The sequence below is a fragment of the Microcaecilia unicolor genome, chromosome 6 (assembly GCF_901765095.1).
Source record: "Microcaecilia unicolor chromosome 6, aMicUni1.1, whole genome shotgun sequence".
NCBI classification, from domain to species: domain Eukaryota; kingdom Metazoa; phylum Chordata; class Amphibia; order Gymnophiona; family Siphonopidae; genus Microcaecilia; species Microcaecilia unicolor.
Window position 1 is genome coordinate 174452802 of NC_044036.1, and position 72089 is coordinate 174524890.

Below are 72089 nucleotides of genomic sequence, written 5' to 3' on the forward strand. Positions count from 1 at the left end.
TGCCTTTACTCTCAAAGTTTGTGATTATCTATGTAAACAAGCTAGTAGATATCCTCATAAGTCAGAAAAACCTCGCCCTTATATCCCCCCCCCCCCCCAACTAGGGTTTGTTCACTAGTGCAAGCTTACCAACAGATAAGTGTTCAAACCTCACTTTTTTTGAACAAAAATGTCAAAAAATATAAACTATATATACAAAATGTGGGATACAAGTGCAGCAAATAAATAAAAAAAAGGGGGGGGGGATATAAGGGCGAGGTTTTTCTGACTTATGAGGATATCCGCTAGCTTGTTTACGAAGCGGTCCGGTATCCACTACTGAAATACTAAAGTGGAATTCTACCGGGTATCTGAGGTCTTTTCCTCCCCTTTTCTTTAAAATATAGAGTTAATTTCATTTGCAAAGTGTTACTTAGATTATTGCAATATTATTTATACTAGTACCTGAAATCATTTCAGACAATTTCAAACTCTACAAAACACAGCTGTATATTTGCTATGTAGGGCATGGAAATTTGATCAGGTTACTGCATTATTGAAAGTTTCATTGGTGGCTGTCAAATATAAGATAGTATTCAAGCTTTTAGTTCTTACTTTTAAGGTTTTACAACTGGTATTTAACTAGTCTGATTACTCCATAAACTCCTATTTGGCTGTTACGATCTTTGAATGGTCACCTTTTGGTTCTCCTAGGCCTTTGATACGCTAAACTGGAGTTCACTGAACACTGTGTCTTCTTTTTTGTGACACCTATTCATTGGAATAATCTTCCCAGCTCTATGAAGGGGGTGGAATTGTCATTTAAAAGCTTTAATGTTTTACTTAAAAGACTACAGGGAAACTATGGGTTAGTTGCAGTCTGCAGCATGGATTTGAAATGATGGTTATCCAATGGTATTTATACATATACTAGTAAAAAAGGCCCGTTTCTGGAACGAATGAAACGGGCGCTAGCAAGGTTTTCCTGGGAGTGTGTATGTTTGAGAGAGAGAGCCAGAGTGAATGTGTGGGTATGTGACAGAGTGAGACTGTCTGTGTGACAGTGAGGCATATTTTCAAAGCACTTAGCCTTCCAAAGTTCCATAGAAACCTATGGAACTTTTGAAGGCTAAGTGCTTTGAAAATATGCCTCATAGTGTGTGTGAGAATGAGAGTGTGTGACATGGCCCCCTCCCCTGTTCCTAATGCCCCTCACCCCGTTCCCTCCCCTCCTTTTCCTCCTCCTTCCTACATTTTGGGTTCCTTAAGGCTTTCAAAAGTCTATGTACCCCCGTGGCCCTAACGCCCAGTATCCGGATACCCCACCGCTTTCCTCCTCACCCCTCCCCCAAGATGTAATACTTTCACGTCCTTCATTTTTTAAAAAAAGTGTCCTATCTACCCTGTGTACAAATGCCCGGCATTCAGATTGTGTTCCTCTCGTAAATTTTCATTTCTTTCATTCATTCAGAACTTGCCCCCCCCCCCCCCCCAGAACACTTTTGGTTCCTTCAGTCTTTTAAAACTCTCCTATCTACCCTGTGTACAAATGCCCGGCATTCAGATTGTGTTCCCCTCGTAAATTTCCATTTCTTTCATTCATTCAGAACTTGCCCCCCCCCCCCAGAACTCCCCCCTCCCCCCATTTAACACTTTCGGTTCCTTCAGTCTTTTAAAACTCTCCTATCAACCCTGTGTCCTAATGGCCAGCACTCAGATTGTTTTGCTTTGCCAAATTGTCTGTCACTGATGTCACTGAGGTCAGTGCGTGCCTGCCTAGCAGACCACTTCCGGCAGGCACGGTCCCAGGCACATCCTGTTGGAGGTGAGAATTATTATATAGGATGGAGTGGAGGAGTGGCCTAGTGGTTAGAGCACCAGTCCTTTTTTTTGGGGGGGGGGTGCTCTAGCTTTATTTTAGGACAGTTGCCTTCTACAACTTGTTACAGTAAACATCTGTACATCTTTACAACACAAAAGAGGAGAGAGGAGGTGATCGCAAAGGCACCCCTCAGTCAGACTAAATTGACAGGTGAGTAGTATCATAAGTCCCAGCACCACATGAACACAGACTAAGGCAGCAGAAGTTGGGAGATGGAGGGAGACAGCAGCAGTGCTCACAACTCTTCATGAGAGGATAGTAAGGATGGAAGAGGCCTCCAAGGACACAGTACTAGGTAGGACAAGTCTCAACATCTCCAAAACAAAAGTTACCAAAAATATATATATTTATATATACTAGCAAGTTGAGGTCTTCATTCTGTGTTTTCCCCTCAAACTTCTTCTCTTCTATTAGTGCAAAACCTGAATCTGTAGAGGCCTAGATATCACCTAGACAATCCGTTTCAGATCACAGTTGCCATTTTCAGTAAAACCCTTATGCACCAGTCTTGACATCCAGAGGTGGCTGGTTCAAATCCCACTGCTGCTTCTTTTGATCGTGGGCAAGTCACTTAACCCTCTATTGCCTCAGGTGCAAAATAAATTTTGAGCCCTCCAGGGACAGAGAAATACCCAGTATACCTGAACGTAACTCATCTTGAGCTACTACTGAAAAAGGTGTGAGCAAAAATCCAAAAAAATGACCTGTGCCTCTATAGTGCAATTGTGTTTGTATATATCATGTGATTGAAAGTATGTCCTTGATGTGGCCTATCCTGTTTCATTTAGATGGAGTTCTTTTCTCACTTTTATTGTAGATTGTACACCACCTTGACCTGTCTTTCTTGTCAGTAAAGGCAGTACAGCACATGTAAATTAAACTGTAAACTGTGTAACTAAACTCACACTTTTGCTTTATTCCTTGCTGTGAGTGTCTGGTTTAAGGAAAGGTTGCCATCCAGTGGATGAGATATATTATTATACCAAACTAGGCAAGTGCTGCATGGAGTATTTATCCACCACCCTCAATATAAATACAGAAATGGAAAGATTCTATAAATGGTGCCAAAAAAACGACGCTGAATAAGTGCTGGGTGCTATTCTATAAAGGATCTGCATTCATTATAAACTAGAACTAAGATCATAAATGACACTAGTTTAGTCTTAGGAGGAAAGAAGGTAAAATTATGTATAATCATACCTGATAATTTTCTTTCCATTAATCATAGCTGATCAATCCATAGACTGGTGGGTTGTGTCCATCTACCAGCAGGTGGAGATAGAGAGCAAACTTTTGCCTCCCTATATGTGGTCATGTGCTGCCGGAAACTCCTCAGTATGTCGATATCAAAGCTCCATCCGCAGGACTCAGCACTTAGAGAATTACACCCACGAAGGGACACTCTGCCCAGCTCACCACCGCCGAAACGGGGGAGGGGAATTAACCCAGCTCATCCCCACACAAGTGGGGGAGGGGAATCCGTCCAGCTCATCCCCGCGGAGCGGGGGAGGGACACCACACCCGCCGATGCGGGGGGATCTGGCTTATCCTGCAACCGCAACCGCGGGAGGAGCTGACTGACCCTAACACCGCCGAAGCGGGAGGGGTACAAAACTGCCCTACAGCCGCACGAAGCGGGAGGGAGTGCCGGCAGAATTTTAAGTCTCAATCCAGCCCCGTAAAACGGAGGGGAGAGGAATGCAGCAGCTCACTGTAACACAAACTCGTCTTAACTCTTGAAGAATCCAAGTGAAAAAACTTGAACACGAAGTCTTTCTGAAGTAACTGAAGACTGAACTTGAACCTGAAATGCAACCAGAATAAAAACAGTACAGATATCTGGGAGGGGCTATGGATTGATCAGCTATGATTAATGGAAAGAAAATTATCAGGTATGATTATACATAATTTTACCTTCCATATCATCAAGCTGATCAATCCATAGACTGGTGGGATGTACCGAAGCAGTACTCACCCAGGGCGGGACATAGAAATCCCTGACCGCAACACTGAAGCTCCAAACCGGGCCTCCGCCCGAGCAGCCACAGTCAAGCGGTAATGCTTGGAGAATGTATGGGCCGGAGCCCAAGTTGCCGCCTTGCATATCTCTTCCAAGGAGACGGAACCGGCCTCTGCCATCGAGGCCGCCTGAGCTCTTGTGGAGTGAGCCTTCAGCTGGATAGGCGGCACCTTCCCCACGGCCACATAAGCCGCTGCAATGGCTTCCTTGACCCATCTTGCCACTGTAGGCTTAGCAGCCTGCAGACCCCTACGAGGACCTGCATACAGGACAAACAGATGATCCGATTTCCGGAAATCATTGGTCACTTCCAAGTATCTGATGATGACTCGTCTCACATCCAGATATTTAAGAGCAGAGTACTCCTCTGGGTAGTCCTCCCTACGAAAGGAAGGGAGACAGAGCTGCTGATTCACATGGAAGCGAGAAACAATCTTGGGCAGAAAGGAAGGCACTGTGCGAATAGTCACTCCTGCCTCAGTGAACTGTAGAAAAGGCTCTCGACATGAGAGCGCCTGGAGCTCGGAAACTCTTCTGGCTGAAGTGATAGCCACCAAAAAGACTGCTTTCAACGTCAGGTCTTTCAGAGATGCCCTTGACAAGGGTTCAAACGGCGGCTTCTGCAATGCTCTTAGCACCAGGTTGAGATTCCACGCAGGCACCACTGAGTGCAGAGGAGGGCGCAGGTGATTAACTCCCTTGAGAAAGCGCACCACATCTGGCTGCGAAGCCAGGGAAGCACCCTTCAGGCGGCCCCTGAAGCAAGCCAGAGCCGCTACCTGGACTTTAAGGGAACTGAGCGACAGGCCTATCTCCAGACCTTCTTGCAGGAACGCCAACACTGAAGAAATTGGAGCAGTGAAGGGAGAAAGTGAGCCTGCTTCACACCATGCTGCAAAGATACGCCAAACCCTGGCGTAAGCAGTAGAAGTAGAGCGTTTCCTCGCTCTCAGCATAGTGGCGATGACCTTGTCTGAGAAGCCCTTCTTCCTCAGACGCTGCCGCTCAATAGCCAGGCCGTAAGACCAAAGGGAGAGGGATCCTCCATCACCACGGGACCCTGATGTAACCGGCCCTGCTCCACTGACAGCCGCAGAGGATCGTCGACTGAGAGCCTGATCAAGTCCGCATACCAGGGACGTCTGGGCCAATCCGGACCCACCAGGATTACCCTGCCGGGATGCTTTGCCACCCGGTCTAGCACCCTGCCCAACATGGGCCAGGGCGGGAACACATAGAGGAGCTCTTGTGTCGGCCACTGTTGGAGAACAGCATCTACTCCCAGGGATCGAGGGTCCCATCCTCTGCTGAAAAAGCGCGGCACTTGTCAATTGGCCGATGACGCCATCAGATCTAGGCTCGGCTGGCCCCAGCGCTTCGTGATGTCCAAGAACGCCTGAGCAGATAGTTGCCACTCTCCGGGCTCCAAGGTATGGCGACTGAGAAAGTCCGCCTTGACATTCATGACTCTGGCAATGTGGGCCGCTGAAAGCTGCTCCAGGTTCGCTTCCGCCCACTGGCAAAGACTCATAGCCTCCTTGGCTAGAGGGGCGCTCTTGGTACCTCCCTGGCGGTTGATATAGGCCACAGCCGTGGCATTGTCCGACAGGACCCGTACAGGCTACAACACCAGTACCGGGATGAACTCCAATAACACCAACCGAATGGCTCTGAGTTCCAGGAGGTTGATAGACCACTTGCCTCTGCAGGAGACTAGAGCCCCTGCGCTGTCCTTCCCAAGCAGTGGGCTCCCCAGCCCATCAAAGAGGCGTCTGTCGTGACGACAATCCACTCCGGGGTCACCAGAGGCAATCCTGCAGACAACTTGTCTGTCTGCGTCCACCAGCTCAGCGCCTTGCGCACTGCTGGGTCCACGGGAAGGCGCACAGCATAATCCTCCGACATCGGAGTCCAGCGCAGCAGCAGAGATAGCTGTAGTGGTCTCATATGAGCCCTGGCCCAGGGCACTACTTCCATCGTGGCCGTCATAGAGCCCAACAGCTGCACGTAGTCCCAAGCCCGAATAGGAGAGGCTACTAGGAACTAGTCCACCTGAGCCTGAAGCTTGACAATCCGATTGTCTGGCAGGAACACTCTGCCCACTTGGGTGTCGAATCGAACTCCCAGATACTCCAGGGACTGAGTCGGGCGCAGCTGGCTCTTCTTCCAGTTGATGATCCATCCCAGGGAGCTCACAAGAGCAACTACCCGGTCCATAGCTTTGCCGCACTCTGCATAAGAGGGGGCTCGGATCAACCAGTCGTCCAGATAAGGATGGACTTGTACTCCTTCCTTTAGCAGGAAGGCCGCTAAGACCCCCATTACTTTGGAAAAGGTCCGCGGAGCAGTAGCCAACCCGAAAGGGAGGGCTCTGAACTGGAAGTGTCGTCTCAGGACTGAAAAACGCAGAAAGCGTTGGAGAGGAGGCCAGATGGGAATATGCAGGTACGCTTCCTTGATGTCCAAGGAAGCCAAGAACTCTCCTGCCTTCACTGCCGCTATAACAGAGCGGAGAGTCTCCATGCGAAAGTGCCTCACTTTCCAGGCCCGATTGACCCCTTTGAGGTCGAGGATAGGCCGGACAGAACCTCCTTTCTTTGGAACCACAAAGTAAATGGAGTAACGTCCCTTGCCAATCTGATTTTTTGGCACCGGAACGACCGCACCCAGGCGGATCAGGTTGTCCAAGGTCTGCTGCACTGCCACAGCTTGACCGGAGACTTGCAGGGAGAGAGTACAAACCCGTCTCTTAAGGGTTGGCAGAACTCTAGCTTGTAGCCGTCTCTGATGACTTCCAGCACCCACGCGTCTGAAGTTATAGTGGTCCACTCGCCCAGAAACGAGGACAGCCGTCCTCCAATCTGCACTGGGGCGTGGACCAAGGCCCCGTCATTGGGTACGAGACCCTGGGGGAGGACCGGAGGGAGCACCTCCGGGACGGCGGTCTCTGCGAAAGGAATGCTGCTTGGGGGAGAAATTCCTCTTGAAGGAAGAGGGGGCAGAGGAACCCGACTTGCCCGGGCGGTACCGACGGGCTTCCAGCAACCGTCCTCTGGAGGTACCGGGACGAGTACTAGCCCGAGCCCTGACCTCTGGTAATTTCTTGCCCTTAGACGTGCCGAGATCGGACACGATTTTGTCCAGCTCGACCCCAAAGAGCAGCTTGCCTTTAAAAGGCAATCTAGCCAGGCGGGATTTAGAGGCGTGGTCAGCAGACCAATGTTTCAGCCAAAGCCACCGCCGCGCAGAGACTGTCTGAGCCATGCCTTTAGCTGAGGCTCTCAAGACATCATACAGCAAGTCTGCCAAATAGGCTAAGCCCGATTCCAGGGCCGGCCAATCAGCCCACAAGGAAAGATCCGAGGGGGAAGCCCGCTGCACCATAGTCAGGCACGCCCTGGCCACATAGGAGCCGCAAACTGAGGCCTGCAAACTTAAAGCAGCTGCCTCAAAGGACGACCTTAAGGCCGCCTCCAATCTTCTGTCTTGGGCGTCCTTTAGGGCCGTGCCACCTTCCACCGGCAACGCCGTTTTCTTAGTCACCGCAGTGATTAAAGAATCCACGGTAGGCCACAGATAGGCCTCACGTTCACTCACAGCCAAAGGATAGCGGCGGGACATAGCCCTAGCCACTTTAAGGCTCGTTTCCGGGACATCCCATTGAGCCGCAATTAAGGTGTGCATGGCATCATGCACGTGGAAGGATCTAGGCGGGCGCTTCGTCCCCAGCATAATGGCAGAGCCAACAGGGGCTGAGGGAGAGACGTCCTCCGGAGAGGAAATCTTCAAAGTGTCCATGGCCTGTAAAAACAGGTTGGGCAAATCCTCTGGGCTAAAAAGCCGCGCTGCAGAGGGGTCATCCGCTCCATCCGAGCGGGGATCTATCTCCTCCAAGGAATCCGCAAAGGACCGTTGGGAGACCTCAGACACGCTGCCCTCATCTACATCGGAGGAGACAAAGTCCTCCAAGGCCTGGAAATCAACCCGAGGGCGTTTACCTCTGGGAACCTCAACCTCTTTATCAGAAGAGGGAGCAGGGGCAGCGTTTTGCATGAGGAAAGCCTGATGCAGCAGCAAAACAAACTCGGGGGAGAAACCCCCCAGACTGAGCACTTCCGCAGTCTGGGCAACAGCCCTAGACGCACTCTCAACCGGCGCTCGCAATAGCGGGGGAGAGACATGCTGCGCATCCAAAATGGCGTCCGGCGCGAAACTCCACGAAGGAGCCGCGCGGGAAGAACGGCGCTTAACTTTAGCCGCTTGTGCCGTCGCCCAAATTAAGGGCGTTCATGGCATTAATGTCTCCAACCTCAAGGGCGGCCCACGAAGAAGCCGTCCGAGCCGCGTGGCCGGCCAAGATGGCGGAGGCGAGGAGTGGGGGATGGGCGTTTATGGCGGGAAAAAAACGCCACGCCGGAGGAACGACCGGGACATTCATCGGTCACTAAACTGTCACCCATCAAGGGCGAATCAGGTTGTAAAACCCCCGCATCCCCTCTAGAAGCGCTCCAGCGATCCGGGGAGCGACCCTTTGCGCCCTCGCCCTCCGACGCCATTGCCACGAGGAGAAGAATCGGGGAACCCCCTGCCCGCTATAAAAAGGTAAAATTACCTGCTTGCCGCTCCGAGCTGTAACGAACTGGTGTCCCAGTGAGTAGCTGCAATGAACGTTTAAAGAAACGTCGAATTAAACGCCTTTAAAGACGTTTAAAATTTTTTTTTTTTTTTTTTAAACGGAGCCAGCGGGAGGGGGGAGAAAAGGAGGGACCTGGCACCACCAGGTTTGCACTTGCTCAAAAGAGCCCTCAACCCCAGGCCTCAACAAAACCTAAGGATTAGGCTTGGAGGCCTAGCCAGAGCTGCTGCTGTGTGTGACCACCACCTGCTGAGATAGAGAACATACTGGGGAGTTTCCGGCAGCACATGACCACATATAGGGAGGCAAAAGTTTGCTCTCTATCTCCACCTGCTGGTAGATGGACACAACCCACCAGTCTATGGATTGATCAGCTTGATGATATGGAATAGAGAAAAGCAAGCATTATTAACTAGTTTCTATATACAACCTCTTAAACTGAAATTTTGTCTAGCGGTAGACACTTTTCCTATAGTTCTAAACTGAAACTTTTTCTAGAGGTAGAAACTTAGCCAAAAAAATATTAAAAAGGATTGCAGCAAGGCTCACATTTTGTTCTAAAAGACAGTTATTTTCTGTTCTTTGGCTGCTGGAGAGGCAGCACTGCTACTAACCTGAATTAGGTATTAATTAAGGTGTGAGGAAGTAGAAGATGTGCAAAGGTTATTAAGGGCAATCTGATTACGAGTTAGCTTGAAAGGGTATGTTTTTAGCAGTTCCCTTAGATTTAAAACTATATAAAGAGGAAAGGTCCCACTTAACTTTATTTCTGAGAAGTTCTGAGAGAAAGGGAAAGGGGACTTGATATACCGCCTTTCTGAGGTTTTTGCAACTACATTCAAAGCGGTTTACATATATTCGGGTACTTACTTTGTACCAGGGGCAATGGAGGACATTTCTCTGGCAAGTGAACATTATTTTGCTCTGTGCTTTGGTAATTTAAAGATTAGCGTTTAAAGAAGGAATGGTAGGTTATTGATAAGCAGAATGAAAATATAAAAAAGCAAACTTTATCAACTAGTCTCCATACTTCCCCTCCCCCCCAGTTTTGAAACTTGAACTCTGTACTACAGCATTAACAGATAGCCTCTAGCAGACACAGCAGGGCCTAGTTTAGTGGTTGGTCTTATGTGCCTTAAACTAATAGGTTGTTTGACTGTTCATAAGTTTATATGAATTATACTATGTTATTTGGTCACTGGAGTCTGCGTATGGTTTGGGGATAGCATTAATACAGAGTCTGAATAAGGTATCACTGACTTCACCGTAGGGTGATAGTGTGGACGCAGTGACATAATTCTTTGTGCAACAGGTTGTACTCGCCTGCTAGGCAGGCGGAGTTTCAGTCAATCACTTGGTCCAGGTGCCATATAGCTTATTATATTAGTATGTATAACTTTTATGCTACAATTGACGACGTATTAGGAGTGCATTGTAACCTACATCAAAACTGTTCATGGTAGAAGTGTCAAATGTTAGCTGGGAGCTATAAGAAACAAGGTTCCCAGCAGTATATCTTGAAAACTTGTATGTTTATTAATGAACTTGTATTGACTCCGGGGATGTTCATTGCAGTGGCGTAGCCAAGGGTGGGCTTGGGTGGGCCCAGGCCCACCCACTTTGGGTTCAGGCCCACCCAGTAGCAGCATACCTATGATGTGGCTGTCAGGGATCCCCAAGCCCCATCAGCTGAAAACTCCCAACAAGTGTCCCTCCTGCATACCTTGTAAGTAGCAGATCTTCGCCTGCAGTGAGCAGTGACATACATACTGCTCGCACCGGCCCCACAGCCTTCCCTCTGATTTATTTCTGCCTAGGTGGAAACAGGAAGTTGCATCAGAGGGAAGGGTGTGGGGCCAACATGAGCAGTGTGTATTAGTTGCTGCTCGCTGCTGGTGAAAATCTGCTATTTAAAAGGTATACGGGAGAGGGGGGATGTTTGACAGACCATATGGCATGCAGGCGAGAGAAGGAGAGACCAAATCACCTGTGGGACGGGGCGAGGTTCTTCTACCCACCCATCTTGGGCCCAGGCCCACCCAAAATTGGGTGTCTGGCTACGCCCCTGGTTCATTGTTATATATTTGGAAAAATTTCAATAAACAGATTTAAACATAAAAAGTAAACATCATGTAAAAATGTCTGAAACAAAAAATAAGAGTCAAAGGGCCTTGTTTACTAAGCCATGCAAATGTTTTAGCACGTGTTAAAAATTAAGTGCACACAAACGCATAGGAATATAATGGGTGTCTATCATTAGCGTACACTAAACAGAGCCCAAAGTTTTTAATAGGACCAGTTTGAGGATTCCAAATCAAGGCTGCCTTATAAGGAAATGATTGCTACAATTTTTTTTTTTAAACAGATAGCCTTGACAAATTGGAATAGCAGCGTAGTAATCTGGACTTTGCCTATGTGGTATGTCCCCTGTTTAAAAAAAAAAAAAACCAAAAAACAGAATAGTGAAAGAAACTCCTCTGGGATGGAGGCTTGAAAGATTTTAATATCAAAATAGGAAATTTTAAAATAAATCCTCTCATGCAATGGAAGCCAATGAGGCCTTCTAAAAAGAAATGAAACAAGTTCACATTTAGATTATTATTATTTTATTTTAATGCTACTGTGTTTTGGACCAGTCATGATTTCCTCAACATACAAGGGTGTTGCAGTAATCAAAGTTGTGACAGCACTGTAAATTGAATTAATACAGCAAAGTTATAAGATTGTTAGTCCGGTCTTTTACTATGCGTGACGACCCCGGGCTTTATGATGCACAGAATTTACGGAGAGGAGGGGTCGGGTCATTATCGCCAAAATATTTGTTGTTTGATCTCCATCTCTCAAATTCATTACTTCCGTAACCCTCAGCGAGCCTGACTCTGCTGCCCTGTACCAAAGCCGTCCTTCAACCGCTCGGCGCTCACAGATCTGTCCTCGCACGTCCAAGAAAATGAAGCAGTACTGCACCACCACCATCCCAATTCCCAATCATCCACCCTTCCCTCGCAGGCTCCACCCCTTCGTCAACGTCATTAGAGTGAACCCCGCTATGGCGGATACTTCCTGGTTGGAAGTGATGACGTAGTAAGCGTCGCCGGCAATGGTGGTGGTAGTTGCTAGCTAGTCAAGTGAAGGAATCGTGGTGAGCTGTGGGAACAGAGGAAGGATGGAGTCGCAGGATGTGTTGGCTGACACTGCTCAGCTCGCGTCCTATAACGTAGGGCTGCAGGTGGGTGTGTCTTCGGACTGTGAAAACAGTTGTGGGGGTAGGTAAAGTTCTCAGGGGTTAGAGTGCTGCTCGCTGTGAAACAGGTTCTGGAATTTTAGAGTATGTGGCAGAAATCATGTCTTGAATGCGGGTGCATTTATACCTGCCCTTGAGCAGGTGTAAATGTTTGTGCATAAAATTCTCTAGGAGGTGTGTTGATTAAAACATTGCCTGTGCACTATCCAGAGCAGGCCCCTGGCTATGCCAGTTAGTACTTGCCTCTTAATTTGGGTACATAATGTAATTGAATAACAAGCTAATCAATAATTGGCATTTTAACAAGCAATTACTGGCACTAATTAGATTTAATTGGAATTTATGGGCTTAAATTTTACGTGCATTAAAAAAAAGGGTGCAGAAATGGGGAGAGTCACTGGTGGAAAGGGAGCGTTCCTAGCATTTAAGAGTGTTGCTATAGAATAATGGGGATACGCTCCTAATTTATGCTTGTACATTTGCACCACATTTTAGTTGGTGCATATGGCTAAGTCCCAAGCGTAATCTCTGTTCTATAAACTGCACTTAACTTTAAGCACTGCTTATAGAATAGCGCTTTTTTTCTGCACCAGTTTTTGTACCTACAAATGCACCCAATCTTTAGCCCCTCCTTACCTCTCTACCCTCATCTCCCCTTACGTTCCTACCCGTAACCTCCGCTCTCAAGACAAATCACTCCTTTCAGTACCCTTCTCCACCACCGCTAACTCCAGGCTCCGCCCTTTCTGCCTTGCCTCACCCCATGCTTGGAATAAACTCCCTGAGCCCATACGCCAGGCCCCCTTCCTGCCCATCTTCAATTCCTTGCTCAAAGCCCACCTCTTCAATGTCACCTTTGGCACCTAACCACTATTCAGGAAATTTAGACTGCCCCCACTTGACATTTCGTCCTTTAGATTGTAAGTTCCTTTGAGCAGGGACTGTCCTTCTTTGTTAAACTGTACAGCGCTGCGTAACCCTAGTAGCGCTCTAGAAATGTTAAGTAGTAGTAGTAGTAGTAGTAGTAGTAGTGTAGGTGTCATGTATAGAATCTAGCCCTATGTGTGTATGTAGTAACACACATGAAAAATTTTTATAAAATGACTCTCTATGAGGGTACTTTTGGAGGTGAAGGCACCTTTTTTTGGTGTATTTTATAAAAACATTTGTAGCCCCATTTTATAAAGGACGTGGAAGTCGTCATTGAGAAGTTCAGGTCAGGATGTCTCAGATTTCGCTAGTATTTTAGAACAGGATCTGCTGACTTAGAAAGTGTTCTAAAATACAAGAAAAATGGATATTTATGTGCTGAGTGTGTGTGGCATAAACATTCATTGTAGGAAAAAGAAAAGTTGAAAATCTCAGTGGGTTGAAAACCAGAACATACGTGTTTCTTTGCCATTTTAGAAATATAAACATGTATTTTCCCAGCACTGTCTCAAAGACTGTGGGTTAGACTTTTGGGTTAGGCTCAAATGTAGCCATGTCATTCTATCAGGCCTGAATACTAGATTAGAGCAAAACAAGACTCAGAACTGGGAAATAGATCCCCCCAGACAAAGGAAATACGTAAATGATTTGCATTTCAAAAAGCATAGAGGGGCGTGGATCGGCAGTAACAACCAATGTTCCCTCTAAGCGGAGCGCGTGAGTGATAGTTCATACATTCTAGGAGCGTCGCTCTTGGATTTTAAATGGTTGCTCACAAAAATGGTTTTGGTTTTTTTTTTTGTGCTGTATTCAGAAATGCATTTCTAATACTGGTGCTCAAACATTGTTGGTTTTTACAATTTGTTGCTCACATGAAAAAAAATTTGCACAACCTAGGCCACTCCATAGAGGAAACATTGGTTACAACCCTAACCAGCTTACTGGGCAGACTAGATGGAGTGTCATGTACTATAGCGCTCTTTTACTAAGCTGCATTAGGCAACTATCATGCATCTAACATGAGATGTGCTCATGCATTCCATGTTAGTTTTGCCATCTGTGTGCACTAAGCGTGTGGTAATTTATTTTTTTAAAAATTGTTGGAGGGGCTGTGTTAGGGATGGAGAATGGACGTGGATGCATTATTCAGCTAGCATGTGCACATTGCTGCCGAGGTAACTGGTTAGTGCATCTATAATGCGGGAGCCCTTAATGCCACCTAAGTAAGAGGCAATTTTTTGAAAATGGCCATATGCTAATGTTCAGCAGGCAATTTGCCAATCACCTTGAGAGCACGATTACCCTTTGCTGTGTTTTTTTTCCGCCAAAGGTCTTTTTTAAGACCGCTTGTTTTCAGTGCTGATTGGCACACTTGCCACTGGATGATTTCACTGTCCAGATAATATAGAAAGACTCCTGAGGCAGGCCTTTGGCTGAAACACAGTGCGGTGTCGAGTCTTCTATCATTAAACTTGTGTCATTAAGAATTTGAAGTTTCTTTGATTTGTCCTCAGAGAGCCTGATCCACTTCCCACTGTTCTTGTTCCTTTGCGTCCTTCGTGGGATTTCAGCATTCCTCCAGTCAGGTGGACTTTTTCAGCATTAGCGCATGGCCATTAATGAAACACATTGGAAAAAACCCCGTTTTGATGACCAAACTAGAAATGTGCAGGAAAGGCTTGTGTTAAGCCCATTTCTTAGTGCAGCTTAGTAAAAGGACCCCTTATTTTGCTATGTTGTATTTTGTGCATTGCTTGTATTGTTTGCTATTATATTTGCTTTTTTTACCCTGTAGGTGTTGTTTAGAGTACTTACTTTCGGATTAAATGCGTTCACCCTTCGTTATGTTTCCAAGGAAATTATTGGCATCGTCAATGTCAGGTAAAAACAGTGAACACATTTTATTGTTTCCAAGATAGTTTTCTTCTGAGAGCTCTGGACTTTTCTCACCAGAAATGAATAGCTCAGGAAGAGTAACCAGGGAGTCTAAACATCTGTGTTCAACTCAATCTGGATAACCTTTAGTCAGGCATGCAGGGAAGTTAAAATCTCAGCACACCACCAGCTTCCCATCACTTGGTCAGGGGTTAGATTCGTCAGCACTATTTAGAGTGTCAAGCAGATGTGTGTAAATGGCACTGTAGCACTGGGGTGGCCAGGATTTCCACAATGAATATGCATGAGATCTCTTTGCATACAGTGGAGGCAGTGTATGCAAATAGGTCTCATGGATATTCATTAGGGAAATCCTGAAAACCCAACAGGATTGTGCCATCAGGGACCAGGGTTGGACACCCCTGCTGTACCAACTGCATGGTAATGTACGGTTTTGGTCTGGAACTCCCCCAGTCAGCATTTTCTCTCCTCTGTTCATCAGTGACCAAACGTCATCAATGGCTTAAGTGAATTAAATGGGTGGTCTACCAATTGCCAGTGGACAGGTGACCATATCATTAAAATTTTGCAGTCTCAGAAGGAAGGCTTGAATTTCTTTCGAATACTAGGATCAATTATATTTTTTCATCATATCCACATCTCCCTAAAGCAAATAAAACAGCCAGTAGGAGCAGAGGCTGTGAGGAGCTTAAGCCATGTAGCTAAAAAACGGCTCAAGAGCTTTGGCTCCTGTGAAAGCATTCGTCAAGCTGCCTGAATCTTTATCTTATAAGTAGCAGGTTGATCATATGTCTCCCCCTCTCTCTTCTTCCATTCAGTGTCACTCCTTTCCTCCCTTCCATCTAGTGTCCCACCTGTTTCCTCTCTCATTCCCCCTTCCCTTCTACAGCCATCCAGAATGTCTTATCACACTCCCTCCCAGCCTGCCTTTCCCTGGGCATCCAGGACCTCCTCTCTCTCTCCCTCTTATGCACCCACAATCCAACATCACTCCTCTGCTTCTCCCGCTCCCCACCATCGCCCCTTCTGTCTATCATCCCCCATCACCAAGCATTTCCCTCTTTCTCTTCCCTCCCTTCATTTAGCATGACCTCTGTCCCCAATACTATTGTCTCTTTTTGCCTTCCCCCATCATGCAGCATAGTCCCATCTCTCTTTTCCTCACCCTACCATTGTCCTAGCTTTCTCCCTCTCTCTCTCTTTCCGCCCCCGCTCCCTCCTGGTGACTAATTAAAACATCTTGAGTATGCAGCTGCCTGGAGGCGAGCTCCCCTGCCCTGCTTCTTGCTCACTCCCCTCCCCATTGTGCAGCTTAGTCCCATCTCTCTCCCTCTCCCCCTCTCTTTCTGTCCCGCTCCTGACTAATTAAAACCTCGAGTCCGTAGCTGCCTGGAGGCAAGCTACCCTGCCCTGCTTCTTGCTGGCTTCCCTCTCTTCCCCCCTCCCCGCGGCAAAACAAAATGAATTCCCTACTGCCCCTACCTGGGTAGGGGTAAAGGCACAGGCACCCAGACATTGCTTCCTCCCAGGCCGCTACTGTGGCGGCCTGGAGGAAGCATGAGCTGCTCTGTCTCGTGCTCCCGCTCTCCTCTCCTATCTCTCTGACCCTCGCGCTCACAGTGACAAAACAAAATGAAACTGTGTGCAGGGCCGTAGCCCTTCGTCTGCCTTCAGGAGGAGGAAGGAAGCCGTCAGCAGTGCGAGCAGAGCTATGGCCCCGCACACGGTTTCATTTTGTTTTGTCATCGTGAGCGTGAGTGTTGGAGAGGGAGGAGAGGAGAGAGCACGCGAGAAAGATAGGGCAGCTCATGGTTCCTCTAGGCTGCTGCAGTGGTGGCCTGGGAGGAAGTAGTGTCTGGACGCCTGTGCCCTTATCCCTGCCCAGGTAAGGGCAGCTCATTTGGGGGCAATGCCCCCCTCACCCCCCCCCCCCAAAAAAAAAAGACTATGCCCATGGAAGAAGGATAATATTATCCCTCACAAGAGCTATAATGCAGAGGACTGTTAAGGCCTGCAATCCTCAAGCACTGTTTTTCTGTGTGCCTGTGCCTCTGAAGGTTTTTTTTTTGTGTGTGAAAAAGGCTTCGGTGGTTGTGTTTTGATTACTTTTTGTTTGAAGTAAAGACCTTGGCAGCATGTGTAGCAGGCACATAACTGAACTTCTTGTCTTTCAGGTTAACGTTGCTGTATTCTACAGTAGTTTTCTTAGCTAGGGAAGCATTTCGACGGGCATGTCTCAGTGGCAGTGCTAAGAGGAACTGGACCCAGACAGTGAATCTTCTCTGGCTGACGTAAGTTTGTGCTGTTTTGATGGGATGCAGTATGTGGGTTGTTTCCTTTGGCAGCACTCTTCCTTCTGAGAGCATAGATTGGTGTTGATGACAGCACAAGAAACTAGATTAGAAACTTTGCTAAATAGTTTCCTTCACTTGCTGGATCTCTAGCAGAAGAAAAGCCCTTGAAAGTTCATGATGAAAAATGTCGCAATATATTGCTGAAAACACAATGGCTAAAATTGCAAGCAGTAAAATCTTCTGTGACCAAGTGCAATTATGCATTCCGACTTAATCATGTGTAGGTTTAGAAATGTAGTTATGAATTTTTGTACTGTAGTGCATCCTATAGGTGGGTTGGAGAAGTGGGTTGTGGATAACATAACAAAGGCCATGCCGACTCAGACCAGGATCCTTCGAGTGCAGCATCCTGTGCATGACTGTTTCCAATTCAGGTCACAAATATCCATCAGATCCCAAAAAGTAGATCAAAATGCTTCAAATCTCATTTCCAGGGATAAGCAATAGCATTCTCAAGGCTACTTGGTTAATAATTTTTTATGGACTTTAGTTAGAGAGCTTTGGACAAGTTCTTGAAAGATTCAGTACTTGAAAAATACTTCCTGCAACTTTGTTTTCAGTCTTCTGGTTATTCGTTTCATAGTGTCCTCTTGTTTTGTATTTTTTGAAAGTTCAAAGAAACTGCTCTATCCCACTCCTTGTTTTTATAAATTTCATCATATCCCCTGTGTTGTCTCTTTTCCAAGTTGAAGAGCCCTAATCTGTTTAGCCATTCACTATCAAACATATAAACGGCGAGTGACCGAACTCACTCGCAAATGCGCAGTAGAGACTTCCCTCTCTGTCCCGCCCCCGCGTCAATACGTGATGACGGGGCGGGACAGAGAGGGAAAACTGCGCTCCCCCCCCACGAGGTCGCCGCCACCGGTACCCTCCCCCCCTGAGTCGCCGCCGCCACCCCTCCACCTGGCCCGGGCCCTCTGATCACAATTAATTCAACTTACATCGCTGCAGCACGCAGATCAGCTGAGCTCCGGTCGGCCTTCCTTCCCTGCCTGTGTCCCGCCCTCGCAGATGGTACGTCACACGAGGGCGGGACACAGGCAGAGAAGGAAGGCCAGGCCGACGGGAGCTCAGCTTGATCTGCATGCTGCGGCGATGTAAGTTGAATGAATAGTGAACAGAAGGCCCAGGCCGGGTGGATGGATGGCGGCGGCGGCGACGACTCCGGGGGGGGGGGGGTACCGGTAGCGGTGACCTCGGGGGGGGGGGGGGGAGGGGGCAGCGGCGACCTCGGGGGGGGGGGGGGGCTTGGAAAACCCCCTTTCCAATAGTAGCCCGTTTTAACGGGCTCAACGGCTAGTTAAAGAGATGCTCCACCTCTTTTATCCTTTTTGTTGCTCTTCTCTGAATCTTTTGTGATGGGGCAACCAGACCTGCATTACGGACCTATATAGAGGCATAGTATTTTGTTTTTCTGTTCATTTTTCACATAACTCTTAACATTCTGTTTGCTTTTTTTTCACAATTGTGGCACAATGGCCAAAAAATATCAACTTAGTGTTCACGAGGACTTCTAAGTCTTTTTCTTCAGTGATGGCTCCTAACTAAGAACCCAGCACTTTGTATCTGTAGTTGTGATTAGTTTTTCTCTATGTGTATCACGTTACACTTGCCCACAGTAAGGGGGATGTGATCAACTTTAAGACGTGTTATTTTACTGTTAATCTTCGTTGCATAAATTGGGACCTGTCTTAAAATAGCACAAAGTAGTGGTAAAATATCACATTTTAACAGTAGTCCATGCTTATTTATTTTGCTGCATTTATATCCCACATTTTCCCACCTATTTGCAGGCTCAATGTGACTTACAATATAATACAACTACAATTACATTGATGGAATAGAAAATCAGAGTGTATATAACAGATAAGTTGTACAGGAATATTATGGCAGTCATATTAACAGAGAAGAATTTCAGAATTGTTGTTATTAAGGTGCATACGAAAATTATGTTGAGTAAGAAGTGGATAAATGGATAACAACATAACATAATGATATCAGGAGCAGGTGTCATTATCAGTAATTAGGGTGTAAATAAAATAGGCAAATTAAAAGAGTTCCAATATAAATTGAGTCTGGTGTAGTTTAGGAGTCAAATCGTTGAGGGATCCATTTTGTACGCTTTGTACGTTATGTTGATAACTATACTCCTTAAATTCATCTCCTGTTTAGATGCTCACTTTCCCAGTCTTGCAATCTTCTGCTGTTTTAAGAACTTTGAATAATTTTATGTCATCTGCATATTTGTCACTCTTATCTCCAGATAATTTGTGAATGTAAAACAGCACAGGTTCTGGTACAGACCTTTTAGCGTACTGATTCCCACGTCCGGTCCTGGGAGTACCTCTTGCCAGTCAGGTTTTCAGGATATCCACAATGAATATGCTTGAAAGAGATTTGCTTGTAATGGAAGCAGTGTATGCAAATCAAGTTCATGCATATTCATTGTGGATGTCCTGAAAACTTGACTGGCAAGAGGTATTCCCAGGACTGGACTTTGGAAACACTGCTTTAGGGCATGCCACTGTTGACTTTTTCCATGTCCTCCCTGTCTTTTAGCCAGTTTCCATTCCACTATAGGGTATTGCCTCTTATCCCATTTCCTGAGCAGTCTCTTAACAGGGGCATAGCCAGACTTTGGCGGGAGGGGAGTCCAGAGCCCGAGGTGAGGGGGCACATTTTAGCCCCCCCCCCCGCCATTGCCGACCACCGCTGCCGCCACCACCAACTTTGACGACCCCCCCCCCCTCCCGCTGCCAACCCTCTGCCGCCGTCGCTGTGGGCTACCTTTGCTGGCGGGGGACCCCAATCCCCTGCCAGCTGAGGTCCTCTTCTTCCCGCGAAGGCTTTGTTCTGTTTCTGACGTCCTGCACGTTGTACTTGCAGGACGTCAGACTCACAGAAACAGAACAAAGCCTGGCTGAAAATCCAAATAGATAATATCAGCTGACTTATCTTTAGTCATATGTTTGTTTACACTTTCAAAAAAGTCAAGACTTCCCTTTGCTGATCTCATGCTAACTCGTTCCTATTAAGCCGTATCTGTCTATATGGTCGGTAATTCCCCCCCCCCCCCCCCCCCCCCCCCCCCCCCCCCCCCGAGTATGTTCAACCATTTTGTGCCGCAGGTCAATAGTTTCCAGAATCACCTCTGGAGCCCTTTTTGAAAAACCGTATTATTTTGGCCACTTTTCAGTCCTCAGGTATTGTGGCCATTTTCAACAATAGGTTACAGTTTATTAGTAACAGAATAGCAATTTCAAGTTTGAGCTCTTTCTAAACTCTGCGTGAATAGCATTTGGTTCTGATAATTGTTCCTTTTTAGTTTTCATTTGCTGTATTACATCTTCAGACTTTAGGGGTCCTTTTACTGAAGTGCATTAATAAATTTAGTGCATGCTAAATAGGATGCCTGTAGGAATATAATGGGCGTCCTATTTCGAGCACTAAATCCATTAGTGCACCTCAGTACAAGAACCCCTTTAGTTAATCCTAATCACCATGTCAAAGAAGGATTCTGGTGTGGGTAGAACACCAACATCCTCTTTGGTAACAAGCAAGGCAAATAAGTAATTTTAGTTTTTCTGCTATTTCCTTATCTTGCCTGAGCACTTTTACCCCTTGGTCATGTAGTGATCCATCAGATTCCTTCAGACATTTTATATATATTTATTTTAAATATTATATTCTGCATATTTAAAATATGTGGATTATAATAAATATAAACAATTAAAAACATGACCCCATAAAGCAATAAATTCACATTCCATTATGTAGCTTCCCACTATTCCAGAACCTGTGGGATAGTTGTGTCCATCAACCAGCAGGTGGAGATACAGAACTGAAGACCGCAACGAGACATATCTCTCTTGGCATCCAGGGCCCAATGCACAAAGGGTGCCGTTGACTACGGCAGCCGTGCAAGAAGGTAACAAGTCGCAAACAGCGGCCAATACACAATGTGGATGACATGCAGATGATATGCACAGATCCTCCGTGCATTGGCCACTGTTTGCAACTCGAATCTGTCAAATGCATTTGAAATTGCTGTCAAATGCATTTGACACTAGACCACCACGGAGCATTTTTGAATTGATCGGAGGGGTGGGCTTGAAAGGGGGTCCACCGGACTCCAGCAGACCCCCTCTTGAGCCCTCCCGTGCAACTAAAACAAAAACTGTGTGGTGGTCTAGTGACCCCCCTCCCCTTCTACAAAAACCCTGGTGGTCTATTGGACCCCTTCTTGAGCTCCCCTCACTTCAAAGCAACTCCATGGTGGTCTAGCGACCCCTCCTCCCCTCCAGTCCACATACCTCAACAGCAATGCCTCTTATTTCCTGCCTCTGAGCCTGCTTTCTCAAAATGGTGGCACCCAGGGTGCACCGGGCAGGGGCTGGGTGCCATCATTTTGAGTATGTGAGCACAGAGGCAGGAGGGAGGAGGCATTGCTCCTTCCCTCCTGTCTCCAACTGTTGAGGTGTGTGGAGGGGAGGGGGGGGGGTCACTAGACCACCATTGACTTGTTTTGAGTGAGAGGGAGGGCTCGAGAAGGGGTCCATTGGACCACCAAGGATTCTTTCCTTGGGGGGCAGCTGGGATAGGGTTCTGGGTCCACTAGACCACCAGGGAAGTCTTTAAAGGTCTTGAAGGGAGGGAGAGGGTCAAGGGTCCATGAGTGCAAGCAGACTGTTCTCCATAAGGACAGGTCCAGACCTGCCATAAAATGTTAAAGGTAGGTTCTCAGGTCTGTGCATTGCTTGGACTGCTCATTTTAATACTAATGTGCTTGTTACAATGCAACTGCATAGGGTAGTTGGTAGCTGCTACGGGGTACGGTAAAAGGGACACAGAATCCCTTTGTGTATTACATGCTAAATAATGTTTGCATTAGACCGGCTACAGCTGATCTAAAGCAGATGTTCCAAGCATGGTAAGCTTTGTACATTGGGCCCCCAGTCCGGCTCCTCAGTATTTTCTGTCTTCAGCAGGCAGATGGACACTCTTTTCAGCCTGTGGTTCTGAGTGATTTGCTCATGATCCAGTTGGTCAGCTGGTCCCCAGTTGAGCTTTGCGGGTGGCTTGAGTCTGCAGAGTCGTATCTGGAGGTCTTCAGATCCCTGTCCCTGGTGCTCTGCAAATTTACTTCTCCTCTGCTGTGCCTTCTAGAGGCTATCTGATAATGATGTAAACTATAACCTGTAAAATATATCAATTCTGACGCTTAAAGAAATATTTGAAGATGTATTGAATTAAGGAAATACAGTACGTAGGTAGAAGAGATAGTGGGCACACTAAGTAGACAGTAGAACATAAGCATTAATGATAGACACTATTCACATGTGGAGTTTTTTCAAGTCACATGATGGCACGCCGAGCTCTTGCCTTATAGCCCGCGGAAGTGGACTGGCGGGGTGGCAACTCTGAGGCTTTTTTCCCCACATTTAGATATATTTGATTTATTTGTCACATCTAGGTTACTGCTGTCCAGGTGGGAGTACCACGAGATCTATACACAGGAAGTGTGAGCCTGTATGGGCTCTGAGCTGGTGTTAGGTTTTCGGTGGTATGGGTGTGCTTGTTGACTGTGCCTGTTTGAGCATCGGGGAGGAATATGAAATAGCCTCCTTTTGTGTACATTTGTATGCAGTTGTCTTTCTCCGAGGACAAGCAGGCTGCTTGTTCTCACTGATGGGTGACGTCCACGGCAGCCCCTCCAATCGGAATCTTCACTAGCAAAGTCCTTTGCTAGCCCTCGCGCGCCTATGCGCACCGTGCATGCGCGGCCGTCTTCCCGCCCGAAACCGGCTTGAGCCGGCCAGTCTTCTTTTGTCCGCACTCGGTACGGTCGTGTTTTCGCCGTGTCGAGCCCCGGAAAGTCGACCTCGCGCGTCCTTTTCGACGTGTTTTTTCTTCGGAAAATCCTAAAACTGTTCGGGAAGTGCTCCGGAAGCCCCATAGGGTTTCGTTTTGCCCCTTCCCGTATTTTCAGTTTTTGCCCCGGTAAGTTTTCTTTCGTCGTCGGGGTAGGCCTCACTTAGGCCTCGGTCGAAATTTCTCCTTAAATTTTTCTGGTGCCACTTTCGTCATTTCGACTTTTGATTTCGCCGGCGTGATTTTTCCGCCCATGACATCGAAGCCTTCCAGCGGCTTCAAGAAGTGCACCCAGTGTGCCCGGGTAATCTCGCTCACTGACAGGCACGCGTCGTGTCTTCAGTGTCTGGGGGCTGGGCACCGCCCTCAGGCCTGTAGTCTGTGTTCCCTTTTGCAAAGGCGGACTCAGGTAGCGAGATTGGCCCAGTGGAACGTTTTGTTCTCGGGCTCTTCGTCGGCATCGGCACCGGGGGTATCGAGTGCATCGACGTCTTCAGCGTCCAGAGCTTCATCCTCGGCCGCCAGTGCATCGAGTGCATCGAGGCATCAGCCCTCTGCATCGGCGCCGAGACATCGGATAGCTGCATCGACGTCGGTGGTACCGGGACCTCGTCTGCTGATGTCGTCGGACGGTGGTGCATCGTCTGGAGTGCAGGTGAGGGCTGTCCATTCCCCTGCTGGTGGCGGTGAGCCTTCGGGTGGGTCTCCCCCTACCCTGAGGGCTCCTGCGGTACAGCCCCCCCGAGACCGACCTCCTTCGGCCTCGTCCCCGAGGAAGCGACGGCTGGATTCTACGTCCTCCTCGTCGGTACCGGGAAGCTCCGGTGACATACTTCGTTCCAAGAAGTCGAAGAAGCATCGTCACCGGTCCCCTTTCCGTGTCGGTACCGAGAGCTCTGGGTCGCCGAGGGAGTCGGCACCCAGCAGGCATCGGCACCGAGAGGACCGCTCACCCTCTGTTCAGGAGGTGTCGATGCGCTCCACTCTGGACAGCCCGGAACAGCCTCCACGCCCGGAACAGGTTCTGATGTCGACGCCTGCATCGACTTCCATGCCTTTCTCTGCAGCCGCTCTGAACGAGAGCCTCCGGGCCGTTCTCCCAGAGATTCTGGGAGAGCTGTTGCGCCCTACCCCTCCGGTACCGGCGGTGCTTGCGCCTCCGGTACCGTCGAGCGTGGCGCCGGCTGGCCCATCGCCCGAGGTGAGGTCTCCGGCGTCGGTACCGCGTGCGGTGCCGGCTGCCGTCGCCTCCCAGGAAGGCTCCCCGACTACGTCGGCGGAGGGAGCTTCGCCGATGCGGGCGAGGGAGTCTACCTCTCGATGCCCCCATCGTGCACGTGGCTCCACGGAGTCGAGTCGGGCGCGGTTGCAGACACAGGTCCGTGAACTTGTGTCTGACACCGAGGGTGAGGCCTCGTGGGAAGAGGAAGAAGACCCCAGATATTTCTCTGACGAGGAGTCTGAGGGTCTTCCTTCCGATCCCACTCCCTCTCCTGAAAGACAGCTTTCTCCTCCTGAGAGTCTGTCTTTCGCTTCCTTTGTCCGGGAGATGTCTACGGCCATCCCCTTCCCGGTGGTTGTGGAGGACGAGCCCAGGGCTGAAATGTTTGAGCTCCTGGACTATCCTTCTCCACCTAAGGAAGCGTCCACTGTTCCCCTGCACCATGTCCTCAAAAAGACATTGCTGGCGAACTGGACCAAGCCTTTAACTAATCCCCACATCCCCAAGAAGATCGAGTCCCAGTACTGGATCCATGGGGACCCAGATCTGATGCGCACTCAGTTGCCTCATGATTCTGGAGTTGTGGATCTGGCCCTAAAGAAGGCTAAGAGTTCTAGGGAGCATGCTTCGGCGCCCCCGGGCAAGGACTCTAGAACCTTAGACTCCTTTGGGAGGAAGGCCTACCATTCTTCTATGCTCGTGGCCAAAATTCAGTCTTACCAGCTCTACACGAGCATACACATGCGGAACAATGTGCGGCAGTTGGCGGGCTTGGTTGATGCTCTTCCCCCTGAGCAAGCCAAGCCTTTTCAGGAGGTGGTCAGGCAGCTGAAGGCGTGCAGAAAATTCCTGGCCAGAGGGGTGTATGACACCTTTGATGTTGCGTCCAGGGCCGCTGCTCAAGGTGTGGTGATGCGCAGGCTCTCATGGCTGCGTGCCTCCGACCTGGAGAATAGAATCCAGCAGCGGATTGCGGACTCGCCTTGCCGTGCGGATAATATTTTTGGAGAGAAAGTCGAACAGGTGGTAGAGCAGCTCCACCAGCGGGACACCGCATTCGACAAGTTCTCCCGCCGGCAGCCTTCAGCTTCTACCTCTACAGGTAGACGATTTTTCGGGGGAAGGAAGACTGTTCCCTACTCTTCTGGCAAGCCTAGGTACAATCCTCCTTCTTGACAGCCTGCGGCCCAGGCTAAGCCCCAGCGCGCTCGCTCTCGTCAGCAGCGTGCGACTCAGCAAGGCCCCTCGGCTCCCCAGCAAAAGCAAGGGGCGAGCTTTTGACTGGCTCCAGCAGAGCATAGCCGACATCCAAGTGTCAGTGCCGGGCGACCTGCCAGTCGGAGGGAGGTTGAAAGCTTTTCACCAAAGGTGGCCTCTCATAACCTCCGATCAGTGGGTTCTGCAAATAGTCCGGCAAGGATACACCCTCAATTTGGCCTCCAAACCTCCAAATTGTCCACCGGGAGCTCAGTCTTACAGCTTCCAGCACAAGCAGGTACTTGCAGAGGAACTCTCCGCCCTTCTCAGCGCCAATGCGGTCGAGCCCGTGCCATCCGGGCAAGAAGGGCTGGGATTCTATTCCAGGTACTTCCTTGTGGAAAAGAAAACAGGGGGGATGCGTCCCATCCTAGACCTAAGGGCCCTGAACAAATATCTGGTCAAAGAAAAGTTCAGGATGCTTTCCCTGGGCACCCTACTTCCCATGATTCAGGAAAACGATTGGCTATGCTCTCTGGACTTGAAGGATGCCTACACACACATCCCGATACTGCCAGCTCACAGACAGTATCTGCGATTTCAGCTGGGCACACGTCACTTCCAGTACTGTGTGCTACCCTTTGGGCTCGCCTCTGCGCCCAGGGTGTTCACAAAGTGCTTGGCTGTAGTAGCAGCAGCACTTCGCAGGCTGGGGGTGCACGTGTTCCCATATCTCGACGATTGGCTGGTGAAGAACACGTCCGAGGCAGGAGCCCTGCAGTCCATGCAGATGACTATTCGCCTCCTGGAGCTACTGGGGTTTGTGATAAATTACCCAAAGTCCCATCTTCTCCCGGCGCAGAGACTCGAATTCATAGGAGCTCTGCTGGATTCTCGGACGGCTCGCGCCTATCTCCCAGAGGCGAGAGCCAACAATTTGTTGTCCCTCGTCTCGCGGGTGCGAGCGTCACAGCAGTTCACAGCTCGGCAGATGTTGAGATTGCTGGGCCACATGGCCTCCACAGTTCATGTGACTCCCATGGCCCGCCTTCACATGAGATCTGCTCAATGGACCCTAGCTTCCCAGTGGTTTCAGGCTGCTGGGGATCTAGAAGACGTGATCCACCTGTCCACGAGTTTTCTCGAATCCCTGTATTGGTGGACGATTTGGTCTAATTTGACTCTGGGACGTCCTTTCCAAATTCCTCAGCCACAAAAAGTGCTGACCACGGATGCGTCTCTCCTGGGATGGGGAGCTCATGTCGATGGGCTTCACACCCAAGGAAGCTGGTCCCTCCAGGAACGCGATCTACAGATCAATCTTCTGGAGTTGCGAGCGATCTGGAACGCTCTGAAGGCTTTCAGAGATCGGCTGTCCCATCAAATTATCCAAATTCAGACAGACAACCAGGTTGCCATGTACTACGTCAACAAGCAGGGGGGCACCGGATCTCACCTCCTGTGTCAGGAAGCCGTCAGCATGTGGCTCTGGGCTCGCCGTCACGGCATGGTGCTCCAAGCCACATATCTGGCAGGCGTAAACAACAGTCTGGCCGACAGGTTGAGCAGGATTATGCAACCTCACGAGTGGTCGCTCAACTCCCGAGTGGTGCGCCAGATCTTCCAAGTGTGGGGCACCCCCTTGGTGGATCTCTTCGCAACTCGAGCCAACCACAAAGTCCCTCAGTTCTGTTCCAGGCTTCAGGCCCACGGCAGACTGGCATCAGATGCCTTCCTCCTGGATTGGGGGGAGGGCCTGCTGTATGCTTATCCTCCCATACCTCTGGTGGGGAAGACTTTGTTGAAACTCAAGCAAGACCGAGGCACCATGATTCTGATTGCTCCTTTTTGGCCGCGTCAGATCTGGTTCCCTCTTCTTCTGGAGTTGTCCTCCGAAGAACCGTGGAGATTGGAGTGTTTTCCGACTCTCATCACGCAGGACGAAGGGGCTCTTCTGCATCCCAGCCTCCGGTCCCTGGCTCTCACGGCCTGGATGTTGAGAGCGTAGACTTTGCCTCTTTGGGTCTGTCAGAGGGTGTCTCCCGCGTCTTGCTTGCTTCCAGAAAAGATTCCACTAAGAGGAGTTACTTCTTTCTATGGAGGAGGTTTGCCGTCTGGTGTGACAGCAAGGCCCTAGATCCTCGCTCTTGTCCTACACAGACCCTGCTTGAATACCTTCTGCACTTGTCTGAGTCTGGTCTCAAGACCAACTCTGTAAGAGTTCACCTTAGTGCAATCAGTGCATACCATTACCATGTGGAAGGTAAGCCGATCTCAGGACAGCCTTTAGTTGTTCGCTTCATGAGAGGTTTGCTTTTGTCAAAGCCCCCTGTCAAGCCTCCTACAGTGTCATGGGATCTCAATGTCGTTCTCACCCAGCTGATGAAACCTCCTTTTGAGCCACTGAATTCCTGCCATCTGAAGTACTTGACCTGGAAGGTCATTTTCCTGGTGGCAGTTACTTCAGCTCGTAGAGTCAGTGAGCTTCAGGCCCTGGTAGCCCAGGCCCCTTACACCAAATTTCATCATAACAGAGTAGTCCTCTGCACTCACCCTAAGTTCCTGCCAAAGGTTGTGTCGGAGTTCCATCTGAACCAGTCTATTGTCTTGCCAACATTCTTTCCCCGTCCTCATTCCTGCCCTGCTGAACGTCAGCTGCACACATTGGACTGCAAGAGAGCATTGGCCTTCTATCTGGAGCGGACACAGCCCAACAGACAGTCCGCCCAATTGTTTGTTTCTTTTGATCCCAATAGGAGGGGAGTGGATGTGGGGAAACGCACCATATCCAATTGGCTAGCAGATTGCATTTCCTTCACTTACACCCAGGCGGGGCTGGCTCTTGAGGGTCATGTCACGGCTCATAATGTTAGAGCCATGGCTGCATCGGTAGCCCACTTCAAGTCAGCCTCCATTGAAGAAATTTGCAAAGCTGCGACGTGGTCATCTGTCCACACATTCACATCTCATTACTGCCTGCAGCAGGATACCCGACGCGACAGTCGGTTCGGGCAGTCAGTTCTTCAGAACCTGTTTGGGCTTTAGGATCCAACTCCACCCCCCGAGGGCCCTGTTTGTTCTGTTCCAGGCTACACTCTCAGTTAGTTGGTAAATTTTTTAGGTCAATCTCTGTTATGTCCTCGCCGTTGCGAGGCCCAATTGACCATGTTTGTTGTTTTGAGTGAGCCTGGGGGCTAGGGATACCCCATCAGTGAGAACAAGCAGCCTGCTTGTCCTCAGAGAAAGCGAATGCTACATACCTGTAGAAGGTATTCTCCGAGGACAGCAGGCTGATTGTTCTCACAAACCCGCCCACCTCCCCTTTGGAGTTGTCTTCCCTTGTCTTTCTCTTGCTACATATCAGACTGGCTGGCTCAAGCCGGTTTCGGGCGGGAAGACGGCCGCGCATGCGCGGTGCGCATAGGCGCGCGAGGGCTAGCAAAGGACTTTGCTAGTGAAGATTCCGATTGGAGGGGCTGCCGTGGACGTCACCCATCAGTGAGAACAATCAGCCTGCTGTCCTCGGAGAATACCTTCTACAGGTATGTAGCATTCGCTTTGTTGTCCGGCGAGCTCATTGTGCACCGGTAAACATGTGCGCTAATTCAGAGCTAATGGCCTCTAGTGCCCATGTCTACTTCTGATCATCAGTCAGTCTATATAGTTTTGATTCTAAAGGGGACTACTTCAAATGGACCATTTTGAAGTGCCCTAGTAACTTTTTTCAGCTATTTTACCATCCTCACAGTACCTTAATTAACACTTAATTCAGGTCAGTAGGACTGTTACCTCTCCTCCAGTCAAAGAACAGAAAATAACTTTTTCTTTTAAGACAGACAGTTTGAGCCCGGCTCTGCTACTATCCTTTTAAATGCTCTTGGCTGTTACAGTTAACTGGCTAGGTTAACTACATAAATAGGACTGACTTTTATGTGGTCCTGTCTTCATGCATTGTCTCATAACTGAATATCGTACTTATTGGCCCTTAAGTGTTGTATAAGTGGCCTTAGCCATGTTTATGTGGGCCATTCCCATGTGCTAAGGCCATTTTTTCCACATGGATAAAATGGCCAAGTTTTCTATATTTTCGATTTATTTATTTTATTATTTATTTATTAGGATTTATTTACCACCTTTTTGAAGCAATTCACTCAAGGCGGTGTACAGCAAGAATAAGTCAAACATAAGCAATAGATAAAGCAGTAAAAATATTCAAACAACAATGCAAAGTATGGCACAGTATGCTACATTATAATGCCAACACAATACGCAATGAAACATTTTAATAGACAGCAAGATGGAACATATAGATAGATAAGTACAGAAGTAGTGCCACACTGGGACAGACCAAAGGTCCACCGAGCCCAGCACCCTGCCTCCAACTGCGGCCAATCCAGGCCACAAGTACCTGGCAAGATCCCAAAACATTTCAACTCTAACTATTGTTGCTTGTTAAGTGCTGTTATCAATGCTGTTTAGCTTGTTTAGCCAATTAAGTTACGCGTGTTGTTATAGAATACACATGGATTTCAGTGTGGATCTTTAATGGCCACATGCTAACTTTTCTATTAGCATGTGAGCATTTACTGACACCCATTTTGTAGATGGTAAAGGCTCACATGTTAATCAGCATGCAGCAATTTAGCTGCGCTAACAGATTAGCGCAGAACACTCTTACTCTATGCTCTCGACCCATCCACAGTGCTAAAAAAAATGAGCTATATTATAGTGCATGGGAAGTGTGCACAGATGTTGGAATTGCTGTGGGACACTAGAGTGTGCCCTGTGGTAAGGCATTTTAAACTGCGGTAAGCATGCATTAATGATTACCACAGTCTAGTAAAAGGACCCCCTTAGCCAGCCCTTGAAACCCGGAAATTCAATGCCAGTGCCCAGATATGTCCTGGCATTTAATTTCTGGGTTTAACGGTGAAAGCGGTCAGCAAAACATGCTGCTGGCTGAATATCGGGCCCCTCATGCTTTACAAGCAAATGGTTTTGATTGTTACAGTTTTGAATTTGTGAAGTGAAATTATAAAAACCAGAAAAAAAATGATCAAGTAAGAATTGTATTTCTTTGTGCGTTATGGCCATTGGGATGGAGGAGTAGCCTAATGGTTAGTCCAGTGGGCTTTGATCCTGACAACCTAGGTACAGTTCCCACTGCAGCTCCTTGTGACCTTGGACAAGTCACTTAACTCACCATTGTCCCAGGTACAAAAAGATTAGATTGTGAGCCCCCTAGGAACAGAGAAAATACCTGTATATAATGTGTACAGTGCTGCATACATCTAGTAGCGCTTTAGAAATGTATAATTTGATGGGAGGGGGCTGGTATTTCCGCCCCCTTTTTTTCCCAGTTCATTTGGAGCCAGGTTTTTGTGCTGGCACCATTAACTTTCCTCAGAGATCTTTTTAGAAGATCCTTTTATTATTCCGTGCCTGGTCTTTGCAGCAATGTTCTTGAGGCCAGAAGCCGTGCATCAGGACACCTTCCGGAAACTTGTATCATGGACTGTAAATCCTACCACCTTTGAGCAATGAGCATAACTCCTTCTCCTTCGGGGCCGTGAATGCTGCCTCTGCAGCATCTTCAGTTTCAACCGATCTGGGGTGCAAAGATCCGATCTGGTAATTGAAAAGAGGATTTTCTACATGGCAATGGCCACCATGGCTACTGAGCCACTGTGCTGGCTCCATATCAAATTGTTTAATGACTTTGGAAGAGATCTGTGAAGGAAGATATTAATGAAGGTAGTTCCTTATTTTATTTATTTATTTTTTTTTACATTCTCTTGTAGTGTGCCGCTTGGTGTGCTATGGTCATTATTATTAGGTTGGGTCTGGTTGCACATGCTTGAAGTCCCAGATCCTGCTCTTGTCCCACACTACGGAACTGGAGTGATGCTCTTTGGCCTCTCTGCAGTGGTGGAACTCGTGGCTGAACCATTCTGGGTTCTGGCCCAGGCACATTTGTTTGTAAGGCTAAAGGTGAGTACATCAGAACGGGATGTACTAAGGTGCAAGTAAAAAGGCATTCGGATAGGAATAAAGGACATTTTATGAGTTTGTGCTTTGGAACATTAAGGGAGTTATTTAAAAGTATGTCCATATGTAACTAGCACTGTTTAGATATGTAGATTGCATACATATGTAAATGATGCTTCCTGAAAGCAACTATTTACATGTACAGATCCACACCACACCACACAGAGATATCAACATGTTGTAGAGGTATGGTTTAGGCATGCCTTGGGCAGGACAAAATTCCTTTGTAAAATGTGGAAAACATGTATAGAAATAAACATTTATGGGAAAAAATAATTTCCCTAGTCAGTTTTACACCAACTTAGTCGTGCACATTTTTTTTTTAAGTGCTTGTTTTGGTCAGTGTTTTACATAAGTGGCCCTTTACTAAAGTTTAGTGTGTGCTAAGTGCCATGCGGCCCATAGGTATAAGATAGGATGCACAGCATTTAGCATGTGCTAAGCTTTAGTAAAAGGACCCCTTTAGGGAGTAATTCTTAATTATGCCTCCAATATGAAACAAATGAAAATCGTGGCCTCACAACTTAATTGGCAGCACTTAACTTCTAGGTTGGTAAAATAGGACAGCTTACCCGTAGCAGTTATGCCATTTATACATGGATGGTGTGAAATCTCTGCTTCCATGTGGAACTACTAACATTTCCATGTGGAAGCTGCCGGGTTCATGTCACTTATTTTTAACTTTGTAAAGTGGCTTATTCTACTGTGCATGCCAGGAAATACACATATCTACTTCAGAGGACCATGCAGTACTGGTGTGGGGACTTACTCTGAAATTCACTCAATTATGTTCCAAACACTCCCAACTCTTGTAATTCACACAACTTTTAAATCTTCACATTAGCTTTGTTACTTTACTAACGGGGATCATCAGAGTAACAGCATATACCATTTGGGAACAGCGTCCCATGTACTCATGGTGCTGTACACATCGTCATTGATCTACCCGTAGCTCTTGAATAATTTTTCTTTTTTGAACTTTTTTTTTATATAATCCTTAACAATCATATTCTAAAAAGCTTATAGCTTTAACTTTTGAGATGCATATTGATACTACTTAACTTTGGCAGCGATTTTTCACCCGAGTCATAATCCTTCTTCAGGGAAGAGGTTCTCTAGGGAAAAGGCATAATATCAATTGACTGCTTACATCTCCATAAATAACTTAATTTCTTTATATTCATTACATGGACTGTGAGTCTACCATCTCATAGTTTGCTCCTGCATATGTAAAATAGCCTATTAAATAGCTCACAGCTGATTAGAACTCCCATTCCTGATAGGGCAGCATACCTAAGCTACCACCAATCACATTAGTGACCACCAATCGATTTCTGAGTTCAACCCACCAGGTTAAAGCTATAAGCTTGTTAGAACTCTGATTGGTCTCCAGACATAGCTGTAGAATATAGATATGGATTGGTGATTTCGGATTGTACATTGAGCGGTGTTGCTTGCATTTTGTAACTACAACTTGTTATTGTGTGAATAAAAATATATTAAAAAAAAAAAAAAAGAACTCTGATGATTCCTGTTAGTAATGTAACAAAGCTAATGTGAAGATTTAAAAGTTGTGTGATTCTGGACTGTGTGAATTACAAGAGTTGGGAGTGTTTGGGACAGAATTGAGGAAATACACATATGCACATCCTTACAGATCTTTTTACTAAAGGCACTGGGTCAGACTTGGGGTCCATGTAGCCCAATATCCTCTTTCCAACAGTGGCCAATCCAGGTCACAAGTACCTGACAGAGTCCCAAAAGTGGTAAGATTCCATGCAACTTAAACTCAGGGAATAGCAGTGGTTGCCCTGGGTCTCCCTTACTAATGGTGTATGGACTAAAACTCCTGGAATTTGTCCAAACCTTTTTTTAAACCCAACTGCATTAACTTTTTACCACATGCTCTGGCAATGAGTTACAGAGCTTAACCATACATTGAGTGAAAAGAATATTTTCTTCTATTTGTTGTAAATGTACTAACTACTATGTACCTTCATGGGGCATCCCCTCTTTTTTGTATATTTGAAAAGAGTAAACAGTCGATTTCACATTTACTCATTCACTACATTTCATTCTCAACATTATATGTAAAATGGGCCTTCACAGGTTTTAATCTCAAATTCAGTAATTTCCCAGTAGATCCTGTATCCATGAATTAAGTAAAACAGTCAAAATGGGTTCCAAAGGATAGGGATGTTGCCAAAAGCCTTCTTTACCCAGTGCTTTTTTGAATTGGTGGTGTAGGCAGTGCTGTACCAAGGGCTGTGCGAGTGATGCAAATAAGGAGAGAGACAAAAATTGCTCCCAGCCCATCATCTCCTCTCTTTGGTGGTGGTGAAGTAGGCAGGAGGAAGGGCACTAAGTGGGCGAGTTGCAGAAGATGCAACTAATGTAACTCGGTACAGTCCTGGATGTAAGAGTTACATGCTGATGTTGCTTGTATAGTTAGAATTGCCAGATTTACTCTTATTAAAATAGATTAATTTGGCATCAGAAAATTTTCTGGTGTGCATGTTCATTTGGGATTGCCCAATATTGAGGAAGAAATCCTTATAAAAAATATAAAGATGATAATGTGTTAGAACTTACTAGTTTTTGTGGTTTATTGTACTTTTTGTGGTTTATTGTACTTAACCCTCCATTGCCCCAGGTACAAAATAAGTACCTGTATATAATATGTAAACCACTTTGATTGTAACCACAGAAAGACAGTATATCAAATCCCTTTCCTTTCCGTAAACACAATTTTTGTGTTTTCTCAGGTGATTGCTGAAAGCCTTTCCATAATAAGTAAATGCTGCTTGACAGTAATTTTGGTTGTTCTGTATCCTCACTGGGGACTTCTCATCTTTTCTGTGTCTCAGGTAAGCACAAAAGGAAACAGAGAGGGGGAGGCAGAGCATTGTCCCGCAGAGTCACATGTGCAAATGTTCAAAGTCTGGTTAACGAGACGATGGTGTGCTTGTAATCACCGAGTTTTGGTGTAATAGAAAGCGAGGTTTGATTGTGACCAAACAAGCTTCAGAACAGACAGTATTGAGAGAGAAAAAATAACGGTTGCAGGGAGGAAGATGTAAGAAAATGCTTCTGTACTGAGAGCGGTAGAAACCTAGAATAGTTTGCCTGTGGATATTGTAGCAACCAAAAATGTGAAAAAAATTGCATTTTTTTTGTTTGCAGCTTCTATACACAAGTCTTCTGGTGATCTGCTATGTTATATATTTTCTGAACTTTCTTGGTTCACCTGAAGCATTGAGAAAATCGTTTCCCATTTACAGAGTGACAGATTTGCTGCCTCATTTTGTGGAAGATCAGGTAAGGAGTTAAAGAGAGTGGATACTTCCTCCTTTTTTATATGGTAACAACCCCTGGACTGCAGCCCTAATGACAGGAGTACTTGAATGTCATTCCAGGCTTTTCTTAACTGGAAACAGGCCAAACTTACCTGGAGTTTCTTTAAGCAGTCATTCCTGAAGCAGATCTTGACAGAGGGTGAGTAGGGTCAATAGATTCAACTTGTCCAAGTTCAGACTTTTGCATAGATCCACACTCTTTAACAGAACTGAACCACAAGTCAGGTGTATTTTATGAGAATCAGGTCCCAATAAGATATGGAAACCTCATGTACCAAACTGAACCACAAGTCAGGTATATTTTATGAGAATCAGACCTCAATAGGATATGGAAATCTTGTGTACCAAACGTTTTATCATTCTAGTAGCTGTGTTTGTCTCAGAGATGGGGTTCTGTGTAGATTGTGACTCCTTTCATTATGCCAACATAAAAATAATAAAAAATACTTAATGAGCTTTTAAGATCAGATAGGTGCCATCTTCATGTACGTATACATGGAATGAGAGAAGGCTTCTACCAAGTACAGTTTGTAGCATACCTTCATAATGATGAGGATTACCCTAGTTGGGGATAATTGTGTGGAAAAAGGACTTTTATAAAATTGCACAGTGTTATATGTGCACACACAGACAAGATGGTATGTACTTAGGCACAGGAGATGTACGTGTGTGTTAAATGCATACACACATTTACAACCGTTTCAGACCCTCCCTTTACCTAATCTTCAAACACTAAGAACTATACCTGTTATCATGAGATGAAATGATTATTTCATTACCATACTCTGTTAGCCGCATTGAGCCTGCGAATCGGTGGGAAAATGTGGAATACAAGTGCAATAAATAAATAAAATGTATAATTTAGGCGTGACCGCTTACACAAGCCATGTAGCTGGTGTAAGCACTCATGCTTAAATTGCTATAAAATGCACATAATTTGTACTATTCTATAATTTATGTGTAACTGTTCACCTTGCTTCAGTGTGCCCCCCACCTTCAAACCATGCACCATTGTATTTAGGTGCCATTTCATCACCACATGGATAGAATATTGGAATTTAGTTACATGAGTGCAAGCATAAAAGCATATATACTGATATTCTGGTCATTTATGCATGTTTTTGGCACCTGAATATTGGTATTTTCTTGGTAAAAATACCCCCTTGGTGTAGTCTTGTTTGTTAATGGGTGATAACACAAGGGGTGGTTACATGAAAACTGATCTAATATCACATTTGTAAAAATACCCTAGTGGATATTTTCAAGGGTAAAATGCTGACTTAATTGTGTAAATGGGCCCTTATACTGACCACTGAAAAAGATAGAATGGCATGTACTTTGCCGGAAGGTGCGTACAGGCTCTGAGTTTGGGTGCCCTGAGGGGTAAAAGTTGGCAGGTACACATGTAGATTATAAAAAAAAAATGCCAGTCTATGTGCCTGTTTGAATAATCCAGATGTGGACGTTTTTTTTACATCTGGTTGAGATTGGGTATAAGTCTGCACAATAGGCAGGATTTCTGCTGCTTAAGTTAATATTTTATCAAGACACATAGGTGTTTACTTTCTCTCATAAACCAGGTGCCCTGTTATATAATTACCTGCATCATGTTTGTTCTAAGAAATGGCAGAAAAGGCTCTATTTGTGCATTGTAGCACTATGAGTGCTTCAGTTTCTTGGCCTCCATTTTGTATCACATAATTGCCCTAGAAGTGTTTTTTGGCAGTTTTATCCTGTACTAGCAAAGCTGCTAACTAGCTGTCAGCAGTTAAAGAAAACTTTTAATCCAGTCCTTCCGTTGACAAAATCAAAACTACATACCCTTGTAGACATAGACTAAGGTGCTGGGCTTGTCGTAGATAAGGAGGATGGCTGCAGCTGGAGGATTCAGAATTCTTTCTAGCCCTTCCCAGTCCCCTGAGCTGTCTACTTCTGATGCAGGAAAGAAGTTGGATTGAGTTAAGTGTTTAGAAGTAGATTTACTAAAAAGTGCAACTGTGCTTGCATTTTATGCAATGAGATTTCTTTACTAATAATGAGCATAAAAATGTTAGAGCGGAGTGAAGGAAGTTGCCTAATAGTGCAGTGGCTTAGGAATAAAGGGAATTGAGTTTGTTTCCCAATGCAGCTTTTTGTGACTCTGGGCAAAGACTCTTAACCTTCCATTGCCCCAGATACAAAATAAGTACTTATTTGTAATATGTTTTCATTATGTAGTTTCCCACTATTCCAGAACTTGTGGGATAGTTGTGTCCATCAACCAGCAGGTGGAGATAGAGAACTGAAAACTGAGCTGAGATGTATCTCTCTTGGCATCCAGTCCAGCTCCTCAGTATTTTCTGTCTCCAGCAGGTGGATGGACACACTTTTCAGCCTCTGGTTTTGAATGATTTGCTCCTGGTCCAGTGAGTCAACTGGTTCCCAGTTGAGCTTTGCAGGTGGCTTGAGTCTGCAGAGTCATATCTGGAGGTCTTCAAATCCCTTTCTCTGGTGCCCTTCGAATTTACCTCTTCCCTCCCATCACCTCTCCCACCTGTGGAGCTCTCCTTTTCCAGTAAAACAACAGTTATGCAGTGTTCCTGGTGTGGGAATCGCTGGCCAGCATCGGGGCATTGCAGTGCATGCAAGCCGGGAATCTCCTGGGATGTGGAGGAAATGGGTGGCGGTGACAGCACATCTTCGGATTTTGCGCAGGGCCGGTGTGTGGTTTTATACAGGAAAGCATGGGAACAGGTGCCATTTTGCCAGTGGTTGTTGCCCAGGAATTTGACTGTTGGGAGTTCCTTTCCGATAACACAATGGGAGATGGTGACAACGGACACCAGCAAGTCGGGTTGGTGGAGCTCATTACAAGTTCCATCTGGCACAGGGCTCTTGGATGGAATAGGAGTCTCGCTGGTCAATAAATCACTTGGAGCTCAGGGCACTGAAAGTCCTGTGCCAGGAATTAACCCAGATCCCCTTTTCATGGCAGTGCACATCATTCGATACTGGGCTGCCCCTGATGTCTGTTGCCAGTTTATCAGCAAACTGTCCGGTACCAGAGATTTACAAGAATCATTAACATTGTTTAGTGGCCAAACTGATGTCTAAGATGTTTACAACCATCAAAATGTAGGGATGAATGGGAAAGAAGCCCGTATTTTTCTCAGGCACCAGGATACCAGACCAGCCTCCAGTACAGAGGGTGGTGGAATAAGAGATCCTCAGTCTGTAGTATTTATTTTGTTCAGTTAGGTTTGTAGAAAAATGCTGAAAATCAAGCGCAAATGGGATTCCATAATTTTACTACTATAACTCATCAATTGGATAAATTATGTCAGAGAGAGAAAGGAGTTAACATACCTGGGTTTAACAAAGGTTTGAGCTGGATTTATCCTTGGGTATGATCAAAAAGTATAGGATCTATTATTTGGAATCCTGCCTGGTACTTGTGACTAGGGGATGGCTGTCATTTGTAACAAAATGTCATTCACTAATAGTGCGCACTCTTCACAACATTCACATTTGTTTGCTTTATATCTGTAGGTGAACGATATGTCATGACGTTTTTGAACGTGTTAAGCTTTGGAGACCAAGGTAAGCATGTAGCACACCTATTTAGAGAGAGTTTACCAGTTATTAATTCCTCTTTGTTTTTGTAGATTTTTTTTTTTTTTTTTTAGCATGTTGAGACCATACCATTTTGAGGAACAATTTTAAATTGACTATGCAGGTTCTAGGTCTACAAGGTCATTTTTTTTTTATTATTATTTTCAACTACAAATCCAAACTCTGGAAAGAAAATGCAGTACGTATTGTGACACTTCAGTACACAGCATCATAATTTGTATAAATCAACATAAATGGGTAACAATACAGCAAATATATCTCCCACCCCCACCCCCTTCTTATTGCACTGGGCTTGCTGGTATTCACTTATGCTGTTAAGGAAGTGATAGTTAAATTGAATTTGAACACCAGCCTACTGGCCGAGTAACAAGTGGCTGTGTCATTACTACATCTTATGCACCAGACACAGTGAGACAATTTGTGGGACCAGTGTTCTTTATTGCTACCAGCACACACAGTATATTGCTGATGACCCGACACGGCTGTGTTTCGGCAGAAAGATCGTCTGCATCAGGGGTCTGATAATGTGAACAGCTGGTGAATGTTCAGATATGAAAAAAGCATCGATTAGGTAACTTACAATGGCAAAATAACAGTGGAACAACACACTCTAGCTTGGAGCCATGCACTACCACAAACTGCTGTAGTGCTGACTGTCCACGTTATCAGACCTCTGACGCAGGCAATCTTTCTGCCGAAACACGGCTGTGTCAGGTCATCAGCATTCTACTGTGTCTGCTCGTAGCAATAAAGAGCATTGGTTGCACAAAGTTGCTCCATTTCCTCACTGTGTCTGGTGCCCTTGATCTTCCTTGTAAGGTTTTGGTCCTTCTCTGCTGCTTGCTTTATTAGTACATTTTTTTATAATGAACAAAATGGTAGAAACCTGTATGAGGTCTGGTGATCACTGACTAATGAAAAACGGTGACTAAATTGTTCTTTAAGATCACCATTGACCAGTAGATTTCTGTTAAAGGGCCTCGGAGATTATTAAACAAGTTGCGAAATCTAGTTGTTAGGGGTGTTAAGCTTAAGCATTAGCAACATTTCTCCAATGGTAATGGAGCTGGAGAAAACGAGACCAAACAGAAGCAGTATGGTATAAAAGCTCATTAATGCTCAGAGATACTGCAGCTCAAATATTGTAAAATCTGTCTTGGCCACATTAGGCGGCAGTGATCAAAAATGCAAACTTGTCCCAAGCTATCTGAAATTCAGGTATGTTTTCGTCTCCACCGCTTCCACAGGAGGCCGTTCCACGAATTCACCACCCTTTCTGTGAATACGTATTTCCTCAGGCTGCTTCTGAGTCTATCCCCTTTCACTTTTATTCTATGCCCCCTCGCTCTGGATCTTCCTTTGAATTGAAAAAGACTCACCTCCTGTGCATTTATGCTGTGTAAGTATTTAAATGACTCTGTCATATCTCCCCTCTCCCGCCTTTCTCCAAAATATACATATTAAGATTTTTAATTCTGTCCCCATACACTTTTATGATGAAGACCACTGACCATTTTTGCAGCTGCCCTCTGGACTGACTCCATTCTGTTTATAACATTTTGAAGGTGAGGTCTCCATAATTGTAGACAATATTCTAAATGAGGTCTTGCCAGAGTCTTATACAGGGGCATCATCACATCCTTTTTCCTACTGGCCATTCCTCTCCCTGTGCACTGAAGCATTCTTTTAGCTTTTGCCATCACCTTTTCTACCTGTTTGGCCACTTTAAGCTCATCACATATAATCACACCCCTTTCGTGCACAAAAGCTGTTCATCCCCTAAACTGTACCGCTCCTTTGGGTTTTTGTAGCCCAAATGCATGACCCTGCATTTTTAAATCTAAGCTGCCAAATTCTAGACCATTCCTCTAGCTTCACTAAGTCCTTCCTCATGTTATCCATACCATCAGGAGTGTCTACCCTATTGCAGATTTTGGTATCATCTGCAAAGAGGCAAACCTTACCAGACTGCCCTTCAGCAATATCGCTTACAAAAATGTTAAAAGGAACCAAACCTTGTGGCACATCACTGGTAACATCCCTTTCCTTAGAATGAGCTCCATTTACCACTACCCTCTGTCGCCTTCCACTCAATCACTTCCTAACCCAGTCAGTTTCTTAAGGACCCATACTGAGGGCACTCGGTTTGTTTATTAGTTGTCTATGCAGAACCATATCAAAGGCTTTGCTAAAATCTAAATATACCATGTCTATAGCTCTCCCTCGATCCAACTGTCTGCCCAGTCAAAGAAATAATCAGATTTGTCTGACAAGACCTGCCTCTAGTGAAACCATGTTGCCTTGGGTCCTGCAATCCATTAGATTCCAAAAACTTTACTATTCTCTGTTTTAAAAGTGTTTCTATTAATTTACTACAAAAGTCAGACTTTCCAGCCTGTAGTTCCCAACTTCTTCCTTTCATTTTTGTGGAGAGGGACTTCTCCAGTCCTCTGGGACTGCACCTAACTCTAGAGAAGCATTGAAAAGGTCAGCCAGCATAGCTGCTAGAACTTCCCTAAGTTCCTTCAGTATTCTCAGATGTATGCCATCCGGCCCCATCGCTTTGTCCACCTTTAGTTTAGCCACCTCCTCTTCATCATAAGAGCTTCAAGCCGTGTCATCTTTGAAACCAGTAGCATGTACTGCTATAGAAATGAGAACTGAAAGGGGAGAACGTCCAGAAGCTTCCATACAGGGTGTTTGGAAGGTTACTAAATGTGCTGAAGCAGTATTGCAGGGGCCAGTACATTAACTTTGTGTGAGTTTTAACAGCAGGTGGTCCCTAAAATAGATGAAGTAGATACTTGAATGAGTTAGTTTGAGAGCCATAAGAAACATCTGGAATTAAGGATGACTCGATTTTTGCATTGGCAACTGGAATTATTGGAGAATCAGCTTAGAACTTCCAGTCTGAGACTTTTGAATTTTCCTGCTTGTTTCTGCAGAGATACTGCTGAGGAAATATTTTATTTTTATTTCCATATATAGCTCGCACATTAACTAGGTGGGTACTTATTTTGTTTTGGTGATGTTTTGTTTTATGTGATTTTAAGGGGCTCTTTACAAAAGCACTGTTAAGTCTAAGTGCTTTGAACATGTGCCTCATAATCTCTTTTAAGGAGATGTTACTGTTGTCTTCATGCTGATTCGGTTGAATAAACGTTTTGACTAAGGTCAGGGTGATGTAGCTGTGAATGTGCTGTCATCTAAGTTTAATGAATCTATCAATTTCTTGGAAGCTAATCGGTATGACATTTTGTCATGTGCTAATGTGGTCACCTGCTGTTCTGAGAGGGATAAAACAAATGTATTAAGATAGATTTTTGTTGTTGTTTTGTGGGGAGAAAATTAACATTTTTCCTGATGATGTTTCTAGGGTCACGCAAGTAAGATGTAAGCAAGTTTTTTTTTCTTTTTGTTTTTTTTCCCAAGAACTTTGGCCCTCGGTGGGACTTTTTGTTTCTTGACATTTCCTCCCTCAAAATGCCTTATTACATTTCCTGTTGCCAATTCATATTTTAGAGGGGATATTGTTAGATCGCCACATAGTTTAACTAGGTAAATATGAATATAATTTGATTTCTTGTAATTCTTTTATTATATTTTTCTCCTTTATGTATTCTGTCGCTAGATTTAGGCTTTTGCTTTAGATTGACTACTGATTGTACATTAAATTGAATTGGAGCTAAAAAAAAAGTGGGAGGGGGGGGGAGATACTAAGCTTGATGGACCCTTGGTCTAACCTAGTATGGCAATTTTTATGTTCTTATGAAGAGAGCTGGAGGGGTGGAGGTTAAGGAAGGGGTGGGTTTAGAGAAAGAGTACATGGGTGGGTGGTAGAGAGAGACACACACAGCAGTGCAATCCCATAATAGAAGAGAGTGCAAGAAGGGAGAAGGAAGGAGTGAAATGAGGATGGCAGGGAATAGATGAGGAGAATGGAAGGGTGGGGAGTGCAAGAAGGAAGGTGGCATAGGATAGAGAGAAGGAAAGTGTTCAAGAAGGTGGGAGGGAGTGAGTCAGTACAGGAGGAAAGGGAAACAAGGTATATTTTCCTCAACACATCTTCCCTGCTCCCCCCTTCACCTACACATACACTACTCCTACATACCACCAATATATACATCCTCCCTTAGGCACAAACACCTCACTCTCCGATATGACCCCCTCCCAACCCGAGATAACATCTCTACTTGCTCCATGTAGATAAATACACACATCGTACCACAGATACAAAGACACCTCATATACACAATCTTTCACCACCCATACCCCATACTATCTCTACCAATGCACACACACACTCCTGCTGCCCTACTGAGAGACATTTAACCCTGGCTGTTTCAACATAGTCTGCCTTAGTCTGCAAATGTTGACAAGGGGAAATGCACCATATGCCACACTGTAAGTGCTTACTTTTAAAAATGATTTTATGGCTGCCATTGGTCACTTGGCCACTCCTTTTCTGTCATACTGATTTTTGCATTGTACAATTAAGGAGGGCCATATTACTGGGTTGAGCGCACAGATCTTTGGTAGTAACTGGAGGTAGATATTAGGTAGTTTCACTGCTGGACCTTGTGAAGAATGGTTTCAGGTATGTGATTGCTTGGCAAGTTAGTATCACTGGTTCATTTGCCTAGTAATCAAGGGGATTCTTTGGTTATTTTATCATACACCGTAGTAAATTCTGGTACAGCTCTTGCAATTTAGGCTACTAACTGCACTGTAATACTCCTTTTCCTTTCCATTCTTACAGGTGTATATGATATAGTGAATAATCTTGGTTCATTGGTTGCCAGGTTTATATTCTTGCCGATAGAGGAGAGTTTCTACATTTTCTTTGCTAGGGTGCTTGAGAGGGGAAAGGATATAAAGCACCAAAAACAGGTTGGTCTGGGCATAGGGCTGGGATTCTTGTAAGATGTGGTGCTCTCTTCATGATGTTTTAAACCTAATAAATTGAGAAGTTTGTGGCTTGGATATTTTTATGTTCCTTAACCTTTTATTTAGAAAAGGAGAGTAATTGACATAATCTGTATATAATTGCGCAAAAAGAATGTTGCCAAATGCTGTCAACACAAACTTATCTGTTCATTAAACTATATAGTGGCAGTCATATTGTAAGGCTTTTTGTCAGATTTCTATGAGGGTTAAATGTAAAGTAATGCCTCCACCTCTGTAATACATCAATGGATGTTGTCAGTGCTAAGGCACTGCACATGTTCCCTTGTTCTTTGAAATCTCTTCCTTCACCTCGGTTAGTGAGAAGTGTCCGTTGTGAAATGGAAAGTGGGAATGTGAACCAGGATTCCCAAAGCAGGACCACAGAAGTGATGAAGTAAAACAAAATTTATTGAAAAACAAAATGACTTGACAGAATGTTGTGTTTCGGCCAGAAGGCCTGTATCAGGAGTCTGTATACTTGATTTGAAAACATGAAAGTCCAGGAGTAGCAACGATTGATTGTGATGGTCTTTAGAAAGACTGTTGTAGTGAAGTATGTTCATGATCAAGTCCTACTTCACTACAACGGTCTTTCTAAAGACCATCACAATCAATCGTCGCTACTCCTGGACTTTCATGTTTTCAAATCAAGTATACAGACTCCTGATATAGGCTTTCTGGACGAAACACAACGTTGTGTCAAGTCATTTTGTTTTTCAATAAATTTTCTTTTACTTCATCACTTCTGTGGTCCTGCTTTGGGAATCCTGGTTCATATTCCCACTTTCCTCTTCGTTTGAGTTTCTCCTTGGGATTTCTTGAGTTCTCCACGTACGTGGATTCTCATTGTGAAATGGAAGCATGCAGTGAGCACTCATGTATGCGATTTTAAGCAACGTACCTTGATAGAAATTCTGACTGTTGAAGGAATCCCTCCAGTTGAAATTCACTGTCATATTCCAAGTGTATCAGCAATTTCCCTTTGAGTGATCCTGTGTTTCTCCTTTACAAGTTCACCAAACTTTCTCATGTGAGGCTTGTTTGTTGCTGTCACGTCTTCCACTTCATTTTTTATCACACAAATCATCCCTTTCTGATCCACGATCTTTACATTTTTTGGCTCAGCGATGCACAGTACTTGCATGAACAGTCATCACTGTCACTGTAAGCAACTTGCATATGACAGTGAGTTTCAGTTGGAGTGATTCCTTCAACAGTCAGAAATTCTATTATGGCACGTTGCTTAAATCACACCGAGCACTCACTTCATGCTTCCATGTCACAAGCAATAGCAAAACAGCCTCTTCACACAGACACTTCTTGCCAACTGACGTGAAGGAAGAGATTTCAATGAACAAGTGAACAGATGCTATTGCTCCTTTGTATGAAGAAGTTAAAGAAATGTATTAATCCATGGTATATTGATACATTGAGGTTGTTTAAAAGAAATTGTGGAAGATTAGAGAGGCGCTGGAGCAAGAATAGAGATCAGGAATATAAGAATTGGAGATATGAAATCAGACAGTATAAATTGGCGGTGACTATTGCTAAAAGAAAAAAAATTATTATGAGCATAGAATAGAAAATCTGATAACCTGCAGAAAGAAACTTTAAAAATATTTACAGAATTAACTAAAACTAATACCACACTTTCAATCTCTGCATCATTTCAACCTGAAGCTAAGGATTTAGTCCAATTCTTTTGATTGAAAGTTAGCAAAATCAGGCAATTGTTTGATGTAACTGAACAAAATACATCTTTGTTAGGAACAACTTTGGATACTCTGGTGGAAAAATACACCTAAAAAGGTGGCGTCAAACATGACGCCTAGAGTTAAAGACAAACACTGCCTGTGGCACTTTTGAGACTGGAACCCGATTCACTATTCTTTTTCTCAAGCATAGAATGGAGAAAAAAAGGATTAGTGAATTAGACCTACAGTTTGCTGCCGCAGTGAGTCACTGAGGGGCCCTTGTACCAAGCCGCATAAGTGTCTACGCACACCCAATGCGCACCAAAATGGAGTTGAGCCCGGCTACCCCGTGGCTCTTGCGGTAATTTCATTTTTGGTGTGCGTCTGATACACGCATCTGAAAAATAATTTTTATTTTCGGACTCATATTGGGCAAGCTCCAAGTGGCATTTGACGCACGTAGGTCATTACCACCTGGTTACTGCATGAGTCTTTACTGCTAGGTCAATGGCTGGTGATAAGAACTGTTCAGAAGGAATAGATCCTAAGGAGCTTAGCTGAGATTGGGTGGCGGAGCCAGCCGGTGGTGGGAGGCGAGGATAGTGCTGGGCAGACTTATACGGTCTGTGCCAGAGCCAGTGGTGGGAGGCGGGGCTGGTGGTTGGGAGGCGGGGATAATGCTGGGCAGACTTATACGGTCTGTGCCCTGAAGAGGACAGGTACAAATCAAAGTAGGGTATACACAAAAAGTAGCACATATGAGTTTGTCTTGTTGGGCAGACTGGATGGACCATGCAGGTCTTTTTTTGCCGTCATTTACTATGTTACTATGTTACCCAAAATGGACGTGCAACAATTTTCATTTTGCCGCACGTCCATTTTTGGCAAAAATAAAAAAAAGTCCTTTTTTTACAGGTGCACTGAAAAATGATTCTGTTCGCACCCGAAACACGCATCCACACTACCGCAGGCCATTTTTCAGCGCACCTTAGGAAAAGGACCTCTAAGTTACCACCCTCAGATTGGGCAGATGGCAAAGGTGTAAGGATAAATACACTTATTTTAAATGTGCACTGCCTGGCATGGTGCTGCTCATGGCAGCTCAAGGACATTATGGATGCCACCGCTGCTCTATACTACCTCAGAGTGGAGGTAGGGGAGATGAAGAAACAGGATAGAGAGATGGAGAAGGAAATGGAGAGAGGAGAGGTTAAGGTTGAGGGGGGAAGATTGAGAGAAGAGATGAAGGGTCAGAGAAGAAAGTGATATGAGGAAAAGTGGAGACAGGAAGGCAGTGAGAAGCAGACAAGAGGATGATGGAGGGAGATGAGAAGAGCCTCCGGGATTAAACTTACACTCACACTAATTTCTTTGCATATACGTTGCAGGAAGATGTTGTCATAGCAGCAACTGTTTTAGAGTCCCTGTTGAAGCTGGTGCTTCTGATTGGAATGACCATTACCGTTTTTGGTTACGCCTACTCTCAGCTGGCCTTGGATATTTACGGGGGCTCCATGCTCAGTTCTGGCTCAGGTATGTTGAGAACTTCCTTGTCTCAGAAAATGGCAAATAGATCTGAATTTCCTAGTTTTGTTTCATTTTGTGTGTTATTTAGTAAAATGCACCTTTGCTTCTTGAGCTTTCAGCAGGTAAACGTTTTATTGTCCATGCACAGTTCTAGCGGTCTCCAGAGCTCTTGCACTATAAAATCATTCCTTTCTGTTTGTCTATTAAAAGATGTCAAAAACTAAAGTTTCAGTGCAAATGGTCTTGGAAGCATGTGAAGAGCAATTTTCTAACTGGACACCCGCCCACATTTATGCATCCCTTTCATGTGTAAATATACAGAACAGTAAGAATTTATTGTATAAGGGCCAGCGGGGCACCTAAGCACTTTGCTTTAACAGTGCACATGTAAGTGGCATAGCACATAAATGCAAGGGAGGGTAAACACATGGGCAGAGCATGGGTGGGACATGGCTGGGCCTCCTAAATACATGCATAACTTAAGAATACTATATTACGTATCCTGCCACATTTATGTGACTACAGTAGATCGTCAAAGTTAGTGTGATTGTGGGCACATAAATGTAAGTTGTATTGATACCCGGTTATATTAGCATTCTGTAATGGAATCTGGACCCTGAGATAAGAGCATTAGCGTTGCCATACCGTGTCAGATCGAAGGTCCATCAATCCCAGTATCCTGTTTCCAGTAGTAGCGAATCCAGGTCACAAGTACATGGCAAGATTCCAGAACAGTAAAACAGATTTTATGCTGCTTATCCTAGAAATAAGCAGTGGATTTTCACAAGTCCATCTTAATAATGGCTTATGAACTTTTCTTTTAGCACGTTAACAAAACCTTTTTTAAAACTCTGCTAAGCTAACTGCTTTTACCCCATTCTTTGACAACGAATTCCAGAGTTTAATTACACATTGAGTGAAGAAATAGTTTCTCTGGTTTGTTTTAAATCCAAAATTCCAGGAATAACATGTATGGAATGTTTGTACGTTTGGGAAGCTTGCCAGGTGCCCTTGGCCTGGATTGGCCGCTGTCGTGGACAGGATGCTGGGCTCGATGGACCCTTGGTCTTTTCCCAGCATGGCATTACTTATGTACTTATGTACTAGTTGCGTGTCCCCTAGTCCTAGTATTTTTGGAAAGAGTAAACAAGCGATTCACGTCTACCTGTTCCACTCCACTCAGTATTTTATAGAACTCTATCATATCTCCCCTCAGCCATTTTTTTTCTCCAAGCTGAAGAGCCCTAGCTGCTTTAGCCTTTCCTCATAAGGAAGTCATCCTATCCTCTTTATCATTTTTGTTGCCCTTCTCAGTACCTTTTCTAATTCCACTATATCTTTTTTGAGATGTGGTGACCAGAGTTGCACACAGTGTTTGAAGTGCAGTACAAAGGCATTATATTCTCATTTTTCGTTCCCTTTCCCTTTCCTAATAATGGTGTTATAGAATACTGTGTGGCACCGGGACAACTTTCATGGATGGTGTTTCAAGGAGATCTATGTCTACTACAATGGCTTTTTTTTTTTTTGGCTAGAAACATTTACATAAAACTTACACAAGACCACTAGTCATCTGTAGTATATTGGATGAAGTGAGTGGTTACAAAAGCATTTGCGCTAATCAGGTTTTATTGTGCACATTAGGATAATATTATGACAATTTGCTTAGGGTAGGAAGGCAAGCAGGCTACAGAGAAAGTCAGTTAACTCCTGTTTTTCAAAAACAGAAGAAGCTGAGTTTTTATTTGTCTTTAAACCTGAAGCACACAGTATTACTGTTACAAATTCTCACTCGTAAATATTGTGCCTTGTTGTAATAAGAGCTAAATAAATTTAACACTAAGGGGCCCTTTTACAAAGTCACACTGAAAAATGGCCAGCGGTAGTGTAGATGCGTGTTTTGGGTGCGCGCAGAATCATTTTTCAGTGCACCTGTAAAAAATGCCTTAAAAAAATTTTTTTTCCCAAAAATGGACATGCGGCAAAATGAAAATTGCGGCGCGTCCATTTTGGGTCTGAGACCTTACCACCAGCCATGGACCTAGCGGTAATAATCTACGCTCGTCAAATGCTACTTGGCGCTTGCCCAATACATGTGTCCGAAAATAAAAATGATTTTTTCAGACGCGCGTATTGGGCACGTGTCAAAAATGAAATTACCACAAGAGCAACGTGGTAGGCGGTAACTCCATTTCGGCATGCGTTGGGCGCCTGTAGATGTTTACGTGGCTTAGTAAAAGGGCCCCTAAGTAAACATGCTTCTTTTCGTTGTCTTTAGGTCCCAGTCTTTTACGCTGTTACAGTTTGTATGTCCTCCTGCTTGCTGTGAATGGAGTGACTGAATGTTTTACATTTGCATCAATGAGCAAAGAGCAAGTGGACAGGTGAGTGATGGGTATGGTGAAAAACAATCATGGGCTCTTTAGATTGTGATATGTGTGAAATAGAAAGACGCCTCTATATGGGGCATTTGTGGAGATGAATATTAGGTTTTAATATGACTGTGAGCCATATCTGTCATCAGTGGGTCTGAAATAAATGTGTATTTATGCAAACACTTTGGATTGTTTATGTAGGCACTTCAATTGAGGGGCCAGTCAGAAGCTGGATTGTCTGTGAATAACTCGCTGCATAATGTAATTCTGTTTTCATACTGTTTTCCTAGCAGGCAACAAGTGTATATATAAAATACAATATTTTAAGAAATAGTATTTTGCTGTGGGAGTCCAAGGATGCTTATTTAGTCAAATCCAAGCTAGTGAAATAAAACATATGAGCCCATTAAAATTGATGAGTGAGATCTGATGACAGTCTAGAGCTTTGGCTCTCAACCAGTCTGTGGGGCACACCCAACCAGTCTATTTTCAGGATATCCACGATAACTATACATAAGAGAGATTTGCATGCACTACAGTCTCTCATATTGTCATTGTGGATATTCTGAAAACCTGACTGGTTGGGTTTCTTCCAAGGACTGGGTTGAGAAGCACTGCTCTAGAGTCTGATCCAAAGCTTATTCCCAGGTGGGTACCAGTCCTGTAGAGCCGACGAGGGGACTGTGACTCGTAAAAGCTAATCACAGGTATATTTAGTCTAGTGAGAACAGATTGCCTATAACTTGTTTCTTACCTTTCTTTCGTTACACCCTTATGTCCTAAACCATGCTTTGAGCCATACTGCCTTGGTTTCTGCTTGGAAGCACTTGAAGCACATGAGTTGAGTGAGAGACTACCTGCCATGCAAACATAGCAGCTTTCTGATTCATTCTAAGATGATCAAAAGCCCCGCGCTGTTCCAAACAGTGCTCTAAAATAGCGCTGGAACAGCGTGGGGCACTATGATCAGAGATAATGCATGCAAATTTAACAGCGCAATTATCTCTGCTCATGGGGTAGAAGTGCGGGAGGATTGTGCCTTGAGCATGCGCTCAGCACAATCCTCCCGCACTTGTTTGACAGGTCTGGGCTGGAGACCAATGAAAAGAGAAGGATGCCCATTTTTAAATCGGAAGATGGACGTCCTCAACTGCCCTGTTGCAGGGACAGGCAAATTTCAAGGGGGTGTCGGAGGTATAGTGATGGGGCAGTTGAGGATGTCCAAAATTTGGCCGTTTCTGTGATGGGGCAGTTGAGGACATCCAAATTTTTTACGTTTCTGCAATGGGCAGTCAAGGATGTCCAAAATTGGATATTTCTATGAGAAACAGCTGGACGCTGATCATTGGGAATGAATGCGTTAAGCGCTGATTAGCATTCATTTGCAAGCTACTTGTGCTAAGAGCCATGTTTAGTGTGCATTTGCATGCTACTTGCGCTAAGAGCCCTCGAGTGCATTGTTTCACGCACGCACTTGAGGGCTCTGATCATGGGGTGGTAGCAAATGCCGGCGCTAGTATGGCGCTAGCAGCCTCTAGCGCCGGCATTTGCTTTTGATCATCTGCCTGTCAGTGCTCAGTGAAGCCAGAGAGTGAGTTTGGAGCTCTCAGATGAGATGAGTGTTCTGTATTATCTTTCTGGATTTTGTGATTTTCTTTTTTATGAATATTATAGGATGAGCGGACACTATGAGATTCAGCTCTGATATGCACAATTGTGTAATTTTTTTTAAATAATTGATTTGTTACTGAACAATTGCAATTTAAGAGTGAAAGAAAGATAGGTCTTTTTTTTTTTTTTTTTAAAGACAGGTGATGTTTAAAGACCACTTGTTTTAAAACTCACTTGTCCCCTTAAGATAATAAAACAATGCTGTATGTACATAATGAGGAATAATCAACAGCCGCTTCTTGAACTGTCTGTTATATTAAGGTGCTGCATTAAAACTGACCATTAAATTGTGGTAGATTTTGAACAAGAACCTCAAGAATAACAATTGTTTGGGTAAATTTTATTTTTTGCGCTCATTTAGTTCTAGTTGATTATGGGCCCCCTGGTTTGAATTCTGACAACATTTTATTTTAGAGTACAGAAATTTAAGTAAGGTATGTGCGATGTGTTTACTCCCATCAACAACTGTAAAAGACATGTGGAGGAGCATTTTCGATATGACGTTTAAATCTGACTTTGGATATTTTGCTCAAAACATCTCAAATTCAAGTACTGAAAATAGTGATTTTTGAAACAAATGCCTGTGTTTGCAAAGGCATGCTGTAGGCGCATTAGCGTTTTTAATGCATGTTAAAATGCTAATGCGCCTATAGGAATGTATTGGCGTGTTAGAATTTTAATGTGCCTTAACTTTATAGGCGCGTTAAAAACGCTAACGTGCCTTAGTAAACGTACCCCAAAAACATTTATCTTTTTGTTTTGAAAATGTCCATTTGTGAGATGTTTTTGTGCTCAGTGTTTCTATGTTTTTGGACCATTTTTGGACCCCCCCCCCCCCCCCCCGAAAAAAAAAACCATTCAAGTGCAAAATGCACAAAATCAAGCCATTGGGATGTATTCTTAGTAAACTGTGTCCAAAATGGAAAAAGCAGCAAACCTCTATGGGAAGCCAAAGAAGGAGAAGAGGATGACACAATGATTACCCAATGGGGAGTGAAGAATTGAAAATTCTTTATTGAAGCACCACAAAAAAACCCGACAAGGGGCCGTGTTTCGGCGGACACAGCCACCTGCTTCAGGATCAAAACAAACACTGATAACTAAACCGCTGTATATAGTGTCTGGTGCAACAACTAAGTGCTTCACAACACACATCGCAACACCGTTGACAAACTGTCCAGTGTGTAAGGCTAATGTAGAGAGACGCTTGGGGATGGGTGAGAAGTAGCACTGTTTTCACTGCAGCAGTGAGGGGCAGGGAGAAGTAGAGTGCAGGGGGGAGAGGCCACTGGAGTGCCGTGCTGGGAGAGGTAAGAAGAGGTGTTGGCTATATTTAGAATATGCTTAGTTGGTATTTCAGCGCTGATGCCTTACGCGTCCATTTACGCCAATGAAAACGTTTAGGCGCACTGGGCCATAGTCTGTAACTGGCGCCTACATTTTGGAATGCCCATGAACACTCCTTTCCCCATCCCTAACCACGCCCCTTTCCCCGCCACACGTTAGAAATTTGGCACACATCGTTACAGAATATGCTTAGCAAGTTGTGTACCTAAATTCTAATCAGTGCCAGTTAGTGCTCATTATTGCTTGTTAAATGCTGTTATCAGCACATTATTTATTTATTTAACACATTTATACCACACATTTTCCCACTAATTGTAGTGCAGGCTACAGTTCAGTAAAATACAATTAAACAATGTAATAATAAGATAGTAATCGAGTATGCAACGTATAAGACAACAGAGGTAATTTTGCTGTAACAAAGAAGAAGTAAGTTAGGTAGACTCTGGAAGGTAAGCCTTCTTGAACAGGGTGGTCTTCAGTAATTTCCTGAAATTTAGATGGTTCTGAATTTTTTGTTTTTTTTGTTACATTTGTACCCTGTGCTTTCCCACTCATGGCAGGCTCAATTCGGCTTACATGGGGCAATGGAGGGTTAAGTGACTTGCCCAGAGTCACAAGGAGCTGCCTGTGCCTGAAGTGGGAATCGAACTCAGTTCCTCAGGACCAAAGTCCACCACCCTAACCACTAGGCCACTCCTCCACTCTGATCTTAAGATTTTGAGTAGTGCATTCCATAGCTGTGTGCCTATGAATGAGAAGCTGGATGCGTAGGTAGATTTGTATTTAAGGCCGTTGCAATCTGGATAATGTAAATTTAGGAAGGATCGGGAAAAGCAGGAACTGTTTCTGGGTGGTAGATCTATTAGATTTAACATGTATCCAATTAGGCCAATTAAGTTACGCGTGGTGTTATAGAATCTCTGCACCAATTTTAGCACCTGAATCTAAGCGCAATTGGAACTGAACATGGTGATTTTAAATTTAGAAGTCAGTCTTGGAAAATATTTCATTGTACACTTTCAGTGTATGAACAACATTTTCTCATCTGCCGATTAAATGCGAATCTGAAGTCCCTTTTGATCGTCAAGAAGGACAATAAGTATTTATTAAGCATGATCTGTCATCACTGCATATTAATTTCAGGGAAACAATTGTTAAAATGCATTTTGTTTCCAATTAGCATTTTTGTTTTCTGAAGCCTAATGCTTTCCTGGCTGCAGATTGATGAGCTGTGGGGGTAACTAATTAGAAAGTGTGACAGCTGCAGAGTGAGTGTTTTAATGGAAAGACAGCAGGACTTGACGTTATCAGTGTAGGAAAACAACCTTGAGCTTCTTCTCCCTGATGTTCTCTGCTGAGACTGGAATGCTGGATGAATCTCTGCCTTAGTGAATTACTTTGTAGCAACAGTTTTAGCCGTAATATGCATGTGACTTTGTGAATTAATGTTGTTGTTGTGACAGTTGCTGAATGACAATGTAAGAAATCAGGCGTATTTTTTCAGAGGTATCTTTCCTTGGAAGGAAATGCTATGGTGAGGAGTGCCAAAATGTTACTTTAAAAACATTTTGTCACCTGACATTTTGGAGCAAGGGAAAAGTTACTTTTCTTTTCCTTTTTGTAGGCTGCTTTCTCATCAGCAATCAGTTTATCTGTCTGCCTGTCTTTACGTATCTTTTTAGGCATACCCTCCCCCCAATATTCCTGCATTTCCCCTGAGACACACACACTAACCTTCATCCATAGTCCATACCCTGGAAGCCCCAAATTTAATAAAAAGCATACCAATTCAAAACTTCCAGCCACTTGCAAATACCACTTAACACTACTCCACACATTCCACACACTCTCTCAGCCTTGCCACCCATTTATAACTGCCCCATCTACTCATTAAGCAGTTGTGGCCTCTCCAGTTACTCATTCATTCAGACCTCCTTTGCTCTTAATCCCCCCCAACCACACCCTCACTCTATCTGTAAAATACGTTTTGTGCAATGCTTAGAACATTCATTAATCTCAGTGAACTTGGAAGATATACTGAGCCAAGCTGACAAATTAAAGAGTAGTAAATCACCTGGACCAGATGGCATACATCCAAGGGTACTCAAAGAACTTAAGCATGAAATTGCTGATCTGCTGTTAGTAATATGCAACCTGTCGTTAAAATCGTCTTTAGTACCTGAAGATTAGAGGGTGGCCAATGTGACACCGATTTTTAAAAAGGATTCCGGGGGTGATCCGGGAAATTACATACTAGTAAGCATGACATCAGTACCGGGCAAAATAGTCGGAACTATAAAGAATAAAATTACAGAACACATAGACAAGCATGGTTTAATGGGACAAGAGTCAGCATGGGTTCAGCCAAAGGAAGTCTTGCCTCACCAATTTGCTTCATTTCTTTGAAGGCATGAATAAACATGTGGATAAAAGTAAGCCGGTTGATGTAGTGTATCTAGATTTTCAGAAAGCTTTTGATAAAGTTCTTCATAGGAGACTCCTGAGAAAATTAGAGTCGGATAGGAGAGAAGGGTTCTGGTGTGGGTTAGGAATTGGTTATTGGACAGGAAACAGTGGGTAGGGTTAAGTGGTCATTTTAATGAAGGAGGGTGAACAGTGGAGTGCCACAGAGATCAGTACTGGGACCAGTACTAAATGATATGGAAATCGTAATGATGAGAGAGGTGATTGAATTTGCATATGGCACAAAACTATTCAGGGTTGTTGCTGGAAGACCCTAGGAAACTGGAAGACTGGGCATCCAAATAGCAGATGAAATTTAATATGGACAAATGCAAGGTGATGCACATTGGAAAGAATAATCCGAATCATAGTTACCTGATGCTAGGGGGTCAGCAACCAAGAAAAATGTGTCGTTGTAGATAATACACTGAAATCTTCTGCTCAGTGTGCGGTGGCGGCCAAAAAACCAAACAGGATACTAGGAATTATTAGGAAAGGTATGGTGAATAAGACTGAAAATACTATAATGCCTTTGTATCGCTTCATGGTGCGACCGCACCTTGAGTATTGCATTCAGTTCTGGTCACTGCATCTCAAAAAAGATATAGTGGAATTAGAAAAGGTTCAAAAAAGAGTGACCAAAATGATAAGAGATTTGAACTCCTCTCGTATGGGGAAAGTCTAAAGAGGTTAGGGCTCTTCAGCTTGGAAAAGAGACAGATGAAGGAGGTATGTTTGAGGTCTACAGAATCCTGAGTGGTGTAGAATGATTTTTTACTCATTCCAAAAGTACAAAGACCAGGGGACACTCAAGGAAGTTACATGGAAATACTTTTCAAACAAATAGGAGGAAATATTTTTTTCACTCAACAAATAGTTAAGCTCTGAAACTCACTGTAGGAGGATGTGGTAACAGCAGTTAGCGTAACTGGGTTTAAATAAGGTTTGGACAAGTTCCTGAAGGAAAAGAGTCCATAATCTGCTATTGAGACAGACATGGGGAAGCAACTGCTTGCCCCGGGATTGGTAGCATGGAATGTTACCACTATTTGGGTTTCTGCCAGTTACTTGTGACGTGGCTTGGCCACTGTTGGAAACAGGATTCTGGGCTTGAGGGACCATTAGTCTGACCCAGATTGGCTACTCTTATGTTCTTTATGTTGTGTTTTTCTTTTCAGGGATTTTATTTCTTTTGGAGGAGGGGGGGCTTTCTTGTTTATTTGTGGGGTTTTGCCTCTTTTTTTTCCTTCCCCCTACCCCCAACTACTTATTTCCATCCCTGTAATATCTCTTCTATATACTATGGAGGTAGCAGCGGCCCTGTGATGTTATGGCTTCACTTACGCTAGGGTTAATTGGTGGCTCGTCTGGAACCTATAACAGCAGGAAAACACCAGGCATATTTTAAAAGAAATGCTAAAAGTAAAAAAAAATAAATCTTGTAGTTTTTGTTTCTCCAAAAGAGGCTTAAAATGGATTACAAAAGAACACTAAAGTACCACTCAACTGCCCAGTACAAAATAGATGCATATTTTAGCATGGGGTAATATATGGTAATGCTAAATGAACCTTCTTATGGGAAGTGATCATATTAGGGTAAATGTCAAATGGGGTTGAGAGAAGCTCAGATCCTGGATCTGGTAGCACTAGTTTTCTGTCCTTCAGTGGAGAAGAGCTAAGAGGAAGCATTCGTTCATTTCCAGTACGATGTGACTGCTTGTTTGATCAATCTCTTTGTTGCTATAAAACCTGTCCTTTTGAAATCTGATGTCACAGTATCAAGCAGAACAGATCTTAAGCACTAATGCTCTTAGAAATCTGAGGCAGCAACTTTGGGAAAGGGGAAATGGGACATTGATATACCGCCTTTCTGAGGTTTTTGCAACTACATTCAAAACGGTTTACATATATTCAGGTACTTATTTTGGGATCCTATTAGATTGTGTTTGCCAAATAGTTTGATGTGACTGTTCATTACATACTGCTCTAAGGGGTCCTTTTACCAAGCTGTGGTAAAAAGGTCCCTGCGCTAGCAGTGGGGCCCTTTTTCCCACAGTGGGAAAAAAGGCCAAAAAATGGTATTGCCATGCGGTAAGATTTCACTTACCACATGGCAATGTGGGGGGAACTCTGAATGCCACCCATTGAGGTTGCATTAAGGGCTCCCACGCTAACCTAGCGGTAACTGGGTAGTGTGTGGTGCTGCCCAATTACCGTCAGGTTAGTGTTGTGCTAGCATGGCAATTGGCGCGCGCTGGGGCTGGAACTACTTGCAAACACCTGCGTTTGGCCAGCGCAGTTCCAGATTAGCATGTGGTAAGCCTGCGTTGGGTTTACCGCTGCTCTTTAAAAGGGGCCCCTAAGTGTCTTTAGTGCTAGGAACACATAAATAAGGCCACTTTAAAATGCTTAAGAGAGCCTTGGCATCATGTTGCAGATTAGTAAAGCATTTTTTTTTTGTTACATTTGTACCCTGTGCTTTCCCACTCATAGTAGTTTCAGTGCGGCTTACATATTGTATACAGGTACTTATTTGTACCTGGGGCAATGGAGGGTTAAGTGACTTGCCCAGAGTCACAAGGAGCTGCCTGTGCCTGCAGTGGTAACCGAACCCAGTTCCCCAGGACCAAAGTCCACCACACTAACCACTAGGCCACTCCTTCATTTCAAGTATTGTGTTAATGTTTTGCAACTCTATATTTAAAATGAAAAAAAAAAACCCTGTAGTTTTTAATGAAAAGGTGCTACATGCACCATATGCAGAAACCTGCTTTTGTGCACTGCAAAGGCAATACTCTGCTTTTATGATATAGAAAATAAAAGAATTAGCTTGCATAGATTTCATGTGCCTTTTAGAAGTACCTTCAGTTGTGCCAGTAGTAAGACATTTAAGTAATATGCAATATCTAGGTTAAGCTCTGTGTGTTTTTATTTCAGGTACAATTTTGTCATGTTGGCTTTGTCGCTCACCTTTTTGTGCATCTCCTACTACTTGACTAGCTGGTTGGGCAGCATGGGCTTCATCCTAGCAAACTGCTTTAACATGGGTCTTCGCATAGGACACAGCGTTCACTACATCTACAGATACTACAGAGAGAGCTTCTGCAGACCTCTGAGAGGCCTTCTGTTTTCACCATTGCTCATTCTGGTTTATCTAATCAGCGGCATCCTCACAGGCTTTTCAGAGGTACCTTCAGATTCTTTTTTTATTCACGTGCACCACCCCTAATCCCCCGACCCTTTTTCTTTTTACTTTGCAGTCATGGCTGTGGAGTCGGAGTCAGCAAAAATGTACTGACTCCAGCTTCAAAATAAAAGCTTTATAGTCTATGATAAATTTATTATTTTATATATCGAATGTTATATCCTTTATACTTATATAATATATCAAATATGACACACTTATATAAGTTATCTTTATTAGTACTTTAGAGCCAGTACAAAAAATTTAAAGCCTGATATAAGTAGGAGTCGGAGAGTAGAAAAATAGAGGAGTTGAAGGTCAAAGATTTGGTGTACAGACTCCATAGCCCTGTTTGCAGTGTTTGAAACACTGTAGGTGTTGATTGTGTGGTAGTGGGAATCTTTCAAAATTTTGCTATTCTTGACCATTCGTTTACTGTAGTAAAATAGTGTCTCGGTGACAAATCAGTATATGTTCTCATGTCTATTCTTTTTTGCTACCAGCTCACAGGTTTCATAGGCCCTCCCACCAGCTGCTTGCAAGAGCTTAACAGGAAGCAAAATATTAAAATGACTATAGAAACAAGGTTCTGATAAATGTTTGTATTACTTGTGTCACTTGGAGAATCAGAAGATGGGGAAGTTGAAGAATTGTTTGGCTGCCATTGGGAGATGACTCCACTGTAATTGGGTTACCAAATAGTAAAGCTAATGCATGTTACTTTGTCCACACTAGCCATTGTTGAATAGTTTTATTTTGTAATGTGTTTACAGCAATGAGCTTAGAAACTGACCCATTGCTTTCTTCGAAAAGGAAGCAATAGAAATGTATAAAGCCACAGATAGAGCCACAAGTCTGAGCCAATGTTCAGAGGAAGTGGAACAAGTAAAAGTGAATCGATTCTTTTTTACTCTTTCAAAAAAGTACCAAAACTAGGGGGCACTCAAGTAAGTTATATGGAAATACTTTTAAAACAAAAAATGGAGGAAATATTTTTTTCATTCAGTGAATAGTTAAGCTCTGGAACTCTGCCGGAAGATATAGTAACAGTGGTTAGAGTATCTGGGTTTAAAAAAAGGTCTGGACAAGTTCCCGGAGGAAAAGTCCATAGACTGCTGTTGAGACAGACATGGGGAAGCCACTGCTTGTCCTGGGATCAGTAGCATGGAATGTTGCTACTGTTTGTGTTTCTGCCAGGTACTTGACCTGGATTGGGCACTGTTGGAAACAGGATACTGGGCTAGATGGACCATTGGTCTGACCCAGTATGGCTGTTCTTATGTTCTTACTCAGTGACCTGACACGACCTATGTTTTGGTGAATGCCTGTGTCGGGGGTCAGATATAATCACAGCACAATATCTTCTCCTTCAAGTCTTCACCCAATAGCAACAAGTGAATAGATTGAATTTTCTTCTATCCAGTGGGTTGGAATCAGAATGAAACTTGGGTTCTTTATATCAGAATCCTTCAAACTCACACCTGAAAGGGAACCCATCTTTCAAGATTGTGCTATAATTGTACCTGTACCAGGACTGCAGACCTACTACACACGATGATTAAATGTAAGGGTGTTGGCCAGAAACATGCCAAACCGTATAGTTAGTTTTGTGTTGGGGCACTAACATATTGACCTCTTAATAACTTAATATTTTTTTTCTTTCTTATAGGCATTTCTGTGTTGCGATAAGGGCTGGCTTTCAAGACTAATACACATTGCTGTAGGCAGTGTATGCATTGTTGCAACTCTTATCACAATTGTGTTCACGGAGACTAAACTAGTTCATTTTATTAGAACACAGCTCTTGTCGAGATACACCAAAAAAGAAACATAAATATTGATACTGAATTGTGCTTTAACAGCACGGAATAAGCTACAAGCCATCAATCAGCTTGCAATTCCTGTACTCATACAGCTTTGGAATTGTATGCTGAGACTCTGCACTGCGAGAGCTGAAGGAGGAATAAGCCTTATAAAAATGGGTTATACATATACAGCTAACTATTGTAGGGACTCCAAGAACACTTGACAGCATCAGCAAATGAAGGTAAATGTCAGTCTCCATCCTTAACATGGGCCAAGTGTTCTGATGAATAGAAGGACTGAATAGGAATCCATCAGCCCATGCAGAGAAGGAAGCAATAGAATTTGGAAAATAAGAAAAAAAACCTCTGAAGAACTGGATCCGCAAACATGGAAAAAGTGGCAAAAAATACAAATGCATCAGGAAATGCAAAGTGTTACTTCAGGAATCGGGTTTTGATCAACATAAAACAAAAAGAGGGGAGAACTTTAAACCTAAGGATGAGAGCTTTCCAGTTACAGCACCATGGCAGTAGACTATCACTATGGACAAGATGGTTTACATCCAGCATAGAAAAAATAAAAGTGGCAAAACAGACAAATGCAGATTGTTTAACACAGCACAGGAAATGGCTTCACAGCTCTCTGTTGGTTCTGATGTGAGAAGGCCCATATGCAAAGAGGCAGGCACAATCCACAGGAAAATATGTAAGCATTAGAATGATGCTGTTCCAGAAAAAATATTGGGAGCCTCACCCTGAAAGAACTGTGAAGAATAAAGAGATTGTAGTTACCTTGGATATTCCAATTCCAGCTAACACAAGTGCCTGAAGCAAAAAATCTGGTCCTAGTGGTAAAGGACAAAACACAAGCATTGCTAATAGAAGCATCAGCACCAAGAGGGTAATATTTATAGGAGAATGCCTATTAAGCACTATTTAAGATGCATATTTTATAAAGGAAAGTACTTGATAAAATACTAGTGTAACTGGCTGAAAACATGCCTTGATTTTAAGGTGTGATCGCTTAGAGCTAGTATAAATTTCTCTGCCTAGATTTTAGCAAGAATGTGCGTAAATTTTAGTTTTTATTATGTCTTGCGTCTACTTGTTCAAACTCTGCTCGTGCATATGCCCACCAGCAAAGTACATGCCGTGTGAACCATCTGCTTACTTATATGCTTCTCAGTACTGTGTAACTGGTCCTTTGTGTGCAAGTGGCTAAAATACCAACATATACGTGCATTATTAGCACCTAAAAATTGGTGCCAGCTATATAGAATTACCCCCCAAGGGGGTAGAGTCATTAAATGGCACCTAAAGATAGGCATTGCGATGCAGGGTGCCAAGTGTGAATTCTATAGGAAGTGCCGTTATAGAATACTGACAAGTCCAAATTCTCGTGACTACTCCCTGGCATTTTTAGGTGTGCAAATACAAGTACTCTGTAAAACCACGCCTAAATGCTGGGTATGCCCCTGACCCATCCATGCCCCTCTCATGGCTGCACCCCCATAGGAGATGTGTGCTATAGAAATTAGATATGCTGTTTATAAAATAGGGGTGTAGACAGTGGTGTGCTGGTAAATTTTTTAACAACAGGCTCTCTCCCTGGTCCACCTCTGCGCCCCCCCCCCCCCCACACCACAACAGACTCTCCCCGGTCCACCTCTACATGCCCTCCCCACAACAGGCTCTCTCCCCGGTCCACCTCTGCGCCCCCGCACCCCACAACAGGCTCTCTCCCCAGTCCATCTCTGCGCCCCCCCCCCCCAAATTGCTCGGCTATAGCCGGGGAGAGAGCCTGGGAGGGGGGCAATGCATTACTTTCTCCAGGAAGACTAAGATTCTGTGGTGCAGGGCAAGCCGGCTCTGCTCTTCTCCTCCTCCCCTCCCCGCCCCTGTGGTGCAAGGCAAGCCGGCTCTGCTCTTCTCCTCCTCTCCCGCCCGATCTACAGGGTCCCAGTCTCTGAGTCCAGTACATACCTGAAGAAGGCAACCTGGTTGTCCAGTGGATTCTTCGGGGCAGGCAGGAAAGATCCCCAGTCTTTCCTGCCCGCTGCTGGCGCTGAGTGTCCCGCAGCGCTACTGCATCGCTGTTCAAAATGGCTGCCGAGACTTACAAGGGCGGCCTCCAAGTCTTCAGCAGAAGTTTTGCGAGGCCACCACTGGAAGTCTCGGTTGCCATTTTAAAAGAGCGATCTGGCAGTGGGGGAGGGTCAGCGCCAGCAGCGGGCAAGCAAGACTGGGGATCTTTCCTGCCTGCCCCGAAGAATCCACTGGACAACCAGGGTGGTTGCATTCTTCTGGTATGTACACTGGACTTGGAGCCTAGGACCCTGTAGCTCGGGGGAGGGAGGGAGGAGAGCCGGCTCACCCTGAAGAACAACCGGCTCGCAAGATGGTAAAAAACTTAACCTGCTGTTGCGAGCCGATGCAAGCCGGCTCCAGCACACCACTGGGTGTAGATCAGTTATGCGTGTAACTCCTAATTAGTGCCAATTAGTTTAAGTGCTAAAGGGACCCTGTTTAATCATGCGCCCAGTAATTCGCTTGTTACTGGGTGCTGTTTATAGAATTGGGAGAAAGTGACTATTCTGTATATAAGAGAGATCCTCGTAGCAAGAAATTCAGTTGTAGACGAAGAAGATGTGGCATCAAGATACAGAAATATTTCCACTTATATTGATTCTGGCTGGCTTTAAAAAAAAAAAAAATTCCAAGCACACTTTGCTAAGTTGCATATATATATATATATATATATATATATATATATATATATATATATATATATATATAAAACATCATATGAATCAGTGGCGTAGTCACAGGTGGGCCTGGGTGGGCCACCCAACAGTAGCACATGTTTAGTGGTAGCTGGTGGGGATCCCAAGCTTGGCCAACTGAAGACTTCCCCCTGATGGTAACGAAAACACTACTCTCCATGATTGATACTGGCACCTGAGCATGCTCATTTTTCAGCGCATACCTGCTGCAGACTTCCAAGATGGAAAGAAGCGTTTTCCCGCCAGCTGAGATATTTTTTTTTGGGGGGGGGGGGGGGGGGGGGGGGGGGGGAGGGGAAGAACACTTGGTGCCCACCCACTTCTTGCTTAGGCCCATCCAAAATCTGTTGTCTGGCTACGCCCCTGATATGAATTCTATCAGATACACAAAGCTATCCTTTTTGGAGACACTGCCCGGAGACAACACATAATGAGATTTAATCCGATTTGAAGATGATGTGTGCATATTTTGTAGTCCTAGGTATTCTAGTTTTGTCAACTAGAAAATATAAAAATAATATGGTCATAACTAGAACAGATGAATGAAAAGTAATGCCTCCACCTCCATAACTTTTGTTTAAATGAAGATATTGTAATGAATAAAAAACAAAAAATGCTTCAAACTGTCGGAGCTTCCATGGGGGGGGGGGGGGGGGGTTTGAGGAATTGGGGCCAATTTGATGTTGCTGCCCTGGGTTCCATTGTTCAATGGACAAACTGAAGAGTTTGCTATGAATGTCATCCTGGTGCTAGGTATAGCTAATTTGTGCATGGCTAGTTTTGGGAAAAAATGTTTTATAGAATTGCCTAATGTACAATGGTGGAAAAGATGCACAGAAAATAGTCTCCTTATTTGGATGAGAGATGAACAGACCTTGGAAGAATGTCATATGTGCCTTAAGAAAAGAGATAAATATCTAAAGTTTCAGATGCAATATGGTTGTAATCAGATAATATTTTTTGGATATTTTGATAAAAAGAAAAGATGGGATACTAATAACAACTATATACCACAAATCCACCTTTGAGAGTTTTCATAATGAGTCATTGAGAGGGGAATTCATCAAGGAGCATTGGGGTCTTAAGTCGCTGTGGTAACATGAGCGAGGACAGGCCTGGAGCAACACGGGTGCAGGTAAAGGAAAATACTATTTATTGTAAGTATTGGGTAGGGGTCCTTTCCATTCACAGGTGGGGGAGAGAAACATAAACACAAAAATGTTCCTTAGATGTAACAAGGTTCTCCACTGGCAGGCTGTCATAGGGCCATGGCAGGGCAGCTGAGAGACTGGGCTGGGCCCCCCCCCCCCCCCCCCCACCGGGCCGGGCCTCCTGCATTGAAATCATCACAGCGCCTCACCTGTCACCCTGCTTTGTGGCTGAAAGTGCAGCAGCAGCAGATCAGATTCGCCTCCCTTCAGGCCTTCCCTCCCTGTGTTCCACCCTTGTGGAAGTTACATCAGATGAGGGCTGGACACAGGGAGGGAAGCCCGGAGGGAGGCGAATCCGATCTGCCGCTGCTGTGCTTTCAGTCATGGAGGTGACAGGTGAGGCGCTGTGATGATTTCAATTCGGGGGACCCGGCCCGGTGGTGGACGGTCGACGGAGCTGAGGGTGGGTGAATTTGGGTGCCAGGCCCCCCTTGGAGGCCCGGGGAATTTTGTCCCCCCTGCCCCCTCTCCTCTCGGCGGCCCTGGGCCATGGCATCCATTACCGTTTGTAGAATCCTCTAAATCACAATTGAGTGGTAGTGGGGGTAACTTATTGAATATAGTACTCTATATCTCCACTATCTCGTAAGAAGGAATGTGTATTCAAATGTAGTCGTGTCTTAATCAATGGAGTAAAAAAGCCTCAAAGTGCCAAGGTCTATAATAATCCCTTTCGGCACTAAACCAATCCCGTTCGCCGATTCCTCGGTCTTAAGGGGATTTGATATTTATCATAGGCAAAAACCTCCTTGATGTCATGTGGGTATGCAGTGCTAAACAGGTGTGTTGGGCGTCTAATCTTAGTTCTCTTAGATCTCGCCCCTCCCAGAAATCATCGCCTGCATATAGCTTATCTCATGTACTTATCAATCAAAATAGACTTAGCTTATGTTGTATTCCCAAATGGAATCCACGGTTGCCTCGTCCAGATCTCCCCTGACCAACGGTGGCCAGCATTTCGCTGTGCTGTAAACCAGACTATAGCTGCTTCAGGGTCCTAACGGGGAAAAGCTGTGAGAGAAATATATGCAAGTTGAATAATAACTGTTGATGAAATCAAGCGTGGAAAATAGACCTCTCATCTCATTCTTACATCAATGCATGCTGCTCCAGCTTGGCAAACCGGCAACACTCGCTCTTCCCATGTCAAATGTATTTATCCCTCCTATTGATGACATCAGACGCTCTCCTGAAGCAGCTATAGTCTGGTTTACAGCACAGCGAAACGCTGGCCACCATTGGTCAGGGGAGATCTGGATGAGGCAACCGTGGATTCCATTTGAGAATACAACATAAGCTAAGTCTATTTTAATTGATCAGTACATGAGATAAGCTGTATGCAGGCGATGATTTCTGGGAGGGACGAGATCTAAGAGAACTAAGATTAGACGCCCAACACACCTGTTTAGCACTGCATACCCACATGACATCAAGGAGGTTTTTGCCTATGATAAATATCAAATCCCCTTAAGACCGAGGAATCGGCGAATGGGATTGGTTTAGTGCTGAAAGGGATTATTATAGACCTTGGCACTTTAATACGTTACTGTTTCTCAGCATGGCAGTACACTTACTGGTCTCTGGCCTGGTTCCCCAGAGTTACCAATGTAGTCTCTAGCTGTTACTTAGGTCAAAAATTCAAAGTTGCAAGGCTCCAGGCTGAACTTGGACTACCTGACTGTAGCAGTTCACACTTAGGTGGTGAGAGCAAATGCAGTTGGATGTCGCTGCTTCCTTCTGGGCCTCCTCAACCTAGCAGTACCCTGGGCTTTTATACTTCCTGGACCATGCCCTCCTGGCTCCACGCCTTCTGTGTCATCTTCCCCTTGGACGGGGCTATGGGTTTTAAGGTGGCTGTTGACACTGTGAGGAAGTATCCATAAGAGAAAGTGGCAGCATCCTATAGACTTCCCCACAGTTGTGTTATTTGGGCCATAACACTATTTAAACGGTCCTAACACTGCTTGACCAGAAATACCAAGGTGATATTCAAGTTGCTATGGGTTAGGTAATAATGAGATGCAATATATTAATGCATATTTTGCATCACATTACTATGCAATACCCTAATGTGACTTATAGTGATATACTTGAAGCTGGGGTTATTTTATCGTCTGAGAGCATTGGGCTGCAAAGCTGCATCCTGATGCTCCTGGGCCAGCAGATCAGGGTCCTTCCCCCCCACCCCCAAGCTTTCGGGCCCACCACATCCCACAAGCACAAGGCCCCCCACTCCCCCTCCCCTATCATAATGGCAACTCTTGCCTCCTCATATGGAAATGTGACCTTTGGCAGTAGTCACGCCATTTTGATTCTTTTAGCTTGCCAGAGAAGTGCAGTTTTCAGACAAGTCAGTTTATCGGATAAATCACTTGACTTAGCCCTGCTCCCCCCCCCCCCCATTTCTTTTCCTATTATGATAAAAGTGGATAGTTGGGTGGTTGTTGGGTTTGTTTTTTTTACATTTCTCTTGATTATATTTTCAATATATATTCAGTTGCCTATTTCCTTTGCCACAACTATGTTCTGTGATTTGTGTTATTGAAAATGTTGATTAAATACATTTTTTTTAAAAAAAGCCCCACCTCAGTCTTATGCTTAAAAAGCACTGATAGTGTGTGTCAGCTAGGTTGTTATACACTAACAGTGCTTTTTACACAAGCACCTCAGCTGTTACAAGTTTATTGGTAAATTATGTCTGTACTATCTGGGCTTATTTGCATGTTAATAACGTCACCCATTAGAAGGCATGATAAACTTGTGTTTACATGCATACTCGGTTAAGTGCACTTCAGTACTTTGGCCTCAGAATGTCTTATATTTTTAAATTATCTGACTAACTGGGCAATCAATCAATAAACACCAAAGGAGAGAGAGTTTCTTTTATTCTCCTGCTGTGCCAGCTTCTAAAACAGCAGAGATAAATTCTTGATGTCTCTTCTGGGTAGCATGGTTAAGATCAAGAAATAAATCATTTAAATGCCTATAGAATAATTTTAAGTACAATAATTCTCATGGATTTAAGCACAAATGTAGCTACCAAAGTAGTTCTCTGTGTCACTATTTCTAAAGAGCTTTCTAAAAATGTCATTGTTCATATCATTCCCCTGTTGTTCTGGGTTATTTCCACCAATATTAATGTAGTGAGCCTTTGCTAATGGGGTTAAAGATTCTCCTATTGACCCCCAAAACCTCCAAACCATATCAATGGAGGAGATAACAGGCAATCGTGGAAAATTCAGAAAATGTAAATTATTCTTCCTGGTTTGGTTTTCCAAGTGCTCAATCTTCCGGTGAACATAGCTAAGATCACTCATCATTGTACCTTTCTGTTTTTAGATCACTGAAAAAGTTTGTTGTCCTCCTGGACTTTAGTAGCTTGTTGGTCTAGCGCTTGAATATGAGTAGGTACTGTGGTTGAAATACTTAAACTGTGACCCACTATCTTTCTACCACAGAAACAAAGGATTTATTTTAAAGTCTGCATAGTGGCCCAGATTGACTCACTTGTCACTACTGCAGGTCTAACCAGCTTCTTTGAAACATCGGGTATATCCTTCCCCACACTCCACCTCTGCTAAAGGTCTCGCTATGGCATCTGGCTCCAGTTCTTCACAAGGAAGGGGAGAAAGATGCCAAAGCTGGAGGCACCCTCTGAAGTGGTAGCAATAATGTAGAGATCACTTCTCTTCCCTGAGGCCGCTCCAGCTTGCCAAGACCACCACTTCCGGGTCACGTTGGCGCTGTGGGATTCTCGGGGCTCAGTGTTGCCCCTTTGAATCTGTGGTCCAAAGAAGCAAGCAAACCAGCCCCTTCAGGCCTTATGACCAAAAAAGAGACACTTTTGGATGTATCCCTAAGGGAGTTTGGCACATTGCACCAAGAGTTGGGGGGGTCCAGAGGGCAAAGCCCACATCTCTCCCTTTTTTCCCCTCATTCTAAGACAGGGAGAGCCAATAAGCAAAAAGCAGATTCCAAGGTGAAGAGAGCTCCTCCTGAGCATCTTAACATGACGCAATCTTGGCCCTCACCATCTGCAGATTCTTACATCTGGCTTTTTCTTTATTAAAAAAAAACAACTTTTATAACAATATAATTAATTCAAAGGTCTAGGGTTTCTCAACTCAATTATGTTTTCAGGATACCCACAATGAGATACATTTGCGTGCAATGGAGGCAGTGCAAATCCTGATGATATGTGTTTTCCCTAGTAAGAAAGGTGCTTGTATGTAGAATGATAAGGCTCCAGGTCCTCAGTGCTTCAGGGTAGTTTCAGATCCTTCCTTGGATTTAAGGGGAACAGTCTGGTCACTAGTCCTTTCGTGCAGATAACATGGCTTTGCCTCATGTCCATGTATGTACTTCCCTGAATCAACTCCCCGGCTTTTACGGTCAGGATCTCCTCCTGCAGGCTGTGGGTCTTTCTTCTCTTTCATTCTTCTGCCTGCCTTTTTTCTTCTTCTAGGGAGTTATTGGATTATGGGTTTTTGGTCTTTGCTACTGCTCCACCTGTCAGTGAACCTGACTCCTCCCCCCTTCTAGGACACTCCTCCTTAATTGCTTTCCTTTCTGGGCTCTGGAAATTTTATGTCCTAGCAATGCTTTCTGAAATAGAGGTAGCCTCGAGTTAGACGTAGCTCTTCTGGGAGTAAATTCCAGAGCATGGGGGCTACTCCTGAGAAGGTTCGCTGGCAGGTATCACATTGTACAAGTTATTTTGATGAGGACACAGATAGTGATGGTCCTTCAGAGGACCTTTAGAGGTCTCAAAGGTGTGTAATGGGCTAACTTATTCTTTAAGTACTCTGGCCCATTTTGTCTGAGGACCTTGAAAATGAAATGGAGAATTTTAAATTTAGCCCTGTAAGGTACTGGTAGCCAGTGCAATATGACACGGTTGCATATTTAGAAGTATATTAATGTGGTATTACATTATTAATAGACTTGGTTTGCTCATGAAAACAATGAAGCAGTCCTAATGAAACGAAGTACCTGTACAATGGAGTTGCAGTTCATCAGCCAGCTTGTTAAACATAACTAGAATTTTAGATTTGATTACTTGCCTTTCCAAATCCAAGCTCAAGGCCAGTAGGTGAAATAGGAAGTTGACCACAGCACCAAACTTTAGAGATGGCAGAAAGTGCCCCTCCCCAAGTCGAAGCTTTGATCTCTCTTCCAACTCTGTGCTGTACCCCCTCTCCTATCATTGCCACACCACTGTCAAATTGCTCCTGGACCTGCAGTGATGCAAATGACCATATGAGAGAAAAGAAGCAAGTTGGGAACCTATAATGAACTCCTGAATTTCCAGCTGTGTCCTGCCCCACGCAAAGAGCCACAGAGGGGAAACAGTAGTTGAAAAGTGATGCAGGAAGGGACCAAGGCATGAAGAAAGGCCCTCGTGAAGGTTCCATGGTAGGAGGACAGTTGGGAGAGATGACTGCCAGGGATCATAAGTTAGGGAGAGGAAATAGCTGTCAGAGATAAGGCAAATGATGGGAGGGACAGACAACCACTGAGCAATATTTTGATATCCATGTATGTAGTGTGTAGGCACTAAAGTGTTGCCACCTGCTGCATGGAGTTTCTCTTTGAAAATTCACTTGCCTGTGGGTACAAAGTACTAAGTTGCCTGCGGAGGATGATTGAAGGGGAAAGCGTTTGAGAGCAACTAGCCAGAAGACAATGAGAAAGACTGATGCGATGGAACTGGGGGAAAAAGAAAACAAAACTTGACTTTATTTAAACATTTAATATACCAAGGGAGTTTTTTCACTGCTGTTTTTCCATTAAGGGTTTGCTAAAAATCTACAACTTTCCCTGGATAGTTGAGGCTTCATTTCTTTAAATATAGTAATATTCTTAGAATCCATGCTTTCAACTTTTTCCCAAATGGTGTGTTAGGAAAATAAGTTTGCATTTCTTTAGTTTTGCACATACCATGACAGTAATGGACATCACTCCTAAGTCAAGGTATGTGGGGCATGATCTTAGTCTCTCAAATCTGTTGCTATCACTTGCTGTAGAACTTGCATCGTGCCAAAGAGAGCTTCCTTCTGGAGCTCCTAGGATGTAATATGTATGGACGACCTATCTAAGTTTGCTTGGAAATTGTTTTATATCTTTGCCTGTGGCCCCCAACATAATGGAAAATATTTCTATTATCTTTCTGCCACATTTTCTTGGTCTCTGATTGCATTGCTTGGTACTCAAGGATCTTCTGTATCTCCTTCTGATGTACAGAATAATTACTTCACATTTTGTTATCCATTAAACTAGCTACTAGAATAGAGACCTTTATTAAGAGCTCCTTTTACAAAGCCGCGGTACTGATTTCTGTAAGGTAAATGCAACGAAGCCCATTCAGTTCCTATGGGCTTCATCGCATTTGCCGAGCATGAATCAGTACTGCAGATTTGTAAAAGGAGCCCTTAATTTTTTTATAACATTTATAGTCCACTTTAAACCCAAAGGGGATTATAATAAAAGCATGCATAAAATCAGCCTAACAATAATAATCAACAAAACATATACATGTACAAACAACTGTTCCATGCCTCAAATACAATACAAATGAAAATATTTAACTGATTAAATCCATTACTTTAGCCAGAACAAGCTTGCACAGAAAAAAAAAAGTTTTCTAATACTTTTTAAATTGCGAGTGGCACAAAGCCTGAGATAACCAGGAAGTTTATTCCATAATAATGGTCCTGCTAATGAAAAAGCACTAGTACAAGTTTTCACATAATGGAAATCTGAAACAGACAGTATAACCAGCTGTCTAAACCTTTCAGACAGCAATTCCCAACATGGTTTATATATTTGCAAAACCTTGGAGACATAAGCTGGAACTATCATGCTGCTGCATTTTTAATCACTTTTAAGGCCTGAAGATGAGAGGAAGCAAGTCCCAAGTACAGCGAGTTGCAATAATCTAGCCATGATTGTAACAGACTTTGATTCACTGTTCAAAAATCAAAAGCAGAAAGCATTGGTCTCAATTTACTCAAAAGTTGCAGCTAATAAAAAAAGAGGAAAAAACAACTTGCTGTACCTGGGCCTGCATTGTCAGGCCTACATCCAAAACAACACCCAGACTGTTAACTTGTTGATGTACATCAACAAGACATCTTAATATATTATAACAGATAGGACATTGTTTGGACATAACTTCACTATCAGCATAACTTTGAAGGGGTGAACAAACATGTGGATAAAGGTGAGCCGGTTGATATTGTGTATCTGGATTTTCAGAAGGTGTTTGACAAAGTACCTCATGAAAGACTCCAGAGGAAATTGGAGAGTCATGGGATAGGAGGTAGTGTTCTATTGTGGTTTAAAAACTGGTTAAAAGATAGAAAACAGAGAGTAGGGTTAAATGGTCAGTATTCTCAATGGAGAAGGGTAGTTAGTGGGATTCCTCAGGGGTCTGTGCTGGGACCCCTGCTTTTTAACATATTTATAAATGACCTAGAGATGGGAGTAACTAGTGAGATAATTAAATTTGATGATGACAAAAAGTTATTCAAAGTCATTAAATCACGGGAGGATTGTGAAAAATTACAAGAGGACCTTACGAGACTGGGCGTCTAAATGGCAGATGATGTTTAATGTGAACAAGTGCAAAGTGATGAATATGGGAAAGAGGAACCCAAATTATAGCTACGTCATGCAAGGTTCCACGTTAGGAGTCATGGACCAAGAAAGGGATTTAGGTGTCCTCGTCGATGATACGTTGAAACCTTCTCAGTGTGCTGCTGCGGCTAAGAAAGCAAATAGAATGTTAGGTATTATTAGGAAAGGAATGGAAAACAAAAATGAGGATGTTATAATGCCTTTGATCGCTCCATGGTGTGACCGCACCTCGAATAATATGTTCAATTCTGGTCCCCGCATCTCAAAAAAGATGTAGTGGAATTAGAAAAGGTACAGAGAAGGGTGACGAAAATAATAAAGGGGATGGGACGACTTCCCTATGAGGAAAGACTAAAGTGGCTAGGGCTCTTCAGCTTGGAGAAAAGACGGCTGAGGGGAGATATGATAGAGGTCTATAAAATAATGAGTGGAGTTGAATGGGTAGATGTGAAGCGTCTGTTTACGCTTTCCAAAAATACTAGAACTAGGGGGGCATGCGATGAAGCTACAATGTAGTAAATTTAAAACGAATCAGATAAAATGTTTCTTCACTCAACATGTAATTAAACTCTGGAATTCATTACCAGAGAATGTGGTAAAGGCGGTTAGCTTAGCAGAGTTTAAAAAAGGTTTGGACGGCTTCCTAAAGGAAAAGTCCATAGACCATTATTAAATGGACTAGGGGAAAATTCACTATTTCTGGGATAAGCAGTATAAAATGTTTAGTACTTTATTGGGATCTTGCCAGGTATTTGTGACCTGGATTGGCCACTGTTGGAAACAGGATGCTGGGCTTGATGGACCTTTGGTCTTTCCCAGTATGGCAATACTTATGTAACTTCAATTTTGGCAATATTCAAGGCTAACTTATTCCCAGTCATCCATGCATTAGCTTCATCCAAATAGTCAGTCTAGCAGTCAAATCACTGTTAGTATGGTTCAAGGAGGGGGAGGGAATATTATCCACATAAATTCTGTATGAGACTTCCAATTTCCAAAATACCCTTCCAATTCAATTTAGTGGAGCTCCTGTAGTATGTTTCTGTACCAGCACTATTCGCTTCCATAACTTAAGTGTTGCCATACTGGGACAGACAGAAGGTCCATCAAACCTTGTGTCCTGTTTCCAACAGTGGCCAATCCAGGTCACAAGTTCCTGGCAAGATCTCAGAATAGTAAAATAGATTTCTTCAT

At 44.3% G+C, this 72089-nt stretch overlaps 1 protein-coding gene across 2 annotated transcripts; it reads left to right on the forward strand.

The window, feature by feature from the left end:
• The first annotated feature begins 11610 nt into the window (after nucleotides 1-11610).
• Nucleotides 11611-59620, forward strand: RFT1 (RFT1 homolog). 2 transcript variants are annotated; one of them, XM_030207245.1, is made up of 13 exons: nucleotides 11611-11746; nucleotides 14487-14572; nucleotides 16762-16878; nucleotides 31036-31225; nucleotides 34048-34149; nucleotides 34466-34600; nucleotides 34699-34777; nucleotides 38167-38217; nucleotides 43010-43140; nucleotides 46280-46424; nucleotides 48697-48802; nucleotides 57212-57461; nucleotides 59128-59620. In XM_030207245.1, the coding sequence occupies exons 1-13, from the start codon at nucleotides 11684-11686 to the stop codon at nucleotides 59290-59292; spliced, it is 1620 nt and encodes a 539-aa protein (XP_030063105.1). In that variant the 5' UTR covers nucleotides 11611-11683; the 3' UTR covers nucleotides 59293-59620. The 2 variants fall into 2 exon arrangements, with proteins under 2 accessions (XP_030063105.1, XP_030063106.1); XM_030207246.1 differs by lacking the exon at nucleotides 14487-14572 and having other exon boundaries at nucleotides 11684-11746.
• The last annotated feature ends 12469 nt before the right edge of the window (nucleotides 59621-72089 follow it).

Excerpts from the sequence above, each read along its gene's own strand:
- RFT1 (XM_030207245.1), top strand. The coding sequence starts at position 11,684 with ATGGAGTCGCAGGATGTGTTGGCTGACACTGCTCAGCTCGCGTCCTAT. Across the intron at positions 31,226-34,047 it reads ATTTGTTTGTAAGGCTAAAG|GTGATTGCTGAAAGCCTTTC; the intron begins GTGAGTACATCA and ends GTGTTTTCTCAG. Across the intron at positions 34,150-34,465 it reads TCATCTTTTCTGTGTCTCAG|CTTCTATACACAAGTCTTCT; the intron begins GTAAGCACAAAA and ends TTTTGTTTGCAG.